This window comes from Papaver somniferum, chromosome 11 (assembly GCF_003573695.1).
Source record: "Papaver somniferum cultivar HN1 chromosome 11, ASM357369v1, whole genome shotgun sequence".
NCBI lineage: Eukaryota > Viridiplantae > Streptophyta > Magnoliopsida > Ranunculales > Papaveraceae > Papaver > Papaver somniferum.
Window position 1 is genome coordinate 78973888 of NC_039368.1, and position 60948 is coordinate 79034835.

At 36.7% G+C, this 60948-nt stretch overlaps 4 protein-coding genes across 4 annotated transcripts; all 4 read right to left on the minus strand.

Moving 5' to 3' along the window:
* Window positions 1–18844: 18844 nt before the first annotated feature.
* On the minus strand, window positions 18845–20213 carry LOC113320283. The gene has a single exon (XM_026568211.1). It carries the CDS (start codon window positions 20071–20073, stop codon window positions 19174–19176), a length of 900 nt encoding a protein of 299 aa, XP_026423996.1. The 5' UTR covers window positions 20074–20213; the 3' UTR covers window positions 18845–19173.
* A 6525-nt stretch (window positions 20214–26738) lies between these two features.
* LOC113324626 lies at window positions 26739–27653 on the minus strand. Its single transcript, XM_026572925.1, has one exon. It carries the CDS (start codon window positions 27651–27653, stop codon window positions 26739–26741), a length of 915 nt encoding a protein of 304 aa, XP_026428710.1.
* A 10447-nt stretch (window positions 27654–38100) lies between these two features.
* Window positions 38101–39235, minus strand: LOC113324627. The gene is made up of 2 exons (XM_026572926.1): window positions 38873–39235; window positions 38101–38763 (listed from the first exon to the last, which is right to left on the minus strand). Exons 1-2 carry the CDS (start codon window positions 39233–39235, stop codon window positions 38101–38103), a joined length of 1026 nt encoding a protein of 341 aa, XP_026428711.1.
* Window positions 39236–40137: 902 nt separating this feature from the next.
* Window positions 40138–48959, minus strand: LOC113320217 (E3 SUMO-protein ligase SIZ1-like). The gene is made up of 16 exons (XM_026568154.1): window positions 48430–48959; window positions 48021–48101; window positions 47874–47916; window positions 47245–47323; window positions 46706–46868; window positions 46304–46434; window positions 45609–45677; window positions 45155–45242; window positions 44992–45067; window positions 44530–44603; window positions 44254–44361; window positions 43962–44123; window positions 43057–43161; window positions 42847–42927; window positions 41580–42765; window positions 40138–41291 (listed from the first exon to the last, which is right to left on the minus strand). Exons 1-16 carry the CDS (start codon window positions 48451–48453, stop codon window positions 41149–41151), a joined length of 2613 nt encoding a protein of 870 aa, XP_026423939.1. The 5' UTR covers window positions 48454–48959; the 3' UTR covers window positions 40138–41148.
* Window positions 48960–60948: the final 11989 nt, after the last annotated feature.

The window sequence follows — 60948 nt, forward strand, 5'->3', positions numbered from 1 at the left end:
TTCAACTCAGGAAACCATCATGAACTTTGAAGCATGCTTAAAAGAGTAACCAATATTTTTCAAATGACTTTCCTATTAAGCTCGTTACCCTATAGGTCTCGTTCTAGTCAAATTTTAGGCTTAGGTTCGCGTTTGGTTTCGTTTTCCTAAGGAGGGAAAGAAGGGAACGGTGATGAAATCTGAACCCTTATCTTGTATGGCCAGTCCTTGCCCTTTACTAGGAAATTAAATCAGCCGTTTTCAAATTCTCAGCATATATGCAAACGAAGGAATACAGTAACTCGCTAACAGGGGATTCGCGAGTGTTTCGATAAACTTACCTCCTGTATTTGTACTATTTTTATAATGAAACAGAACAAAAGAAATCAATTCTCAGTTTTCTTATTTCTCCTTCGGCTTTTCAGAGCTAGAGCTTCGTGATTTAGTTATGTTTTTTTTCTCCACATTCTATCGAATGAATCTGTTTGATTCATTTTTATTTTTCATTCAATCCATGTCATATTGTGAAGAAGAAGATTTAGTGATTTACAGAGTCAATTTTGTTTTGACAAGAAGATTTACAGATCTGAGAAGAATGTTTACAGCATTGTTTGAGAAGATGAAGACAATAATCTATGTATGTTTTTTATTCTGTTTTTTTGCTGTTTTTGTTGTTTTTCTTTTTGATTTTGGTTTTGATTTCAATTTTTTTTAGTTTCGATCTTACTGATTTTTGTTTTGATTTTCGAATTTGCTGATACTGAGAATAGGAAGAAGAAACCATATTGTTTCAGAAGAATCACAACCAAACTAGGTATTCAATTTTGTTTTTTTCGAACTTTTTATTTTTGTTTTGGATTATTTTACATGTCCGATCTGAGAAGAGATTTAATACTATCTTAATACCGTTTATTACTGTTGTTAATATTTGTTGATACAAAAAGAAACAACATTGTTTCTAAAGAAGAAAAACAAATCTGTGTAGACATGTGATGAGTGCTAAAAAGTGCATATTTCTATATCTTTTTGTTGGCAATTAACTCATATTTTGTGCTCTAATTCTCCATTTTATCCCATATTCTGTATTTTCATTGTTTTCAAGAATAAATACTTTTCTTAATTAATTTTGTATTTTTAGGTTGTAAATAAAGTTTGGATGAATTACGGAGCAAAAAGAGCAGAAAAGTGGTGGAAGCCAAGAGGAATCACACAAGGAAGCCGCGAAGAATGTTGTGCGCAATACCAAAAGGCTAGAACTGGGCTTGAAGAGGAAGAATTGTTCTTAAAGAAGATATGGGCTTGGCATACCCAAGGCCCAAACCCCTCACCCAAACCCATTTCCAATATCCATACCCGCCTTCATCTTCAGCCTTCAGATTGGATCCATCACATCATCCAACGTTCGCCTCATCATCGTGCATCAAACTTTGAAGCTCCTGTCAAACATCATAGTACCTAACTCCAATCTAAGCCGTCAGTTTTGATGTATCACACATCCAACGGTCGCTCCACGCCTGCTTCCATCTTGCCGTTAGATTCATTTCAGAAGTGACAATCCAACGCTCATCCTCGTTGTTCATCAAACCCTGCTGCTCCGCCCAACACTATAGTACCTAACCCTATACCCAAAACAGAACCAAACAGCCCCTACCCCAAATTCCATCGATCCCATCTTCTCCCTCACCGTCTGCAGAGAAAACTCTGCCATCGCCACCATCCCTAGCCGCCTTCTCCTCTTCCATACCCACTCTACTTCACCAACTATAAAAACCCATCATCACCACCAACCTTCCCTACTAACTATCAATCGATTTCATCGATTTCACACCCCTCTTCTCACTGTTGGCATGTGAAAATGGTGAAATAGGATGATGGCTATGAAGCTAGAGCATGGAGAGGAAGAGGAGAAGCAACAGCAGTATGGGTAAGCAATTGTCCCATCAATTTCTCGAATTTTGTTGTAACCCTAACTGTTGATTTGGGAATTTGGGGGAAAATTGTAAACCCTAATTTTGGGTATAAATAGAAGGTTGTGTGTTGTTTTGAAGATATTCCTGGGCTAGCCAGTGCTTCACCCAAGAGGACTGGAATAGCCAGTGCCTCAAGGGTTAGTTCTTAGTTTAAATTATTTTGTAAATTTCAATTGTATTTGTCCCATCCATGCTCTGATATTGTTGTGCTTGAACTGTCTAGGATTGAATATCCTTTTAGGTTGTTAAAACACTAAGCAAGCTTCTCTGCGGGTAGTTGCAGTGTGAGAGCACCAACTACTACTAGGATTAGATTCATCTTAGTGTTCTTAGTAATCTTTCTAGACCAACCCTTAGATGAACAGCCGGCTTTGAACCGCAACTGTCATCTAGTTAATCAGTGAGCCTAGAAGCTCACTGATAACTAACAAGGGATAAGAACATAGTTGGAGGACTTAGCTTAGGTGAAGAGGGGAATTCAAGCCCTAGTTTCCAAAACTCACTTTCATCCAAAAATCCATCACTGTTTAGTTTGTTCAATATTTGCTGTTTCATTTCCTGTTAGTGTCTTGTTTAATTCTGTTAGTTTTCATATCCTTGTTTAGTTAGTTCACTGCTTAGAGAATTAGCTTAGGAAACTTCAACTCACACCCTAGTCCCTGTGGATTCGACCCGTATTTGCACAAGCTACAATCGACACCGTGCACTTGCGGTTAACAAGTAGGCTTCCTCTTTGCTCTTATTTTCTTACATCCTTTAAAGCCTACCAACATGTTTTTTTATAAAATGTGTAACTTGAAGTTACATATATTTTCCTGTAGCATGTGTAATTATAGTATATGTATCTTTAAGACACATTTTGTATCCTGTTACCTTTGTTGAATATAAGAAACAAAACTGTTTCTGAAGAAGAACAAGAAATCTAGGTAGACATGTTGTTTTATAAAATGTGCAACTTGAAGTTACACATATTGTTGATGATATTTTTCAATGATGTTGTAGTAATAAGTTCATTGAGACTTGTGAAAGCAAAAGATTTTAGACTTATAAAACTTAATAATAGAAAACTTATTGTAAAATTGATCTCAAGATATTAAAAGTAACCAAGACACTAGATTCCACTATTACACATGAATGAACGATACCAAATATGTTTCAAAACTCTAACTATTCTTTAAGTCCTTTATTTCTTAATTCACACATAATCAACATATTCCCAAATATTAATTGTATTCCCTAAGAATAGACTATCAATCAATTAAATAAATAAAGTATAATCTATCAAATTGAATCACAAGTAATTAAGAAAATTATGTGAACATTTAGAACTCCGCAAAAGCGGTGATTGAATGAATTATAAATTTTAAATTAGAGAAAATAAAATTGTTACCAATCATTCATGCATAGATAGCTTCATCCATTGCCTTGGTTGCGCGAGAATTATCTCATCATCATGGAAACACGCTCAAAATTCATTTTTATTAAAGGGTGTTATAAAGATGGAAAGGGAGAAATAATGATAAAACAGTGATTTTCTTTTCTCTCCCAAAAACTCTCTCCAAATATGCTCTCTAGCTCTCTTTTTATACACACAAATACACATCACTCAAATATATTCTTCCATAACTCCAAAATCTTCTTCTTTTTAATTAAAAATATCTTCAGAATTTTTCCTTCTCTTTATTTTATATATTTCTTTACTAAACCCATATCTTCTTTAATTCGCAGAATAAAATCCAAGATAAAATCTTCTAAGGATATCTTTCTTGTTTAATACAAGATAACTTCTTTTTTCTTTAAAGCTTCATGTTTGTAAGGCAAGAAGATATTCTTATCTTAAAGATAATAAATCCTTTACAGTTGAAACCAAATTTCCCGTCAATTTTTTCTTTTCAAATCAAGGAAGAAGATGGAGCCCCCTTAATCAGTAATGGAGTGAGATTAGCAGTTGGTTCCCTGGAGTGCCTCTTATCAGTTAGGTGCCCCTTATCCAAAACTGAGAGTCCGAATAACATGTGTCCTCCGGGTGCTTATACCAACTTTTCGAGCCGAATTTTCCAAAAATACCTACAAACACATAAAACACCATAATAAGTAGAAAATCGAGTACCAACAATACTAAAAATTGAGGACAATTTGGTCACAAAAATGTGTCTATCAATTGTCTTGTAGCATGTGTCACTATAGCATGTCTATCTTTAAGATACATTTTTTATTTTGTTTCTTTTGTGGAGTATGTTGATTGCTCATTTTATATTTAACTTGCCGCATATGATATATTTCTCACGAGGGGGCAACGTCCCCGAGTGAATTGTATTAGTGTGTTCTCGATATATATATTGTATGTTTGCAGTTTTTCAGGTTGTCATGGTTGTTATGAGTTGCATTATTGTTGTTTGTTACTTTGCAGATTTCATTACCGCTCATGTCGATGTTGAAACTACATTTGATGAGTTTAAGGACCAAGTTTGCAAGCAATGAAAGAAATTTAATCCACTTGGTATTTGTTTCTTCTTCCGAGAAGGCGGGAAAGATATTCCTGTTGATTGTAGTTATTCGCTTAAAGCTCCTACATCTCTCACACATAGTAAAAAGAAGACTAGTTTTGATGTTTTCTTGCAAAATGTTACTCGTCTCAGAATCTTATGATTCCGCAATAAACTTTTCCTGCTAATCAGTTGGGTTATTGTGAGGTGATTACTATTTCCAGGCTGCTCTTTTGGAGTATAAGACCGGATTATTAGTTGGTTCCTGTTCACCTTGATTTATCAAAAGACGCAATAAAAATCGAGTAAAGAATAGACATATCCGTGGAAGACAGATTTATTTATAAGTCTTCGACTTTGGGTCGTAGCAACTTTTAGTTGTGGGTGAGATCAGCTAAGGGAATCAAGTGCCCACAATCCGACGTGGTTCTAGAGGCGTAAAGAACGCAACTGTACCTTAATCGGTATGAGACTTGGTTAGGTCTCAACTACATTCAAGTCCGAAGTTAACTTATAGTAGGCTAGAGTCTGTAGCGGATTAATACAGTATGGTTTTCAAATATGGACTAGGTTCCGGGGTTTTTCTGCATTTGCGGTTTCCTCGTTAACAAAATTTCTGGTGCCTGTGTTATTTCTTTTCCGTAGTATATTTTATTATATAATTGAAATATCACAGGTTGTGCGTAGTTCAATCAGTTGATAAATCCGACTTTGTTTGTTGGATAGAACTTGATTGACACTTGGTCATTGATCTTTGGTACCGTCCAAGTTATTTCTCATATCAATTAGGCTCGTAGATTTCTATCTGTTTGATTTGCTGATTGTATTGAGAAAGAGATAAAAACTCTTTGATATAATTCTTGATTGAGTCTCACTTTTAAATTAGTGCTCTCGGAATCACATTGGAGTTTAGTCCATACAGATTGCCGAACGAATTATTGGGTGTGGTTCTTATACCCCCGCTTTTTCAAAAAATCTATAAATTCCATTTCTAACAAATATGGTATCCTCATCGTAAAAATCACAACAACAGACACAACAATCACAACGAAGAAACACTAGAATTCGTGGTGCCAAGTATACGATGGATGAAGATGAATCAATTTGCAGGAATTATGTATTATTTATATTAGATCAAATCCATGGTTGTTATCAAGAAAAAAATACTTTTTACGAAAATATTCAAAAAGAAAATATGAAGAAACCGGCAACATCCATGGTCGTGATGCAAACAAGTTATCTCATCGTTTTCACGCAATTTCAGCAGCCGTTAGTGAATACGTATCTATGATCTGCAAATGTGGCATGACAAAAAAAAATGGTGAAGGTGAACCGGATATGGAACGAAGATGTCGAGAAGAGTGGGAAAGATCCCACAAAACCAGTTTCCAACATGAAACTTGTTTCACCATTCTGAGGGTGCTTAACAAGTTTAATCCATATTTTTTGGAAGGTAATCAAGTGCCTGCAAGATCACCACATGGTCCAATCTCGCAGGATTTTCAGAATGGTGGGCTGCTTCCGCACCTGAAGGAACTAGATCTCCATATACCGGGTCTTCAAGTAATCAGGAACAACACTACTCTAATCTAGATGTTAACACCAACATCAAGAGAAGAAGAGGAGCGGTTCAGATATCTAGAAAAGAAGCGAGAGACGCATCTCAACAAGCATTATTAGAAGGAGGTTACAACGAGTTCAATTATGTTGAGCAAAAGGAATTCGAGATTAAGATAGAAGCAGATAAAAACAAGGGACTGTGGCATTTCTATAAAGCAACTTCAAAAAAATCGTCTTTCGCAAGAACAACACTACAGGGATTTTAAGATAAACAAGCTACTCTCCTTGGACACTTCAACAATGAATGCACGACAACTTGCTGTATGGACTAAGAAAATGGATATGGCAGAAAAACAAGTCCCTCAACAAACTGGCCAGTATGAGAATGTAAAAGAAGACGAAGATGATGCCTCATAAGAAGACGAAGATAAATACCGTCTTGATAACTGATTTTAATTCTCTTTTAGTAGTTAAGTTTAATTTAAATGTAGTCGTCTAGTTAAAATTACTTTTAATGTCATTGTATTAATTTTAAGTTTAAGTTTAATCTTACTTCATGAAAATAAAAATCATTAAATTTAAAAACAAACAACTTTATTAATTAAAATAAACAACACTAAATTGAAAAATAACATCTATCTGCCTTTGCCATGCGTCGCCCCCGCGCATCGTCTGTTGCTCCATTTAAAGCCCAAAGGTGCTTAGTTAGATCTTCTCTTGGTTGTCCATAGAGTCCCGGTTTTGGATTATGTCAGTGGCAAGTTTATATTCTCTTGTCGGACGCCCATGTTGCACCACAAGCCTCGGCCTCAAATCTTCATCTGGAAAACTAGTCCAGGTTGGGGCATGTCAGGTTTCTTCATAGACCATGTTATGCAGAATGATGCAAGTCAGCATAATTTTGTTCATTTCTTGAAGATCAAAAAAGCGTGTCGGCCCAGTTATGATGGAGAACTTTCTTTTCAGTATGCCAAAGCGCGTTCAACATCCTTTCTGCATTTCATTTTTTGGGTGTTTAAGTACTTCTTATACTTCGAAGTCGTCGGTCCAAAACCTATACGATTATAAGCTTGAACCATAGTTGACCATTCTGGATAGATTTTGTTTGCTAGATATTAACCCTGAGTGTATTCATGACCGCTGATGGTGAAATTATAGCGCGGCGTGATCCCATGCTTAATATCTTCAAAGAAAGGTGACTTATACAAAACGTTGAGATCGTTATTTGAACCCGGGATTCCAAGAAAAGCATGCTAAAACCAACAATTGTAAGTAGCTAAATCTTCCAAAATTACAGTTGGTTTTGGATAATGACCCTTATATTGGCCTTCCCATTCAACCGGACACGCATGCTACGTCCAGTGCATACAGTCAAAACTACCTAGCGTTCCTGGAAAACCCCTCACGGTGTTTTCGGCAGTAACTCTTTGAACATCTTCCTAAGTAGGCTTTCTTAAAAAGGTTGGACTAAAATGCTCGACTATTGATTCGCAAAACAATTTGAGATACCTAAAGGCGGTTGTTTTCCGAATACAAATGTAATCATCTGTGGAGTCTGCTGGTACCCCGTAATATAGTATACAGAGGGACGCAATGACCTTTTGTTTGGTACTAAAGCCTCGTACATGTCGTGCATCATACTGATAATTAAATAAAGGTTGTATCTGATAAAGCTCGACAATAGTCATTTGCGTCAAGTTGCGGCGCATGCGAAATCGTCGTTGATCATCGGAATAGACATAATCATAATTAAAATAATCATGCATCATATTGTCGTGGTAAAAATGTCGATGTCGCCACGTCCATCTTCTAGTCATAACTTTTTATGCCTTTAAAGGCTTTGGTATGATCCTTGTTTGTAATTGTAACATAAAATTTCGCCTCCTTCTATATTGAATTGCATCTTCATCCATTTGACGCAAAATCTCCATATACATTTCTTCCTCTTCTTCATACAAGATTTCATCCGTCTCCATATCTTCCTCAGAAGAACCAAAATCAAGATGCATGGTTGAAAATCGAAAACGATTGAAATTATGAAAAGATTGATCCGATGAAAGATTGTTGTGAATTTGTGAGATTGAACTTGAGAAATACTTATAGGGGTAAAAACTAGTCGTTCCGGTGACCGTTTAAAAATATATGTTCGCGGTTTTAATTGACCCGCGAGCGGTTTCTACACATTCGTCAGTGTTTCTTCTAAGCCCGCTGGCGGTTTTCTTTCGTCCGCGCATTTATTTCGTCCGCCGGTTGATTTCACATAGTGCAAAAATGTGATTATTCATCCAAGTGGCTCAACAAAAAAAAGAAATCTTTGATTTCCACAAGAATTGCCCCAAGGTCCTACTAATAGCAATGGGTCGCCAACTCTAAGATTAGCGTATAAGAGAAGAGAGACCTGGGGGACGAAAGGATCCAGCGTATGTTTACATCGACCATGGGAGTAGATGGAAAAAGTTTCGGATTTCACGAAGATAACTAGGTAACAATTTTAATTCTCAAAAAACAAATACATGAGTATCACAATCTTTAATCCCAAACCTCACATTACAAAACACAGATAATAGTAGTCCATTTTACACACCGTTCTTATTTCTTTCCCATTAACAGTATCAACAACTTTTAGAATGTGACCTTCAAGTTGTAGCTTTCTGACGTTTCAAGTAAGTATCAACACCGTTCTTGGTTCGTCTATTTGCATGTCCAAATGACAGCTTCAAGTAAGTTTTTAGCTTCCGCTTGTTCCTCATTATCGTTGTGGTAGAGATACTCTCGCTCCATTAAAATGACTCGTAGAGTTACACATACTTAATTTTAGTTCCACATTAAAAGTATTTTAGCATCGAAACACAAGGACGAATAGGAGCTGAGCATCACAAGTTGGGCACTATTTGTCACTTAAAAGAAGAATTAGTTTTCAGAAGTCACAAGCATTATGTAAAAAATAATATTTTTCTGATTCTAGAAGTCACTTCGATCTGGCTCCCAACTTATCTTACAACTTAATTAAGTCCAAAATGGCTTCTTAAGGTGCTCTCAAATACCCTATTAAGTACTTGATAATCACTGTAGTAATAGAATATCGTACATGTGTTATATGCGAGCAAAGGACAATCAGGTAAATGCGAAGGTCGTCGCTCAGCTGAGATGTGGTGACGTATTGAATGATGTCAGCCTAGTCACAAGTAAAGTGTGAAGATCTGTGCGAAGCTTGTAAAGTCTGCGAATATAACTAATGTACGTATGCGATAATAACGCACAGGGATTCCGAAAATAAAGGATCTCTTAGTTGTCATCCACCATGTAATACCTTATATAAAGAGTAGATGGTTCATGTAAAGAGAGAGTTCTCTTTAGAATCCTTGATCAAGAAATCAGGAGAGAGAAAGATTGTAGAGAGAGAGTAAACTTAGAGTTTCCATTATCTTGTAATTGTTCTTGTGATTTTGATTAATAAAGAGATGATTTACATTGAGATCGGTTAATCACTGTTAGATTCTCATACGTGTGTGGTTGTAGGATTTCCCGCAACTACATCTGGCGCTAGAAACAGCTCGGAGTGATAAATCATGTTGGTGAATTTGTTTAGAAATTGAAATCCAAACTATTAGAATTACAAAGGAAGAAAAATAATAGAATTTATGGGGAATTTACGAATTATGAAGATACAAGGAAGAGGAAGATATATACAATGTAATTCCATAACTAAAGAATTAATCTCTGAGGCGGATTTTCAAAAGAGAATAACGGGAAGAATCCACAAACGAGATCACGAAGGAAAGAAAGTGGAGACGGTGTAAAAAGAATCTCTGTTACGAGAATGGGAAAAAACAGAGATAACGTTTGCAGCAGACAAAATTTCAGAAGAAAATTTACAACGTATAGATCCATTGATGATTACATTAACGGATGAACGGAAAGAACATGGCAGGGTAAATAAGAAATCTAAGGAATGGGCGATTAATAGAACATTGGTGGATACAGGTAGTGCAGTTGATATTTTATTTTATCGCACATTCAAAGCAATGGTATACAAAGATGAAGAAATGACGAATTCAACTTACAATATACATGAGAATATTACTGGGAGAAATAGACACAGAGGTGACACTCTGTGTAGTTGACATAGATTCACCATATAATATGTTGCTGAGAAGACCGTGGGTGCATGCGATAAAAGTTGTAGCGTCGACATTACATCAATGCATAAGGTTTCCAATTCCAAGTGGAATAAGAGAGATTAAAGGAGACGTTGCAGATGCGAAGCTCTATAATTAAGTGGATATAAGGAGTTATGAAAGGCGTGCGAAGAAACGAAAAGATCGTTGGAGAAGGGAAAAAGAATTAAAGAAGGAAGAAGAATTTCGCATATACATGATTAGAGCGAAAGAGGGAAAAGGAATCCCGAGCGAAATACCAGAAGAAGAAGGTGAACCAATTCAAGAGATAAAAGAGCCAACACCAATGGGAGATCCAAAACCAAATTTCACTGCAGTAGAAACAACAAAAGAAATAAATGTTGGTACAAAAGAAGAACCAAAAATATTGAAAATCGGAACTAGGATGGGAAAAGAAGAAGAAGAAGAAAGAACAATAAACATTTTAAGAGAATATAATGATGTCTACGCGTGGAGAATGAAAGAAATGCCAGGAATAGATCCGTTTGTCGCATGCCATAGATTGGATATTAAGAAGAACGCAAAACCATTCAAACAAAGAATAAGAAAAATAACAATAACATATCATCCACAAATAGGAATGGAATTACAAAAGATGTTACAAGCAGGGATCATAAGGCCAGCAAAATACCCGGAATGGATAGCAAACATGGTGGTAGTGCCAAAAAAGAACAAAGGGATACAGATCTGTATAGATTTCACTGATCTAAATAAATCATGCCCGAAAGACAATTTCCCATTACCGGATATCCCACAAATGGTAGAATAGGCATCAGGAAATGATAGAGTTTCATTATTGGATGGATATAAAGGTTACAATCAGATTCCTTTAGCAGAAGAAGATCAGGAACATACAGCTTTCTTCACACCCAGAGGCTTATATTGTTACACGAAAATGCCGTTTTGATTAAAAAATGTTGGTGCGACGTATCAGAGAATGGTTGAAAAGGTGTTTGCGAAGTGGATACATAGAACGTTGGAAGTCTATGTCGATGACAGGCTGGTAAAAAGTAAAGAACCAGGAGATCATGTGGATAATTTGAAAAAAATCTTTGAACAAATGCGAAAATTTAATGTTAAGGTAAATCCAAAAAAAATATATCTTTGGAGTATCTTCAGGAAAAAATTTGGGTTACATAATATCAAAAGAAGGAATCGAAGTTGATCCAGAAAAAGTACAAGCAGTCCGAGACACGCCACCACTTGCCACGGTAAAAGATGTTCAGAAGTTAAATGGCTTGATAGCTTCGCTGGGGAGATTTATTTCACGCTCTTCGGATAAGTGTAAATACTTTTTTAATCTACTAAAGAAGGGAACAAAATTTGAATGGACAGAAGAGTGCGATAAAGCATTACAGAACATGAAACATTACTTAATGAATTTATCAACCATGCAGAAGGCAATGCCAGGAGAAGAATTAATCTTCTATTTGGCATCAACACCGTGTACTTTAAGTGTTATTTTGATACGTGTGGATCAAGGAGTTGAGAAACCAATATATTACATAAGCAAGACATACAATTCAGCAGAGAGAAATTACTCAAAAATAGAAAAATTAATTCTCGCATTGGTCTATGCATCATTCAAACTTCGCATTTATTTCCAGGCTCATAAGATTAAAGTAATAACAAGAGTACCAATAGATCCTACAATGAAGAATTCGAAAAAATCATGAAGGACCGAAAGATGGAATACACAGTTGGGAAACTACGATATTAGTTGTGAAGTATTGTCATCATCTAAATCACAAGTTATCGCAGAGTTCCTTGCAGAGTTTCCGTTAGAAGAAGATGAATATGTTGAGGATATGATGGATGTTTATGAAGAATATGGAAATCCAAAGGATCTACTGACAGATCATAATCCAAATAGGTGGGAAATATTAGTCGACAGATCGTCTAATGGAGAAGGAAATGGAATCGGAATTGTATTCATTTCACCAAAGGGGGTGCGAATGGCTTACTCTTTCAGGTTGGAATTCACATCCACAAATAATGAAACTGAATATGAAGCAGTAGTCCATGCGATAAGAATAACAATTGAAATGCAGATAAAAGAAGCCAGAATAACTAGTGATTCACAATTAGTAATTCGACAAATTGAAGGTTCGTAAAGTACCAATGAGCCATCTTTACAAAAATATAAGAAGTTAGTATTAGAATTGGCAGCACAAATCAAAAGAGTAAGTTGGAGACACATTGGTAGAAAAGATAATAGATTCGCAGACGCATTGGCCTTTATTCCTTCCATGTTAGTAGATCCAGTGGCGCGAGAATTGAAAATCCAAACACTCTTCTGGCCTTCCGTAAAGAAAGAAGAAGAACAAAATGTGGATGCGATGATAGTAGAAAACAATCCATATGAACAAATTTAAGAAGAAGATTGGATAACTGAGCTTCATTTATACTTGGAAAAGGGAGGCATACCGAGAAACATATTAGAGGTTCATAAATTAAAAAGTCGTGCAACAAACTATGAGTTAAGAGATGGTATCTTATATAGAAGATCATTTCTTGGACCTTCACTTAGATGTTTGACGCGAAAAGAAGGTATAGAAATTCTACAGGTGTTACACTATGGAGATGCTGGAAATCATAGCGGAGGAAGATTGCTAGCATACAAAGCGAGAATACAAGGGTATTATTGGAAATATATGCACGAAGATGCAAAGCAAGTGTCAAGGAGATGTGAATAATGCCAGCATCATGGGAAAAGAATACACGCACCAGGATCCATTTTAAATAACTCCGTAAATGCATGGCCATTCGGAAGGTGGGGTATTGATATAGTTGGTCCATTTATACCAGGTACCGGACAAAGAAGGTATCTTATTGTCGCAACGGATTATTTCACAAAATGGGCGGAAGTAAAAGCAGTACAACATATTCGTGATAAAGATATCTTCACGTTCAAATTTGAGAACGTAATCTGCAGATTTGGCATCCCATCTCAGTTAGTGTCTGACAATGGGAAACATTTTGAAGGAGAAAACATAGAAATGTTACTTAATGCATTTAAAATCCAATGTAGAAAGTCTACCCCTTTATACCCGCAGAGTAATGGACAAGTAGAGGCAACAAACAAGATGATCGCATACAATTTGAAAAAGAAGCTAGAAGGCAATAATAAAGGATGGTGCGAACAAGTACATAATGTAGTATGGGCATACAGAACAACAAGGAGAGAAGCCACAAGAGTATCACCTTTCTGTTTAACATATGGAGTAGAAGCGGTGTTACCAATGGAAATAATTATCCCTACAACAAAAAAAGAAGCATGGGAGAATAATTTAAGCGCAGATTTAATTCTCACAAAACTTGATAATCTAGAAGAAACGAGAGAACTTTCTCTACAACATATGGAAAATTACCAAAAAAGATTAGCCAGAGAATACAACAAACGTGTTAAAGTTAGGGAATTTCAGCCAGGAGAATTAGTGTTGCGAGAGATACCAGTCTATCAAATAGGACCAGATGGGAAGTTAGAAAAGAAATGGGATGGATCATATATCATTAAAAGGATATTTGGAAATGGAGTTTATAAATTGGTTGATCCAAAAGGGAAAGATATAGGTCACAAGCTAGATCGTTCGTGGAATAGGTTGTACTTAAAAAAGTATTACCCATAAAAGCTTGCGATATTGTTCGCAGAAAGACAGATATATGAAAGATACAAGCGTGAAATATTATTCCCTTGAATCTGTATGTACCGCTTGGTGGAACGAACAAGATTAAAGATTTCCTTTTTTCTTCAGAGATTCTCTTATAACTAAGAGACAGAAATAAGACCTTAATAGAAGGAATCAGAGATAAAAATTCTGATTAGGGAGACTAGGAATCCGAATATGGCGTACAACCTAGTTCTCATACATGCAAGAGGAAAGAATAAGACTTAAAGCACGTCATTTTCGGGTAAACTAGTATACATGACTCAAGGGAAATCCATACCAACCCTGGAACTTGAGTCATGGAGATTTGGGGTGAGAAAAACGAAAAAGCCCATCCGGGAAGATGCCTAAATCGAAATATTAAGGTAATAAGATCTTCCCAAAAGTGCAGAAACTCGATCAAGGCGTCGAGGTACACGGTTGAGTCAAGAGTGCGAGGGGCATTGAAGCCCACACTTTTGACAAGTCCTAACTATGATGCACTAGGTCCGAAGATACCCCACTTAGGGTGCAGTCTCGTAACCATAAACCTTATCGGCAGAGAGAAAAGAGCCTGCGAAATCAACTGGTTTTTGTATTACCGGATGGAAGGAGCCAACCTTAACCCGGTAGAGGTAAGCCTCCTTGAAGGGGCAACCAGGGGGAAGATAAGGACGGCACCCTCCATTAGGGAGATGAATTGTGTCAAAGATGTAAATGTCATGAGGCTTTTTACTCACGAGAGTATTAAGGATTATCGCATTTACGCACAAGAGAAAACCTGAAGAGGTAATAATACAAGAACAAGTTAAGACGAGATCAATGGTAAAATGTAAATACGTCCTGCGATCTCGTCGCACAGAAAAATGAAGACAAGGCAAAATAAGACCTTTACTAGGAAGGCACAATAAGACCTCAAGAGAAAAAGAAAATATACTTATCTAATTATATGTTTGTTTTGCAGGATAATTAAAATAAAGTAAGAAAAGTAATTTCCCACACTTGTTTCTTACAATACATATAATAAGAGGCAAGTATGGGAATTCAAGTGAACAAATATTGTCTCTCTTGTTAAGAAACAAGTTAAAGCAAATTCAAAGTGTATCAATTTAAGAATCATTAGAAGAAGCTCCTTAATTAACTGTGAGAACTTCAGCATCAATCCTCCGACTCGAATCTGGATTAGTGGCTTCAGCATTGTCTTTATCATTAAAATTCGCTTGGTCAGATTTATCCTTCTCGGATAGACCTCTTGGGAGAGAAGCTTCATTATCTCCTTCAGGATCTTTTTCATTCTCGCTCATGAATTCGTAGTCGCTATCTGGTTCAGGAAATTCTTCATCTTCGCCTACATCAAGAGGAGGGATAGTTACTGGGAGAATAGAGTTGTCCGAAAGAATCCCATTAACCAGAGTTTGGGAAACAATATGAGCTTTGCGATAAGCTTCTTTCTCAAGGTTTCTAGCATTAATCTCCAAGAAATTTTGAAGATACGAAAATCGTCTACGCGCACGATATCGAGAAGAAGAAAGTGAAACTTCAAGGCTTGTGCGATCATTCTGAGTTTTAGCTAAGTCAGATCTCAACTGGGAAATGGTGGATAGATGCGACTTTTCAGACTCTACAAAAATAACATAGAGTTAAAACTTATACAATTAACGTTTGAAAGAACAAAGAATTAAGTAGCATAACATTAAAAAAAATGAATAAGGCAGTCAACTTTAAGTGACTACCTTCCTTCTGCAAGAGGAGGGATTGAGAAAAGGCGAGGATGCTTTTCTTAATATTATCCATAGTTATATCAAAGTCATCTCTAACAGAACTATTGAAGTGGGACCGAATCTTATTTTCATCAACAGAAAGTAAATGGTACTTTTTCTTAAGGAGATCATGAGATTCTTTTAACTGGTTATATTATTCTCGAAGTTGATTCATCTCTATAGTTTGATTTATCTTGCTTTGAATAATCTTTTGGTTTTGTGTGCTTAATTCCTTAAAAGATGTTTCGTATTGGGCTTTCAGTGAGCGAAAGGCTTGTTCTCGGTCATTACAAGTTTTATAAAGAATCGGATACTGATGCGAAAACATCGCTTCCTTCGTCAAAAAAGAACGTTTCTCCTTAGAAAGTTGGAGATTTTCCTCTGATAAAGTTTGATGTATTAAATTAGCACTATACAGCGAATTAGATAATTGGGAGATATACGAATTTAGTGCTTCATTCTCTTGATTTGCATGAGTATTTTCATGAGGTAAATTATCAATATGATCAAGAGAATATGAATAGTTGTTCTCTAATTGACTTATTTGAGTCTGCAACTCTTCGTTATTCTCACAGGTATCTTCAGCAAGAAACTCAAAATGATACCTCTCCGAAGTTCGCTTCCGGTTTAAATATTAATAAATACATGAAGAAATTTAAAAGATGAAGACAAGGGAAGAAGAGCATTAATAAGATAGATTAAGAAAGAGAAAAACTACTTCTAAGTTTCTTGATTTGGTTATGAAGCGCCTCCGAATCAAAAGCTGCAACCTAAAGTTCTCCCTTTAGTCTACCAATTTCCTTCTCTAAAGAAGTATTTTGACGCGAAAGTTCCAGGTTAGAGCAGCTAGATTCAGAACGCCATTCGGCCAAAATCAGTCGACGATGAGATTCCTAAGAAGAAATTCTTGTTAGTAACAAGTATGCGAGAAATTCTTGTTAATAATACGAGGAGTACTTACCAAGACATCTAGAGCAATGTGAACATTTGGATCTATCTGGGAATAGATCTCTTCTCTTGAAGCTTTGTCAGAAGGAAACTCGCACAATAATTTTCTCAATGCAGAACAAATTTGAAGTTTAAAAGGATCATTGGTAGATGAGTGAGCAATGTTAAGAATCTCGGACAGAGCCTGGGAAGCCAATTTTATATTCTACAAAACTTTCTCAACAAGAGAAAAAGGTTTTAATAAGAAAGAGGGATGTGGGGAAGAAGAAGAGGCAGAAATGGAAGGAGAAGGAACAGTGAAGTTCGCAGTATCCATATTATCCTTAGTATTGTTCACATTTTCAAGCGATGAAGTATTTACTAAGGTTGAAACAGTCAGTTCAGTATACGAAAATGTCGCAGAGGTAGGAAGAGGAAAATCATTTACTCCCATATCACTAGCAACATTGTCTTTAGGAAGAGAAGATTCTCTGAGAGGAGAATGAATGTTCGCAGGAGTAGAAACAAATGAAGAGGAAACAGGAAGACTTGTAATAATTTGAGTTGGAGGAGTGGTTTTTAAACCAAATTGGGGGATAGAAAGATTGGAAATAAGTGTTGTAGGCTTACGAAGTTTCTTCAATTTAGGTTCTCTTTCATTCTCTATCTCACGGTCGGAACCCTGCGAATAACAGCACAGATAAGAAATAGAGGCAACAATATTGTTTAATAAAAACAAAATATTTCATACTCCTTTGTTCCGCGAAGGTTTCCTTTTGTGAGATTCCTAATTTTTTGGACTAAAGAAGATCTAGGATTATTGACAGTTATCTTCATGCCACCAGCAGGAGAATTTGTTCTACAAGCAGTATGGGAATTAGATTAATGATGAGATGAAGGATAATCAAAAGAAAAGAAGATAGTTTCGAGAAATTATACTCACTTTGGATCGGGATTCATGAAGGAAGATGATGATTAAGTAAACAACAACAGCAATACCAAATGATGATGATCAATTGAACAAGTAACAAAGGCAGCAGCAGAAAAGAAAATCGAAAAGAAAATTGTCTCAGAGAAGAAGAGAGGAGTGATAAAGAAAAAGAAACTAACTTTTCTTAAAAATTGATCAATAAATAGGTTGAAGAAGGTGACCAGTTGAAAACAGGACGTGACGGTAACAATGAAGATGACACGTGTAGAAAATAAACTGAAATTGCAGAAGAATGTCGGCAGGATGAAATTTGAAAAGATAAGCATGTGCGATGAGGCAAGTTGAAGATTCTCATTTCGCTCATTCTGCGAAGGGAACGAAATGAGAAGAGGCAAAATGTAGGAATAGAATATCGCACATGTGTTATATGCGGGCAATGGACAATCAGGTGTGTGCGAAGATCGTCGCTCATCTGAGATGTGGTGACGTATTGAATGATGTCAGCCTAGTCACAAGTAAAGTGTGAAGATATGTGCGAAGCTTGTAGAGTCTGCGAATATAACTAATGTACATGTGCGATAATAACGCACAGGGATTCCGAAAATAAAGGATCTCTTAGCTGTCATCCACTATGTAATACCCTATATAAAAAGTAGATGGTTCATGTAAAGAGAGAGTTCTCTTTAGAATCCTTGGTCAAGAAATCAGGAGAGAGAAAGATTGTAAAGAGAGTAAACTTAGAATTTCCATTATCTTGTAATTGTTCTTGTGATTTTGATTAATAAAGAAATAATTTACCTTGAGATCGGTTAATTATTATTAGATTCTCATACTTGTGTGGTTGTAGAATTTCCGGCGACTACAATCACTCTGGACATTACCACGGACAAGGGCTTATGAATATGATAAATGCAACAAGTGATCATCTTCTCTTCCCACTCATTTTTTCTATCTTCCCGGTGAGCTCTTAAAAAGAAAATGTCACAAGTATTTCCAGTGACACCTACCAGGCTACCACAACCTCAAAACCATGATACTTATTTATGAGCCCTCACTAAAATAAAGGCAACTTGGTTCAATATCTCTATTGGCCTCCTGCAAGGTCCACAAGTGGGGAACATATTCAATATCAATACAACCATGTTATGAAAATACTTCTTTATACTCAGTTATTACTCACTAGTCACTAGACTCACTAGTATTGATTCCAAATTCAAATTTCCAATAATGAATAGTAGAGATCTTCACCAAACAATTTGGAGATTCAATACTGCCTGCACAGCCTCCCTCGATATCAAAAAAAAAAAAGAGCAATAATATAGTCCTGACTGATCTGACATTACTCTTAATAGTGAAAAACAAGAAAAAAAACCAAACTTGATGCATGGAATCCAATAAACCGGGTATCTGATTCTACATATCATTCATCACCAAAGAAACGATTATACAGTTTCAACAAGTCTGCTAATGGGGGCACCAAATTTTCAAGTCAGAGTTTTTTGTTTGGTAGAGACACCAGTGTAATAGTATCATTGCACATTTAATACTCTCCCTCTCTCTTTCCTCCATTGTTGAGAGATTCTTCTGTCACTGTACATCCATCCCCGTATCTCCATTAAAAAAGAAACTAAAGATCGTGTAAAAGAGAAAACAGGACTTTGGAAAGTGAAACCAAAAAGATTATATCACAAAATGTGTAGGTTAATAATAAAAGTATGAGATGGACATTTTTTTTTCATTTAGATTCTGAATTTCTCTTCTTCTGATTCTCAGTTTCATCATCAACTTTCATTAATCTTGTAAATGTTGGGTCAGATTTACATCTTGTTAATGTCAGTGGTACTCCTCCTTCCTTTTCTACTACTGATACTACTTCTTTAATCACTGTACTACTACTTCCATTACTACTTGATGAAGTTTCACATGACTCAATCTTTTCCTCATTATCAGTTACTAGATTTTCCAGTGTGGGTTTCTCAATTTCTTTACTACTTTCAGTATTGGTAATATAATTTTGATCTGTACTACTGTCACTAAATCTACTGAACATTGACGTTGAGGAATTTTTACATGGATCTGACCTGCATCTCATTAGAAACAATGCATTCTTTGGTGGTGAATGTGATCCTGCTGCTGTTGTACTCACAAAACCCTTGCTTTCTTCTACTTCATCTTCATCCTCAACCTCTTCCTGTTTATCTATTGGTTCTTCATTTCTCCTAACTTCAAGTACAGTTTCATCAACTTTATCTTGTGATGAACAACACAAGAACCAACTTCTAAAAACAGATTTAGAAGGAGAAGAACAAGAAGAATTACAGAAAAACAGAGATTTTTTCTTACTCTTCCAATTCCAACTCCAACAAAACCACTTGTTTGGTGATGAATCTTTGCTTCTTGATCTTTTTTTAGCTCTAACTTGACCCATACAAGTAACTTTTGGAGAAGTAGGTTCTTGAGTAGTAGTTTCAACAGTAGCACTATTCTTTTTTCTGATAAACAGTGGACTTGAACGAGTAGAAGATGAAGATGTTCTTCTAGTACTTTTACTTCCTCCATTACTTCTTAAAAATCTCATTAATGGTGGTGGGAATTTCTCTGTTCTACCTGGACTTGTAATGGGTTTTGTTCTCATTTTGGATTATCAAGAATCAGAAAATGGAGAATGAAAATTTGTGATTCTGAGATGGCATTTATCAACACACTATCTATTAGACTATTACACAAGGGGCTGGCTGTAAAAGAATCAAAATTTTATCTATTAAAAAAAATGAGGGTGTGAAATGTTCAAGTTTTTTTCAAGTTTGTCTGTTGTTACTACTAGTATTTTGTAGAGATCTTAATTGTAATTTGGTAATTAATGTTGTTAATTAAGATGAAAGTGGTCCCGCCAGACTCTGTGGAACTTGCATTTAGTTTGGCAACTTTGACTAGATTTAGGTCAACTTCTTTGGTTGACTTCAATGTGAAACGGAAAAATGGACTGTAAACTGAAGGTTAGAAAGCTTGGCCCTTGGGCATTTGGTGGCGCAAGGTTCCTATTTGCTCCAGATGCTTATGTGGCACATGTTCAATTAAATGCAGTCTAGGTGAAAACCACACTCCAAACTGAACTCTACGGATTACACTTCACATCACGTCTTACTCTTTAATTCTACCCACTGTTATTGCTATTTGTGAGTCTGTACCCAAGTTAGTAAGTTCGCGAATGATTCGCGAATTATTCGTGAATTTTTCCGTATCACGAATTTTACCGTCTTATTCGCGTACGTTTGCAACTCCGAACCCAAGTCGCGTATTATGTGGCATTCCAGAATTATTCGCGAACCGTTCACGAATTTTACGTATCCCGAATGATACGTCCGCTTAAACGACTGAAGAGATTTGAAGGTGAAGGTGAGAGAGATCTCAAACTCACTAACCAAGCATCTAAACCACCATACGACGTCCTCTTGGATAACTAATGTTGTATATATTATTAATATCATCATATTAAGTTTAGTTTTTCTTTAAATAACTCACACATATACATAAAAATTGGTCTATGACCTTATAAATACAAATTATTTGTTATATATAGATACCGAATTTTCAGAGCCGAACTCACATTTATAAATCGAATTATACACGTACGTATGCCGTTCCGAATTACTGACGAATCACGTCCCGTTGACCGAATTTTGGACCGAATCTGGATTTTACAAAACCGTATAATACTCGTACGTTTGCCGTTCCGTACGTTTGCCGAATCCCGAATTGCTAACTAGGGTCTGTACTGCTACTGCATAGTCCACGCTCCTTTAAACCTAACAACACCGACTCAAATCCATTACGAAGAAAAACGATTACAACGTCGTGTGAATCCCAAAAAATTCTTGGTTACACCGTAACAATTACCCAAGACAATAACCTTGTCTCTTGTTCCTCACAAATATACTATCACAACGAAACCCTAGCTTTAGCCCTAAAAGCTATCCAAGAAATCTTTCACCGATCTCTTAATCGTTTTCTACACAATACAATTCTACAAGGCTTAATTACCTATTTATATAGGTTACAAACTTGGCCACCAAGAATTCTAGCCGTTTTAGGAAACCCCTTCCCTAAATAATCAAGTCTAACTTTAAGAAATAATAATTAGTCTTCAATAACTAAAAATCTCCCACTTTGAAGACTCAGTTATTGTCTTCAATTCTCCTTTTCTTCAACTTTAAATTTGACGGTGCTAAAACATCTTCATGTCAGTGCGGCTCCCCTCCCAGATCCTCATTCTAAGAGACCAACTAAAGCCTTGCAGAGCTTTAGCTTGTATGATGTAACTCCCTTGGTAAACATATCCGCCGGATTCTTCGAACCAAGAATCTTCTCGAGCTTCAACTCTCCTTCTTCTAAGAGATCCCGAATGAAATGGTAACGGATATATATGCTTCGTCCTAGCATGATAGGCTGAGTTCTTGGCTAAATGTATAGCGCTTTGACTGTCGCTAAACAGAACACTATCTCGTTGTTCCTTTCCCAATTCATCTAACAAACCTCGTAACCAAATCATCTCCTTGCTCGCTTCTTACTGCTACATACTCCACTTCCGTAGTAGATAATGTCACCAACTTCTGTAAACGTGAGTTCCGACTCACTGAAGTTGACCCCATAGTATAAACATAATCGGTCGTACTTCGCCTTTTATCTACATCACTTGCGAAGTCTGCATCCACATAACACCTCAAGATAGAACCACCTTTTCCATAACACAATGGTACGTTTGTGTTACCTCTCAAATACCTGAGAATCCACTTCACGGCTTCCCAATGTTGTTTTCCTGGGTTTCTTGCATATCTACTCACTACTCCCACTACATGTGCAATATCCGGTCTCATGCACACCATAGCATACATTAGACTCCCAATCGCCGAAGAATATGGTACGTCAGCCATGTACTCCTTTTCTTCATTTGTCTTCGCACACTGCATACTTGAAAGACGAATTTGACTTCCAACTGGAGAACTAACTGTTTTAGCATTCTCCATGTTGAACCTTTTCAACACTCGTTCAATATATTCATCCTGACTAAGCATAAGTACACCCTTAGCTCTGTCTCTTATGATCCTCATACCAAGAATCTGCTTTGCTTCACCAAGATCTTTCATAGAAAGCTCACTTGCTAATTGTTTCTTCAAATTCTCAACTTCTTTTAGAGATGTTCCGGCAACCAACATATCATCCACATACAGTAATAATATGATGTAGTCAGAACTGCACCTTTTGAAGTAACAATAATGATCTGCATTACTCCGTGAGTAACCACCTTTATGCATGAAGTTATCAAACTTCTTGTACCACTGTCTCGGGGCTTGTTTTAAACCATACAAACTCTTCTTTAGCTTGCACACCATCTCTTCCTTTCCTTTTACTATGAATCCTCTGGCTGCTTCATGTAAATTTCTTCATCTAGGTCACCATGAAGAAAAGATGTCTTTACATCCAACTGTTCAAGGTAGAGATCTTCAGAATCCACTAGACTTAACACTACTCGAATAGTAGTCATCTTCACAACTGGAGAAAATATCTCGTTGTAACCAACACTAGGTTTTTGCTGGAAACCTTTGACAACCAACCTCGCCTTATAGCGAATATATCCATTTGCTTCAGACTTCATCCGATAAACCCACTTGTTATGCAACGCCTTCTTACCTCTTGGTAATTTTACTAACACCCAAGTGTCATTCTCCTCAAGTGAATTCATCTCATCTTCCGTAGCAAGTTGCCACTTGCCTGAATCATCAGCCGCTAGTGCTTCTTTAATATCTTCAGGTTCACCTCCATCCGTAAGTAATAGATAATTCAGAGCATACCTTGGGTTTGGTTTTGGAGTTCTTGATGATCTTCGTACTTCTTGTGGAACTATAGGAGTAACTCCCACTGCAGGAGAAGTCTCTTCACCTTGTACTTCTCTGTCGTTAGCAACACCGTGCCTTTCTTGTACCACATTTTTTCCAGAAACATCATCAATATCGATATACAACTCCTTATCGACGTTGCTTGATCCTGACATCTTCAACTTGTGTTTTATTCATGTCCTTGTACAGATCATTCTCATTAAAAGTGACGTCTCTACTTCTGATAACTTTGTGACCCTCGTAGTCCCAAAGTTTATACCTAAAAGTGTCATTTCCGTAACCAATAAATATACACTTCTTTGCTTGAGCACCTATCTTATACCTCTCACTGGGACTAAGATGAACGTAACCAACACAACCAAAAACTTTCAAATATGAAAGATTTACCTTTTTGCCGGTCCAAACCTCCTCTGGTATCTTTCATATCTAATGGACTACTAGGTGTCCTATTGATTAGATAAGCAGTCGTCTTTGTTGCATGTGCCCAGAAGGTCTCGGGAAAACCAGAATGCAACCTCATGCACCTAGAACGTGCATTCAACGTCCAATTCGTACGTTCTGCTACTCCATTCTTCTGTGGCTTCCTTGGAACTGTCCTCTCCAAACGAATTCCATTTGTAGCAAATAACTATAAGAATTCTGTTTTCTCATACTCACCACCGTTGTCTGACCTTAGACACTTCAACTTCAGACCAGTTTCTGTTTCAACCAAAGATTTTCACTTCTTAAATACTTCATACACCTCGAATTTATTCTTCATGAAGTAAAGCCACACCTTCCTTGAGTGATCATCAATAAAGGTGACATAATATTGGAACCCGCTGTGAGATGCAACATTAATTGGTCCCCATACATCCGTGTAAACCAAATCAAGTTTCGCACTTCTCAAGGCTCTGCCGCCTCTGCTGAAACTATCCCGTTTTCGCTTTCCAATAACACAGTCTTCACAAAAACTCATATCAACAGACTTCACCTTAGGTAGATATCCTCCCGAACATAGAATCTTCATGTTCTTCTCACTCATGTTCCCTAATCTTCTATGCCATAAGTTAGTGTCTTCACCACTACTAGACACTGCTAAAGTAGTTCCATCTGAAGTCCGGTAGAGAGTACCGACTCTAACTCTACGAGCTAATACCATAGCTCCTTTCTTCACTTTCCAATTGTGTTTCGTAAGCACAACTTCACAGTCATCATCACAAACTTGGCCCACAGACACCAAGTTCTTCTTCAAATTTGGAACGTGTCTTACATCCTTCAATTTCCATGTCGAACCGTTGACTTTCAAGATCACATCACCCAAACCAATGCTGTCGCATGCTTCACCATCACCTAAGAATACTTGGATATAGTACCCTTCTTTATAAGAGATCATAATACTCTTATCACCCGTTTCATGGAAAGAAGCTCCCGAGTCTATAATCCAAGACTCATCTTGCTTGTCCTCAGAGAGTAGTAGAAAACCTTCCGTAATCACCTTCTTAATTATCAACAAGGACCTTCACCGGTTCCGCAGCTGCAACTACGTTGACCTCTTCTTGATTACCTTTGTTTCCACCATTATTAGTACCTTTGTTTTCCGGACAATCGCGTTTGAAGTGTCCTACTTTCTTACACGCCCAACACTCAACAACACCTCTAGTCCGGGATTGAGATCTCCCTCTAGACTTTCCTCTAGACTTCCATCTGGATTTGTTGTTCTTGTTCCTATTTGAACTCCTACCTTTATCTTCTTCTTGCATACTTAAGGCCGAGATTGAGGTACTAGAACCGTAACTTTGTTCTATTCTTCTCTCCTCTTCAGCAAGTAACCTTTGTTGCACATCATCAAGCTTCAACATCTCTCTCCCTGCGGAATTGCTAACGGTTGTCCTTGCAGTCTCCCAACTCTTTGTTAATGACGACAACAACCTTAAACCTTGAACTTCATCATCAAAAGTAATACTAACTTTTGAAAACTGAGAAATAATTGATTTAAACTTCCCAAAATGTGCTGAAATTGCTTCGCCTTCTTGCATCTTCATATTAAATAATTGTTCACACAACATAATCTTCCCCGAGGCTGATGACTTTTGATACAACTTTTCAAGTTTATCCATAAGATCCTTAGTACTAGTTTCCTCTTGTACGTTATTGTATACTTCCTCTGTTAGACATCTACGGATCACGGCTACACACTTGCGATCAAGAGTTGTCCATTCATCGTCTTTGCGTGCTCCCTTTTTCGCAACTCCACCCAATGGATCAGCAAGGTCTTTCTCATATAGGTAGTCTTCCATCTGAGACTTCCAAAACCCAAAGTTCTTCCCATTAAAAACTTTAACTCTAGCTACCGTAATTTCGTTATTATCACCATAACTCCCACTCTAATCGTACTACGATAAACCCTAAAGCTCTAACCCGAGCTCTGATACCAGTTTTCAGGATTTTCTTAGGGAATCACTAACAACCGCGGAATAACGGATCTTGAGATATTATAATGAATAATAAGTAAAACAAGCACAAGCAACTATGAAAATACGAGAAAGATAAATCAACTCACAAGACACAAGATTTATAGTGGTTCGACCAATAAATACAACATGTATATATTGTCTACGTCCACTTTGATCCACACCAACTCAAATCCATTATGAAGAAAAACGACTACAACGTCGTGTGAATCCCAGCAAACCCTTGGTTACACCGCAACAATTACCCGAGACGATAACCTTGTCTCTTGTTCCTCACCAATATGCTATCACAACGAAACCCTAGCTTTAGCCCTAAAATCTATGCTAGAAATCTCTCACCGATCTCTTAATCTTTTTCTACACAATACAATTCTACAAGGCCTAATTACCTATTTATATAGGTTACAAACTTGGCCACCAAGAATTCTAGCCGTTTTAGGAAACCCCTGCCCTAAATAACCACGACTAACTTTAGGAAATAATAATTAGTCTTCAATAACTAACACGGTGGTGGCATCATTGGATGACAATTCCCTAGTAGGGTCTTTCGAGATCTTTTTTATTATGTATAAGTCCCTTTTTAACAAATAAGAGTGAGCAAAGCATCCAAAGATAGAAACGATTTCATTTCGCATTGCATGCTCCAACTGCATTTAGATCGAGCGGGCAACAAATTACAAATCGAACGTATAGCTTAACCAAAATAAGAAAAGGAGACGTCAAGTTGAGACTGATGACATAGAAATACTGTAAGCTTTATATAATACTAATATAATGGCAAAAGGTATATACAATCTCAAGTTGAAACCCGTAAAAATATCTATAGTATTACTTCAGAGGTGCATCGAAGATTACCAGTTAACAAATGCTTGCTCCTTTGTCGGGAAAAACGGCTTTACATCTTCTTCAATTAATTTGCATGAACCCATTATTTTTTCATCTTCTTTTCCTAATTATTTCAACGAAACTAAGGTGTTTTTATGAGGAAATATTTGACTAACTGCACTAAACCGTACAAGCTCTTTCGAGGTTGAAGCACTTGCATCGTAAATGCCGAGATCCCTAGAATTGAAATATAAAACACCGCTACTCTTGGTAAAGGATAATGGTTTTCCAACGTAAAAAGTGAACTTTTCTCTCCAACCTAATGGCTCTTGCACCACCTGCTCTTTCATGTCACCAGTATCGTTCTTCCCTTTCAGTGGCCATATGTCATAACTATGCATTCTGGTAATTTGGCTGAAATATTTGACAAAATAATATAAAACCCCACCCACAACCCCTATAGAACCATATTCAGGCCACAAAGAATCTGGTGGCCGAGGAGGTCGTGAAACATGTTCACGAAACTTTTCCTCAGTCAAATCAAAAACAAAAACCCTTCCGCATGTCGATTCCACCCAATGCAGTGCTCCATTCACAAAGACACCATGTTTTTCAACATGTGCTTTGCCATCCTGAATATCAAACCTTCCAACAATTTTCCATCCACTGCCACCGCCAACAGTATACACCAAAACTTCAACAATATTGAGGTCTGCACTTAACCTATGAATTTCAACAACTTGATACTCATTAGTCAATGGAAGGTAACCAAACCCTCTCGTCCAAGGAATAGAGTGATCGGAGTCTCTGTTAAATTTTGGTAGCTTAACATATTCTCTCGTCACAGGGTTACAAATATAAACAGAATCATATCGGAATCCAGTTCTAAAACAGACCAAGCCATTAAAAGAACCAAAAACTCTATAACCAAATAGAGGGGTGAAATTGATCCTTTTAATACTATCAATAGGTGTATCATCATTATTATCCTTATACTCAAAGTAATAAAAATGCTTACTCTCAGATAAGACACGAAACGCCATCTTACCAGAATCAGTGGAGTGATTAAGATGAGATAAATACACTTGATAGAATGGTGGATGATAAGAAACGAGGTTTCTTCATGGTTTGCAAACCAATTTGCAGTCCAGAATGAATTCAGTTGGTAAACGAGTTATAATGTCGAGTGCAATGTCTATTGGGAGATGATTGAAATTCCCCATTTAATTTTCGTAGGGGGTAATTTACATAGGGAAGAAATTTTAAAGTTTGGAAGAAGATTTGAGAATTTTGGATGTGGTTGAGAGATAGTAAAGTTAATGTCGGGGTTTATTGAGAAGGAAACCGGTGTGTTTATTTATAGGGAATACAGAAATCCGCAGAGGTCAGTCGGTCACAAGAACCGAATAGTAGGAAACAAAAGTAGCATACACTCCACCGACTGAACTTTAACGTATTACACTTCTCTTACCCGCATGTAGCAGCTTCGTTAAACATGTTGGAAAAATTGACACTAAAACAGGGTGAAGAAAAGAATGTTGTATTAGGGTTCAAGGCTCTAATTAAAGATTCTTTTCGACAATAATTTGACCCTTTCCAAATTGAATTGAATAGTACAAACAAGTCAATGAATATCGACGTCAGGATACTTGAAGCCCCACAACAGTGTTGGATTCAAAGTTTGTACGAACTTGATCCAACCAAGAACACACTGGTTTTGTTTCTGATGATGCTTGAAAGAAAGAAAACAGAAAGAGTTGAGATGTGTTTTGAATGAAAAACAAGTCTCCTATTTAAAGAGGAAATCACACCCTTTGGAGATGACTCTTCATCTCTACAGGCATCTTTTCAGAGTGAACAGGCGCGTCTCTTCCTTCAATGCGTCCATTGGTGAAATGAGGTCGAACCCCGGGAACAGCCTAAATGCCTATTAATCAAAGGGTTTGTTGAAAATATCCAACATTCTCCCCTTATTTTCAAAAAACCAAAAATAAGGAATAAAAGTTTTAAAACTGGGGTGGTTGCATCACCTAAGTGACTGCCTACGTACCCGAGTGGGATCAAGCCAACGTAGTTCAAGCTAAGTTGAGACAAAGCATCATCGTGGAGACCAATACATAAATGATAGGTACCTGATGGTATTTTTGATAGTGGTAAATAAGGTTGTCGTTCACTCGGACTTTGTTGAATTGATTCTAGGCTTAAATATAAAAATACTAAAAATAAGAAATTATATACAAAATATGTAACGGGATGAAGAATTTACTGTGACTCGGGATTCCACTTCTTTTCATGTTCATGGGGTTCATAAATTAACCCTAGACATTTATAGATCAAAACAAAAGAAACAATAACTATATTCTTTGCTAAAGTAGATTTCATAAAACATTAGTTGTAAGTTGTGAGCATGACGCATCAAAAGTAATTAAAACCAAGCATGCGACATCAAACAAAATAACAAATATTTAATAGAAATCATAAAACAATTAAATTATATGAAAATAGTTATAAAAGAATTATGTTAGTTACCACATGAACGAAACACAGCCTCCTCCGTCGTCCCAGTGATGGGGTCTATCTCATCATGATGGAAACATGCTCAAAAGTTGATTTCATTTATGTTCAAATATGGTTTACAAATGACGAAAATGTGAGAAAATTATTAAAGCAATGATTTTCTTTTCTCTCCCAAAAACTCTACCCAAATGTGCTCTCTAGCTCTCTATTTATACACACAAATACACATCACTTAAATATATTCTTCCATAACTCCAAAATCTTCTTCTTTTTAATTAAAAATATCTTCAGGAATTTTTCCTTCTCTTTATTCTATATATGTCTTTACTAAACCCATATCTTCTTTAATTCGCAGAATAAAATCCAAGATAAAATCTTCTAAGGATATCTTTCTTGTTTAATACAAGATAACTTCCTTTTTCTTCAAAACATCATGTTTGTAAGGCAAGAAGATATTCTTATCTTAAAGATAATAAATCCTTTACCGTTGAAACCAAATTTCCCGCCAAATTTTCTTTTCAAATCAAGGAAGAAGATGGAGCCGCCTTAACCGTGCGATTAGCAGTTGGCTCCCTAGGGTGCCCCTTATCCAAAACTGAGAGTCCGAATAACATGTGTCCTCTGGGTGCCTATACCAACTTTTCGAGACGAATTTTCCAAAAATGTTTATTTTCCAAAAATACCTATAAACAAATAAAACACCATAATAAGTAGAAAATCGAGTACCAACAATACTGAAAAATTGAGGACAATTCGGTTACAAAAATGTGTCTGTCAAATACCCCCGAACTTATTATTTGCTAGTCCTCGAGAAAATCTAATCTAGAAAAATAAAAATGACTACACTTAGCACGTGCAGCAAGCCGTTAAACCGCTAGGTAGCCCTAGCGGCGGAGTGTTGTCTCCGGAGGGTTTACCAGAGGTGTACCCACAAAAACTTTACTCCGGACCCTAGCTATCTACGCAAAACCTTGGAAGGCACTAAAGAATCTCCTTGGTTGGCATACTCTCATTGACTACAGGAGGAAGTACCCTGATGCGAAATTCCAATTGTTGTACACGAGTTTGCACTCAGCATACTAAATTTCATATATAAGTGACAGAGCTCTACTCAGATAGTTTATGGACATCATAACCGGAGTCAACCAATCACATGGAAAGATTAAGAAGATGGATAAAGAGAAAAGTAGATGGTTTAAAGTGAACGGTGTTTCCCATATCTGTTTGAAGGCCTCTGCCAAGATGAACCTATCTTAATGGACTGAGATACCGATCTGACTAATATCAACACAACTGGCATATACAAGGGGACCAGTGGTCGATAAACCTAACTCTAGATCAACACAACTAGCATATACAAGGGCACCAGTGGTCGACTTTATTGAATTTATTCCGATTGGTCTGATGGTCTGGTCTCAATTTTTTATTTTTTATTGGTATCTCAATCACTCTATTTCACCCTAGCAATGGTAACAACTTGAATCGTGTGCCCCACCAAATCACTTAAAAACAAACATAAGGGATTAGGATTCAACAAGATATGGCGAAACTACCATTTTTTTTTTAATTCTAATACCTGAGCTCTGTGCTTTTATGAATAGACTCTTTAGATGTTTCCATCTAATCAGATTGGTTCCTCAACTCCTACACCCAAGATGTTCCCATCCACTTAGATTGGTTAGTGCCAACCTTAATAAGCATAAATTTCTAGGCTTTGGAGTTTATTTATTGCAACTAAAAAGTTTCTCCATACCCCCAAACTTAAATCTAACATTGTCCTCAATGTTCTAAAGATAAAATTAAAAGCATGAACAAGGAGAAACTGTTACCACTCGAAGAAAAAGAGTTAAGGAAAGATATTACCGTGTTGCATGAGATTGGGTTACCTCCCAAGAAGTGCTAAGTTTAAAGTCTTCAGCCAGACATCGGAAGGAATTAATCACCTCATAGAATCATAAAGTAATAGCCGGAATAACTGCGGATCACCAAAACCAAATAGAGCTATCACAAGTAAAAGGAATCTGCAACATGCCAAGAAAATTAACAAATAAAGCACAACCTTGTCTAGTTTCCTGTTTAAGACAACTACATCTAGCTGTGGTACAGGTTCAGGTTCTATAACAGGTTCTAGATAAAATATTTCCATGGGTTACATTTTCTCATAAGTTAGATCCGAATGTTCAGGTTCTAGAGTCTGGAAAAACTCAAAGAAAAACTTAGAAGCACATAATAATTACCTGAATAACTGGGGATCCTCTAAGTCAATCAGATTTGATTCACACATATGACCACAATGAGAGTGGTGGTGTTCCTTAAACAAATGTGTCGACCGTAATCTCCTAAAGTAATTAGGTTTAGTCTTAAAACTCAATAACTGACACATTTCAAATTCAAACGTTCCCACAATAAGAATAAAAGTTTTTGGTGGGAAAACAAAATCAATGTGGGTATCATAGCCTGGGTAAACCACATCAACCAGAGGATGGGTTTCTAACAACTGAATTTCTTCCTGGACATTATTAGGTTCGGGAAAACGCATATGAAGATAATCTTGTAAAATGGTTGAGGCACATATGTCAAGTCCCAAGTGAGGGACCTTTCTAAGAGTTAAAGCACATGGAGAATGATGATCACTCCCAAACTTAGAGTTTTCAGTGTCTCTATAAAGACTAGTCACAACTTCCCTAATTTCTAGGTCATCAGATTCCTGGAAATAGTCGATTGATTCTTCTAAGTCAGGTACATCCTCACTCATCTCTACGATTTCATTTTGTTTTTCTAAGACTAATGTTTCTAAATCGCTAGACTCGAAAACAATATTCTCAAGATAAACCCGCTCCTCTAAACTATCATCGGCTTCGTAATCAAAAGGAAATATTACATCATCTAAGGAAGTCTTATCTTTAGTCAAATCCTCGTCCTTTTTAATGGGTGAATAATTATTAAAATAATTTGTATTTGAACTAGAAATAATATTATCATTATTAAGCTCAGTCGGAATAACATATTCCTGATCACTATGCCTAAATATTTCAGATTCTTCATCAGCACTATCCTCATCATAATCATAATAACATGAAAATTGTTGAACCTCATCTAAAGTATTGCTTCCAATTCTATCCTTGTCATCTTGATTATGTAAATAAAAAATTTCCTCACTTTCAAGGTTGATTTCTGAAGCAATGTATTGGCAATTCAGTGCAATTCGAGTAATTATTTCTTCCATCTCTAACTCAAGCCTACGTGTTGACTCAGTTAACTTACATGTTGACTCAGCTAACTTTCTGAGGTTATCTTCTAAAGAAGGTTCACTCATTGTTACAGTTCTTTCGTCCATAACTAAGTCATATGTGTCCGCTGACTTATGTGTCGACTCATGTAACTTACGCGTTGACTCAAGTATCTTACGTGCCTCATCTAGAGAAGAGGAATTATAGGAATTTTTCTCGTATGACCAGTATTCATGTGAATAGTAATTGGGCTCACCATGGTATGAGCCATAACCTTCAAAAGTTTGGTGTTCCCAACCACTATTCACACTATGGTCATTAAAAGAATAATGTTCATGTTGCTCAGTCGAATAATCATTGTATTGGCTATACCAGTTCGGCATCCTAACTGCAAGAGAATTTTAAACAAACACAAAGAAGGCTGACTCGACCACAACAAGCCTATTTTATCTAGCAAAAAAAAAGCATGATGGCTCCCTTAGATTGTTTCTAGACCAGCTTTTATTCTTTCGAAAAGGAATTCGTTGCAATCTGAGCAAACCTCTCTGGAATCAATCCGAGTTAAAGTAAGTTGAATAGAGACGATGGAATCTCAGTGGATATTTGATACCCAAGGCCTCACCGGCATTACAAGGCGGCGTATTCAACTCACAGAAACCATCATGAACTTCAAAGTATGCTCAAAAGAGTAACCAATATTTTCCGAACGACTTTCCTAATAAGCTTGTTACCCTATCGGTCTCGTTCTAGTCCAAATTTTAAGGCTTAGGTTCGCGTAGGTTACGTGTTCCTAAGGCAGGCAAGAAGGAAACGGTGATGAAATTCGAGTCCTTATCTTGATTTGGCCAGGCCTTGCCCTTTACTAGAAAATTAAATCCGATTTCAGGTACTCAACATATATGCATACGAAATCATCCAGTAAACCCGCTGACAGGGGATTCGCGGGTGTGTAGAATTCTTACCTCCCGTTCCAGACGGGGGATGAACCGTTGAAGTCGACTCGGGCCACAACTCCTATGTCATGTACGAACCCGAGGGGCCGAGGCGATATCGTAATCGTCGTCCTTCTCTGCAAACAGTTTATTTAAAACTACCCTTCCGTAGGGTTTTAAAGATAAAGTCCAATGTTCAATGTCCAAAAGAAAAGAAGAAAAAAAATGTCGAAAAATAAAAACCTTAATTACAGTTTCTAAAAAAAAATATTTACAAAATCTTCTTCTTCACTCCTTTTGGATTTCTCTTTTCTTTCCTTTTTGGGATTTTCCTTTCTTTTCAGCACTTTCTCTTTTCCTTTAGCTTAGCTCCAAATCTGAAAGCAAACAAAAATACCAAAACGCGTAAAAAAGAACAAATAAAATAAAACTTAAAAACAAATCCGCGTCGGCGGCGCCAAAATGATGGTATTTTTGATAGTGGTAAATAAGGTTGTCGTTCACTCGGAATTTGTTGAATTGATTCTAGGCTTAAATATAAAAATACTAAAAATAAGAAATTATATACAAAATATGTCACGGGATGAAGAATTTACTGAGACTCGGGATTCCACTGCTTTTCATGTTTATGAGGTTCATAAATTAATCCTAGACATTTATAGCTCAAAACAAAAGAAACAATAACTCTATTCTTTGTCAAAGTAGATTTCATAAAACATTAGTTGTAAGTTGTGAGCATGACGCATCAAAAGTAATTAAAACCAAGCATGCGACATCAAACAAAATAATAAATAATTAATAGAAATCATAAAACAATTAAATTCTATGCAAATAGTTATAAAAGAATTATTTTAATTACCACATGAACGAAACACAACCTCCTCCGTCGTCCCAGTGATGGGATCTAGCTCATCATGATGGAAACACGCTCAAAAGTTGATTTCATTTATGGTCAAAGATGGTTTACAAATGATGAAAATGTGAGAAAATTATTAAAGCAATGATTTTCTTTTCTCTCCCAAAAACTCTACCCAAATGTGCTCTCTAGCTCTCTATTTATACACACAAATACACATCACTCAAATATATTCTTCCATAACTCCAAAATCTTCTTCTTTTTAATTAAAAATATCTTCAGGAATTTTTCCTTCTCTTTATTCTATATATGTCTTTACTAAACCCATATCTTCTTTAATTCGCAGAATAAAATCCAAGATAAAATCTTCTAACGATATCTTTCTTGTTTAATACAAGACAACTTCTTTTTTCTTCAAAACTTCATGTTTGTAAGGCAAGAAGATATTCTTATCTTAAAGATAATAAATCCTTTACCGTTGAAACCAAATTTCCCGCGCCAATTTTTCTTTTCAAATCAAGGAAGAAGATGGAGCCCCCTTAACCAGTAATGGGTGCGATTAGCAGATGTCCCCTTATCAGTTAGGTGCCCCTTATCCAATACTGAGAGCCCGAATAACATGTATCCTCTAGGTGCCTATACCAAATTTTTGAGCCGAATTTTCCAAAAATGTTTATTTTCCAAAAATACCTACAAACACATAAAACACCATAATAAGTAGAAAATCGAGTACCAAAAATACTGAAAAATTGAGGACAATTCGGTCACAAAAATGTGTCTATCAGTACCTTTTGGGTTTGAACCTTCACTTAGTGTAAGATATTCAAAGCTTTATCGAGGTCCTATGGTGAAGTTAATCTTGAACCAAGTACCCCTTGTGATAAAGCCGGAACCTCCACACATATTGATTTCAGGAGGTAGTGTGTTCCGTAGCTCGCACATTAATGGCCATGTGCTTTCTCCTGGATTCATGAGTCCTTTTCTGAGAACGTTCTTATTCTCATAGGAAACAGCCTGATTTCCAAATACTCATATAGGTAAGTCTCGAAGGTGTTTCTGCGAGACACCTTGTGATAAAAGTTAGACTTATTAAGGATTTTCATCCATCCCTAAGATCATGCAGAATCACTACACTAGAAGGACAATGGAAAATTTTAGTTTAATGTACCATAACCACTGCAATAACTGGTTAGTACCACATTGAACTTAGTTTATCTTTATCAAAATATAACATAAGTTGGTTTTCCGTTATTGGTGATCAAACTTCTTTCAAAGACCTGAGTCCCATCTCCTTACACTTTATTGAATGCACATCCTTTGGTAGACACTTTGTGAAAAGGTCTGCCAAGTTCTTTTTCGATTCAATATAGTTTACTGCAACTACCCCCCCTTTTGAGTAATTGTCTGACAATCTGATGTCTAAGACTAGCATGTCTTGAATTTCCATTATAAGTCTTGTTTGAAACTTTATAGATCGTTGCTTGATTGTCACAGTTAATCATAACAGAAGGAGTTGGCTTCATCCATAATGGGATTTCTACTAGTAAATTTCTAAGCCATTCTGCCTCCTTACATGCATCTGTAAGTGCAATAAATTCTAACAACATTGTTGAATCGGAAATGCAGGTATGCTTCTTGAAAGTCCAAGACACAGCAACACCTCCCAATGTAAATATCCATCCACTGGTAGATTTGGATTTGGATTCTACATTGTTCCAGTTCGCTTCACTGATCCTTCTAATACAGCGGGATATCTCTGGAAGTGTAAACCATAATTTATGGTTCCCTTCAAGTAAGCCAACACTCTTGAAATTTCTTTCCAATGTTCAATTCCAGGGTTACTTGAGAAACGACATAGCACTCCCACTTCTTGGGCTATGTCCGGTCTTGTGCAATGTTTAGCATACATAAGACTGCCAACAACACTGGAATACTCAAGTTGTTTCTGAGCTCTATCAATGTTCTCCATTAACTTCACACTAGAATCTAGAGGGCTAAGTGTTGGTTTGTCATCAAAATAACCATATTTCTTGAGAAATTTCTCAATGTAATGAGATTCGGTTAAGACCAACTCATCTCCCTTTTTTAGGATTTTAATTCTTAATATCACATCAGCCTCCCCTAGATCTTTCATGTCAAAGTTTGAACTAAGGAATTTCTTAGTTTGTTCCACAATAGACAAGTCAGACCCAAAAATAAGCATGTAATCAATATACAAACAGAGAATCACGCACTCATATTTATCTTGTTTACTATAGATACATTTATCATCATCATTCACAACAAAACCATATGACAAAGCTACTTTGTCGAACTTCTCATGCCATTGCATGGGAGCTTGCTTCAAGCCATAAAGAGATTTCACTAGTTTACACACTTTCTTCTCTTGGCCTGGTAATATGAAACCTTCAGGTTGTTCCATATATATCTCTTCTTCTAAATCACCATTTGGAAAAGTGGTTTTGACATCCATTTGATGTACAACTAGATTATGAATAGAAGCTAGTGCAATCAAGCAACAAATAGATGTGATTCGTGCAACAGGTGCATATGTATCAAAGTAATCAATACCATGTTGTTGTTTGTAACTCTTAGCAACCAATCTGGCCTTAAATTTATCAGTGGTACCATCAACATTCAACTTTCTCTTGAATATCGATTTACATCCTATTTCCTTAGCACCAGGAGATAAATCACAGTATATCCAAGTTCCATTTGTCAAATGGGAATGCTTTTCATCATTGATAGCTTCTTTACAGAAATTAGCATTTCTGGAGCTTATTGCCTCAGCATAGGTTTTAGGATCATCTTCATCATGCATATTATACATGGTAGTGCTAAGAATTTCATTCTTATCACTCTCTACAAGATAATATTTGAATTCTGGGTCAGGCTTTTTCTCTATTCTTCCTCTCTTACTTTTTCTAGGTTCAATATCTTCAGTAGGAACTGAAATATCATTGTTTTGTGCAGAGCAGGAAGGTTCATCATTGTTATCAGTCTCCATTGGTTCTAGACTTAGTAACAATGGGTTTTCAGTGGGTAGTGTCTGAGAACTTGTCCTTGTCATGCTTTCAAAAAAATCTACATTTATATATTCTATAATCTCAAAAGTGTTAAGGATTAAACATCTGTAGGTAATACTATTAAGAGAGTACCCAACAAAAGCACATTTATAGGCCCTATTTCCTAGCTTTGGTCTTTTAGGATCAGGATTTCTAACATACGCTAGGCAACCCCATGCTTTAAGTCTTTTCAAATTAGGTTTTCTCTTAAACCATAGTTCATAAGGGAAAACATTCTTCCTTTTTAAAGATACTTTATTCAAAATATAGCATGCAGACAACATGGCTTCACTCCACAAAGAATTATGCAAACCAGAACTAATAAGCATAGCATTAACCATGTCAATCAAAGTCCTATTCTTTCTGTCAGCAATACCATTTTGTTGAGGTGTATATGGTGCAGTAAATTCATGTATTAAACCATGCTCTTGACAAAATACAGTAAATTCAGTAGGATAATATTCACCACCACGATCAGAACGTAACACTTTAATTTTTTTGTTCTAATTGTGTTTCTACTTCGGATTTGTAAATTCTAAATTTATCAAAGACTTCATCCTTAGATTTCATCAAGTAAGTATAGGCATATATAGTACTATCTTCAATAAAAGTAACATAATATTTGTGTCCACCACGAGTAACATGACTTTTCAAATCACCAACATCACTATGCACTAATTCAAGTAAGGAAGAATTTCTTACAACAGACTTAAAGGATATCCTAGTTATCTTTTCTTGCACACATATTTCACACTTAGAAATATTATCAAAATTGCAATTGGAAATTAATCCTAATTTGTTCATGTTTCTAAGAGAACCATAATTCACATGTCCTAATCTAGCATGCCATAAATCAATAGAGCCAACAATATAAGCAGAACCATTATTCATTAAATTAAGTTTATCCATTCCGTTACAAGGGTATCCTTGTCCAACAAACTTTCCGTTTTTGGACAGTACAAACTTATCATATCCAAACTTAACCTCGAAACCTGCCTTGTTAACAAGGACTCCAGAAACAAGGTTTTTACATATGTTTGGGACATGTAATACATTGGTAAGGGTAACAATCTTTCCAGAAGTAAACTTGAGTTCAACAGTGCCTTTGCCATGTACCTAGGAAGAAGATTTTCAGAAATCACATCTTCTCCGAAAACAGGCTCATATGTCTTGTAAAGATTTCGGTCTTTACATATATGAATGGTTGCACCAGTATCGTACCACCATCCACTTCCATGATCTGCAACAGTATTGGCCTCTTGCACAACAATGACAAGTTTAGAATCATCGACCATATTTGTTTCCTTATTCATTTGTTTCTTCTTTTGACGATAGTCACGAGCAATATGGTCGGGTTTCGTACAGAAGTAGCAAAGGCCCTTCTTCTTACCATTCTTGTTTGGATCTTGCTTCTTAAACTGAGAATTATTTTGAACTTTCAAAGAATTCGAAGTTTTCGATTCTTGCACATTATTAATCTTAGAATGATTTTCAGTTTGCTGACTATCCTTAATCTCACGCTTACGAGCATCTTCTTCAATGCGAAGATGACGCTGCAAGCCTTCTAAGTCACAGTCAGTTTCAGCATGCTTCAGTTCTTCTTATAACTATTCCATGAAGGGGGAGACGAGAAATAATAACCCCAACAATGAATGAATTTACAAGATCAATACCAGCATCTTTAAGATGATTAACAATAAGCAAAAGATCACTGAACTGGGCAATGATAGACTTACTGTCAACCATTTTCCAATCCATAAAGTTGCAAATCAGGAACTTCTTGTTACTGGCCTCAGAAATCTTGTATTTGTTCTCCAGTGCAGTCCATAGTTCCTTCGGAGTTCCATAAATACGATGAGCATTGTAAACGTTCAACCCCAAAACATTCAGAATATGACCTCGGCACATGAAATCATCTTCTTCACGCTTCTTTCGCCTTCTCTTCAATTCGTCATCGTCCTTGTCAGTAGCAGCAAGAATGGCCTCTAACCCATCTTCCAGAATGTACCAAAGTTTCAGAAACATAAGATTGAATTTGAGAGTTTCCTGCCAGCGAGTAAAACCCTCTCCTTCAAATCGTTCTAACTATTAAAAGTTTGATTCATGACTTGCAGTGATTGCGCAGCAGCCATTGAAGATTCACCCTTCATGTCGATAGTAATTGTCGAAAACTGTTGGAAAAATTGACACTAAAACAGGGTGAAGAAAAGAATGTTGTATTAGGGTTCAAGGCTCTAATGAAAGATTCTTTTCGACAATTATTCGACCCTTTCCCAATTGAATTGGCGAGTACAAACAGGTCAATGAATATGGACGTCAGGAAACTTGAAGCCCCACAACAGTGTTGGATTCAAAGCTTGTACGACCTTGATCCAACCAAGAACACACTGGTTTTGTTTCTGATGATGTTTGTAAGAAAGAAAACAGAGAGAGTTGAGATGTGTTTTGAATGAAAAACAAATCTCCTATTTAAAGAGGAAATCACACCCTTTGGAGATGACTCTTCATCTCTACAGGCATCTTTTCAGAGTGAACAGGCGCGTCTCTTCCTTCAATGCGTCCATTGGTGAAACGAGATCGAATCCCGGAAACCGCCTAAATGCCTACAAATCATAGGGTTTGTTGAAAATATCCAACAAAACATGCCACCATGGAGAGCCGCGGGAACAGCCTAAATGCCTACATATCATAGGGTTTGTTGAAAATATCCCTACACATCATAGGGTTTGTTGAAAATATCCAACAAAACATGCCACCAGTATCTCTCCATGGGAGAAGGAGACGACAACGACAATCCTTCGTCTATGGCAGATCTAGATCTTTCGGGATTTTCCTTTGTTTTATCTGTCAGAAATGTATACAGAATGCACTTGCTCCCTAGAAGACTTCCAAGGGAATGCAGTGCTTGTTAAAATGGAGACGAATAATCATAAGAATTTAGTTTTATTAACAATATCCGACTCTTAGAGTCACTCAAGAATGTCAGATTTCCATGTGAACTTTTTTTACCTTCGCTGTTGGCTGTTGTTAGTATATTTAGCACTCGGTTGTAAGGAGAAAAATGGGGTGACGAAAAGAAGAAAAAAGAATTTACAAACTATTCCTATGGTTGTCAGGACGAGACATGAAAACCCATAATGTTACACAAAAAAAAAATCAATGACTTTACTGAAGACCCTCCTCTAGAATCTCCTCTTGCAGACAACCTAAAGCGCACCCACTCTCCCAAACAAAAATAATTTGCTTCCTCCCCCTTTTTCCTGCCATTGCTTCTTCCACCTCGCACCAAATCTGCTAAAATCAACAGTTTGATACAGTCTCAGTCCATTTTATTCAGAACTCTTCAAATTCCTCATAAAAATACCACCACCCAGGCCCAAAGTGTGTCATCCGCACTTACTACCAATTCATCACCCTGATCTACTAACCACAACAATGTGCTTCACAACAATTTAGAATAAGAAGCTGCATTGACGAAATTTTGAAATTGATGAAGGCATCATCAGCTAGAATAGTCGGCCCCTCAGCTTCCTTACATGCCAATCTTATAAACCTTGCTCTCAGCAAGTTTGCAGGAGATTTGATTAACAGCGAAGGACGGCAGCGCCAGGAATGGCAGATGATTCTTAACCCTTGCACCGTGACCAAGCATAGCTCCCTGAACTTCCACTTCCAATTTCCTTTGTCCCCCATCTCAAGTCTCAACTTACAAAGTGTATCGCCGAACTCTGTTTTACGATGAGATCATCCGAAACTCTCACTTTGTCCTTAATAAATCCAACACTGTGGAATATGATACCAAGGATTGAACTTGTTTATCACAAGAAATCATTAAATCCATATGATGCGGCAATACACTTATAGCTTATTATAGCCTGTAATGGAGCCCAACTCATATTGGATCACTGGTTTTCACCTACTTGCAGACAATTATTTCTCTATTCAGAAGGGGAATCCATGGAAAGAATCCGTGGCCTAGCAGACCTTGGTTGGCGAGGATGTGAAAACAGACTATCAGATAATTGTCTCTTTGTACCAGTCTTGTCAGTTCTGTCGTTGTTCATGCTTAGTTTCAAAGATGCTGCAGGAAAGAAAGAAAGAAGATTGTAAAACGAAGCAATGAGTTAAATTGTCCAGATAATCAAAAAGCATAAACAGACCAGTTAACACTCGTAAACAAACCAGTTTTGTATCACATAATGCAGCAGGTGACAATGTCAGATGCAACAGTCAATCAATCTATCCACAAGCTACAACATCACATGGTGGTAGGTAAACATGGTCAAATAAAGTGGTAAGTCTAGCATTACTCGTCGGATGAAGGTGGTATGTCTAGCAAATCATACAGCTCGAAAGATAAGGGACAAACCTGTACTGGCTAAATTTTCAATTCCACCCTCCTTGGATGCAACCTGATGTCTTGAACTCAAACCATTTGTAGTTCTTGATTCATTACGACCAATGCTGCCGGCGCTCCCACTGCCACCGCCTCCACCCCCAAGCCGAAGAGAAATCCAGTCATCATTAAGTGTGCCATTCGGTGTTTCAGGTTGGTCTCTATAATCTGTCCGTACAGACGTGTCTGCTGGATGGGAGGGAAGGAATATTTGCAATGACGGGTCATCCCTACCAAATGCCAAGGGGTTGTCGACCAGCCCACCATTTAACTCATAATTCGAATCTAGGGCTTGTGTTTCAGATCCCATGGCCATGTCAGAACCCAGAGCAAATCCATTCATATTGGGAACTGAGGTCTGCTGCACATCGACAAAAGAATCTGAAACATTTGTTTCTGTTCCAAAAAGTTGGAATCCAGGACCTGCTTGAGTACCAGACGGCAACTGCCAGAGGGGAATCTCAAAATCATCACAATTACTGTTGAAAAGACCTAGACAACCGCCACTTGTACCTAGTTCAGCATCATTTGGATATGAATCGGGCATTGCAAGAGGTGGGGCAGAATAAGGTATCCCAGTGGTGTTTGCCGAATGAGATTCATACGCAGTTCCAGTCACATTCTCATTTTCATCCTCTGAATCACTGAGAACAATGACACCACCTAATGGTTCAAATGGCATTCTGTTCCCAACTGTACAAGTCGGGTCGAAATTGAGAGAAATAGCATCGAGGTCGTTGCCATTGTTAGTAGAGAAATCAAATTGCCCCCCTCCATCCTGATTAACACTTGGATCTTCACCATCCCTACAACTTCCAGTAGCACTGTTAGTCCCAGGTATTACCTTTGGGTTTTCCAGTTTCACTAGTAACCGGTTTTCGGAAGATACAGTCTGCCCTTCTGGTCTATTGAGTTCCCATTTCCCAGTCGGGTTCTTCTTGATTCCAATTCTCAACCCATTATGTCCTTCAGAATGTACTTCTTGCTTGATCTTTGAGTTTTCCAGCTCAGATTTTCCTGCTTCATCTACAGGACCACGGAGAGAACCACTAGGAGAGTGCCATTGAGCAAGATCCTTCCGTTCATGTTCGTTCTTTGCACGCCACGAACCATCAGGATTTACATCAATCTCAGTAACATCTTCTCCACAATCGCGCATCTAATTATAATAGAAGAATCAGTAAGAGATGAAAAAAAGATTATTAAGGCCAAGGACAGACCTGAAGTGCAGTGGCAATACCAGAGTAGCGATACGGTTGAAATACGGGTCAATGATGACATGCTCCAAGGAGTAGTTTTTAAGGCAAATGGGGCACTGCCACTGAAGACAACACAAAACAGTTGTTCTTATCCATTTTCTTGGAAAGGGAAACCACAAATAAAATAAACTTATGCAACAATGTTCATTTGAATGCAAAAAGTTACTTCAGCAATAAATCAAATTGGTTACCTTCCTAGACCGCTGGTTAAGTTCAACAAAAACATGAAGATCAAAACAACCCATGTGAGCACAAGGTTTAAACCTTCCAGCAACCTTCATTCTAGAACCACTCATCTGCAATTCAAGACATGCATCAGCATAAAGTCAAGAGGAAGTACATAATACTCTGTTGGTTAACTTGTACCAGAAGTTGAAACTAAGGCACATTTAACGTATACAAATTATAGTACTGTTATTATGGGACTTCGATTAGATACTTGGTATGCTAGGTTGTGACGACTAAACAGCAAATCAATAGCCAACTAAACCTGTTGGTTAAAAATTGTCGCAGTGGCATCAGAAACCAAACAGATATGTTTTTATTAAAGCAAGAACCAAGAGATTCACACTAAAAAGCTGCAGATATCTCTCTTATGTAAACTTTATGTTGATCATCAACCAAACTACTGCCTAGTCTGTCAAAACTTGGCAACATAATCGATGTCTTTTATCCTACTACCACGAATATTTTATACAGCACAAAAACTGTGAACTTAATCACTTTCAAGGTAAGAGGGCCATACAAAATCTCAATTTCCACTACAACTATGTTTAGAACCCTTGTTATGCCAAGGTTTCCATTCTTTATATGTCCCACTTGTACAATCTTGTGGTATCAAACAGGGGCTAATCGTGAATGAATTAAAATCCCACACCAGCACATGCAAATTGAAAACAATACAAGCATATTTGTACTTTTAACATGTGCAAGGCAGGTTATCAGGGGAAAGTTCTGAATAATACTAATGAGCAATTAACTATCAACTAAACTGGCTTGTAAGATGATCCGAAACAACTTCTGATCCAAATGAGATGCAACAGCTTAATTCTTCCAAAACTAACTGTTATTTTAATAACATATATGCTTCACTTACGGGACAACGAAGATTGACGGTAACTGAATCCGCAACAACTTCCAAATCACTATCACTATCAGCATTTTCTGCAGCATTTCCACCCCCAATGCAACGGCAAACACGAGCAAGTGCATCATCAAAAGGCTCGCCTTCTGATTCCTTAGGAATCATTCTTAGAACCTAAAGGACAAATCAAAAAGATAGATAAACAGTAAGGGCAACAAGTTTCAAGAGAAATAGCACGGTGTTCGACCCAAAAGAATCTTCCATTAGATTAATGACATTTATAATAAAGAAACAAGACACCTACTTGTTGAACTGTACGCCTCCTTGCAATTCTAACACCCAAACAGAAAACACGGGCATCACAGCCTGAAAGAAATATCTTATTCATCCCCTCCCTGGTGCAAGTTGTTATCTGATAAGAAAATAAGCTATGTCAAAAGCGACTACTGATAAAAATACATGGGCAGGTCGTAAATGCAGTAGTTCAATGAGGCGTCACATGTTTTGGAATGTACTGATAATTATAGTGCTAAATGTACTGATATGAAGGATGAAAGAATAGAAAGAGATGGAAACTCACAGCTGGGCCATCATCACGACCATTGGCTCCTAACAGCTGAGGACCAGGCCTATTAATAGTCCTAACTGCCATACCTGCAGCCATGTGAATGGGGAAACTTGTTACATAAATATAACATGACTCTTCAATAGATAAAGTAGAAGCAACTTTCAAGGCAAATATTCTGATTTTGACTGCCATATAGGAGTCTAAGCAAAATAGGGGTCTTCTTGAAACCACTCTATGCAGATTGTTCTAAGTCCAACAATAGTTTAAGTGAACTACAGACATATTATTAAGAAATTCATTAGTCAAGAAAAAATGTTTTCTTTGTTTTACTTCTACTAACAACAATCAACTACGTTGAGGCTTCTAGACCATGAAAACACACTTAAAACCTGTGGAGTTATTTTCCAGATGTGCCACAGCTGAATTATAGATATCCAAATTCACAGGAAATTTGTAATTAACGAGACTGCATACCATTAACCTGGAGATCTGAATATTGTGGCCATTGCATCCTAAATGTAACCTTGTCATTGAGAAGCATACACCAAGCCTGAGAAAAGTGTCACCAAAACCGGATGATTAAAATCCAGTCGAACTCCTCAATATACAAACATAAATTATGCAATCAGGAACCAACCTGTACATCATATTCTCCTTTCTGTACTAACTCTCTATCTACCCTTGTTAGCTGAAATGTTTTCTCCACAGTCTGCACTGGATTTGTTCTACAAAACAATAGCTAAAGTTATTACGTAATAGGACCAAAGACACGTAAATTACAGCATCAATAAATGATATGAATAGCATTAATCTTCCCGATAAGGTCAATCAGTATATGATACAACAAAAAAACCAACCAGATGAAATGTGCTACATTATGAAAGAAAGATACTAAATTATTAGAAAACTGCAGTCTGTTAAGAGTGTGAAACATGTTTCGGACACGTCAACAATCTACAAGAATTAGCTATGCAAATAAGCTACTCCAAATGAATCTGTACCTTACTCTGAGCACGTATAAAAAATTTGCAAATATTCAGACTTTTTGCTTTCAATTAACCAAATAAATAAAGATAAAGGTACACACTTACCCATCTGCTGGAAGATTAGTGACAGTCAATTTCACAGGAAGTAATGGCTGTGCCACAGTCACCCAAAAGCTGTATTGACACACACAGATGAAGAAGAAAAATGTATAAGAGTTGAGTTCAAGAATTGAGGGGGTGCCACAAACAATATTACTGAGAATTAAAACTGCAGAAGATACTATTGAACACTAAAAATGCACAAGTGAAAGTAATGGTTAGTTGTCCGAACACAGAAAACCATTTTAATTCTAGCAAGGTGACCTGAACTTTATAAGGAAAATAATCCATTGCTTGAAAAGGCATAACATCCTCACTGATCCTAAGACATGTTTTAAGCTCAGGTAGGTTTTATATTCTCTGCAAATAAGCTTCCGAATTTGTATATGATAAAACACCTCTAGTACAAAATATGCGTAGCCCTAGTACAAAATTAGAAACTTCTACTTCCTGACTTTTGCCAAAGGTTTAGTTTAAATTCAACAAAAGCACACAAAATATAAATTCTAAGAGATCCAACCACGGGAAAGGGGCTGAGAACAAATAAAATTAGACTCAATAGACTGGGTCATGTGTGTGATAGTTATTGGCAGGCAATTCGCATAAATAGTATGATATATTAGAGTTGCACAATGAAATGAAAGTTTCACACTTTGTCTTCATAGTAAACTCGAAATATAGCAATAAATGGATGAACATACGGATCAGCACGATTGATTCGGCAAATTTGACAATAGAACTGAGGTGGAGTTGGTGGAACACCCTCTGTTGGTTTCTCCGGGATGATGACACAACCAATGTGTTGCCACACACGACATCCTGGATGCTCACACTGCATATAAAAGTAAAAGATAACTAAAAACCCTTCCAAAAAGAAAATAATAACATGAACATCATTCGGTGAGGGCAATCCAAAGGGTAACAATCAAACAATATCCCAATGTACTACTACATAAACCCACAGGCTGCCTTCAAAATTTTGAAAAACTGAACACGAAGTCAACAACTTGTCAACAATATGAAACTCCCTAAAAATGAAATACATGGGAACACCAGGAAAACAAACAGCTGGTGAGGAAGTAGAATGTAGGAAAACTCCGTACCTGGATCATTGACTCATTGGGCAAGGAACTTCCACACACGCACTGAACCTTCATGTTCAATTGAAATGAATCCTCACCTTCCTCCTTTAGTTTTGTATTGTTGATATCCACATCGCTATGTCCCTTTGAAGCTAAATCAGTGGCCCCAGGAATCTGCATTTTTCTGCTAGGACAAAAACAGTATATACAATGAGTATTAAGAGAAAAGAAGGGTAAATTTCCAGCAAGGAGGAGTCAAGGAAAAATAAATTTTCAGCCGGAAAGGAAATTAAAGTGGGATGGAGAATAAATATTCGACATACTAGATCTATCCATTTCCAGCTTGGACATCAAGATTACAAGTCATACAAGGAAATAAAAATCAAGTAAGAAACGACATACTATGTTCTCCTAAATCCTCACACATTAATATCCGACAATTGTGGGGAATATCAAGTAGGAATCAACAAACTTAACCTCCTCGATCCTCACTCAACAATACCAGACGTGTAAGAAAGAAAAGAAAAGAAAAGAAAAGAAAAAATAAAAAAGAGAGAAACCTGTAAGTATCATCAATAATTTTTATAATCCCTTCTTTCCCGATAGAATGTTTCTTTGGCCAACCATGCGTCTTTGATACTGCAGAAAAAAATTCAATATGGTCACAATCAGTATGGTCCACCTAATTTTCCACAGATAAAATCAAGATTAATCCTGCATAGAAAATCAATCTGCCAATCTCTTCTAGCTAGTAGAACCCCAACGTAACATATTCATGCCCAAATTACAGAACTACTGAACTAGCAAAATACTAACTAGGTGCACCAAGTATCGTGAAATGCTGTACACATTCAACGAAAGACCTGTTAGCAAATAAAACCTCTGGACTTGATGAATCCTTCCACTACCTAACCTAAGGCTAAGGCTAAGTCTGAGATATACTGTAATTTGATAAGCTCCACCTATGGTATCATACATCAGCTAAGGTTGTCAAACTTATAATCAATCACTCCGACACTCTAACACACTAACTTTCAACTTTTTAATAAATACCACCAAAAAAAAAAAAAGATTATTAGACTGATGCATTACAACTCTAATTCAATAATCTAAAACATAACTAACACTGACATAACCCAGTAAATTTTCAACCATCCAAGATGAAAGAACAATAGTCAGGCAAGGTTACCTTGTTCATCGGCAATCAAACCTAAAATTCTGTCAATAAGGTCCTGCACCGCATGCATATAAAGATTTATTTCAGAATCAATCTTGCAAAAAACTATGACAAGCTAAATCAAAAGACAACAAGGTGAGCAATTCTCCAAAATCGTACCTGTTTTTTCCCTTGCTTTGCAACACCTAACTTAGTCAGCACATCTTTAAGCTCTTTAATCCTAAAATATGTTAACTTGTCCTGCCAAGTAATAAGAACAACAAGCCTCAGCAAAAACACTAATCCATACTGAATTACAACTAAAGCAGCAACACTCATTGAAAATTCTATTACTGAAATGAACTAACCAAATAGGTCACTGGATTCAACTAATAACAAACAAACAAAAACAATACCAACTTCAAAATTTCTTAATCATAACTTTGAATTTCGGTGATAATTTCAGCTTACTTCCAAACAACTGAGTACTAATTTCATAATTATCCATAGGAACAACCAGAACAACTAAACAATTCACCTCAAAATGAATGATTAGGAAGCAAAAAACATAAAGAGTAAGTATCTTTACCTTGCAAGTGGATGCTAAATCCATCTTCAAAGAACCAAAAATTCCTCCTCTTCTTTACATACAATCACCACCACCACCACCACCACAGCAGTGAAGTTCCAATAACACACAGAATTGGGACACCAAGAACAAGAAGAAACAAACACACCAAATCCTACTGATCTAATCAGGATAGGATCAGATCAAGGAAAAGAAGAAGAAGAAGAAGAAGAAGAAGAAGAAGAAGCAAAATCAAACACGTAACTGAATTACAAAACTGTAATTACAAACCCTAGAAACTTAAATTAATTTCTCTTTAATTATCATCATCATCATCCCAATAAATAAATACAGTAATATCAGTACGTAAATTTCGTACCAAAAAAAAGAATCAAAATAAAGAGATTTTGTTGATGGGGAAGAAATTTCGAGGAGGAGAGATTATTTTAGACTGGATTACCCCTCACTCACGCCCCCAAATTCTTCTTTCTCTCATCTCTTTTTTCTTTTCTTTTTTTCTTTTCTTATAAATTCTTTGACTTTTTTGACTGCGCCGTAGTGGGGGCCTAGCCCAACACCGCCACCACCAATAAAGACCGGATGTATTATGAGGAATTGATTTTGGTTAAATAAACACACATGCGTCCGGGTATTGATTCTATGCTTCTCTCTAAAATATTAGAGACGATTATATTGACCGTTTATTTTACGGTTGTGTTTATCTTAAGTTCCTCCTCGATAAAGGGAGGATTATTGATTTTATGGGCTGTAAAGATTATGACGTATTTGGTGCTTGCTTATGACGTGGACCTACTACTGATTATAACCGACAAAAGCATGATATTGACTTTTGCTGACGGGCCTACGTACGTATTCCATTCCATGCGGTGAAAACTAAAGGGAGACTCATTTTTAGGATTTTTTCCATTATAAAACTCACGCTCAAAAAATGTCAGGCGCGCATCCATTTTTTCAGACAAAATTATCAGCAGACCCATATTTCTTAAAATTAAGTTTATCGTGAGATTTGTTTCCTTCGTAGAGAGAGATGAGATATTTAGAGAACCAGACAGAGAGGCGAGAGGAGAAGAAGAACAAGCGTCGAGATGGATGGGATATTCATAAGGGTGCACACGGTACGGTTCGGCTCGGTTCTTGCCGAGGCCGAGTACCTGTACCCCCAGAGGTCGATACTGAACTTTTGGACCGGTACCGTGTACCTCGATTCTGGTACCATTCGGTTCCGGTCCGGGACTGGTAGGTACCTTTTCAGCGAAAAAACTGACTGTCTTTTCTTTTACCTGTTTTTTCTATATAACAAATTCTCATTCAAAGCAGCAACTAATAAGTAGCAATATTACTAACAAACCAAACAAACAATGTCTTGAAAATATGGAAAAAAAAAAGTAGCAGTAGCCACAGACACACACACTAAGTCTTGAAAATGAGAAAATCTGAAAAAAGAACAACTAGCAGTGCAGCTAGTGCTGCAGTAGTCTTGAATCTTGATCTTCTAATCCATGTCAGCAGCACTTGTGGTGTCATCAGTGTTGATAGGACCAAGTAACGCTGCAAAAACAAATAATAGCAGTTAGTAACTATCAGACTATATCTATTACTGCCAAACACAAGTAATAATGTAATATGTTACCTTCTTCAACTTCAACATCATCATCTGGTATGTAATCAGATAGAAGATCAAGTTGTATTGGCTTCCTTAGCCAGCTTTGTGTGCAAAGCAATGCCTCAACTGTCCTTGTAGATAAAGAGCTTCTACAAGGACTTAAGACTCGCTTTCCTGTGCTAAAAGCAGACTCAGAGGCAACAAAAGACACATGAATGGCTAATATGTCCTTAGTCATATGTCCAAGTATCTTATACTTTGTACTGTTGGTCTTCCACCAACCAATAAGTCAAACTCCTCATCATCATCTTCTCCTTCACCTTCTTCATACTCGTCAATGAAATATTTATCCAACTCTGTTTTTCCCTCATCATCATTTGGGCTTTTCTTGAACCTTTTACTCCTTGACATCAACTCTTCCATACGACTTGGCCCTGCCACTGGTTTACTTACCACTGCTTTGGCTTGTCCCTGGATAGAACTACTTGACTCCTCCTCATGAACTGAATAGGCATCCTTATATTCTTCAAATAGAATATTAAAATCCAACTTAACAAGCTTCATAACAGATTAGGATTGCTGGGGCATCTTTTAAAGTGCTTCCACAAGCCAGAAGTTCCATTTCTGAACATGTTATCCCTATAAGTCCTTCCACAATAATTGCAAGTGGCTTCTTCAACATTTCTCCGAGTGAAATGGCGCCATATTTCCATCACTGACAAGAGAAAAGACTTTTAATGATAACAAAAAGATACATCAAAAATTACTCAAAACTGAGTATGCAGCATAGCAATTCAAGGAGCATTGAGATAAAATTTAGACACATTTGGTTCATCGAACAACTTATGAAGTAAATGGCATAGCCCATAATTACTATCACACACACATTACACAAGCAAGCTGCTAGATTAAGTAGGAAGCACTATATATGCATGTTAATGTGAAAGAATGAAAGTTGTGTAACTTTTTACACAGACAAATATGAGAAACATTTCAACCATCATAAAATTAAAAACTCAAAACATCATAAAATTAAAAACTGAAAACAACAAAATTTGTTAGCTCCAAAGATCTAAAAGAAGTTAAAAGAACACTCAAACAGTATTAATTAAAAAAAATTATAAAAAGCCTAAAGAAATACAAAGTACCTTAATGGGTTTCCTTCAGCTTCTTCCTTGAATCCTTTCCCTTCGTCTTCTCCCTGACGTGATTGATAACTTACCCTGTGAAACTGAAACCCTAAATTAAATTAATCAAAAGTCTTAGGATCATCCAGAACTCGACTTCATATAGAAATCCATAGTCCTAGAATTAAAATTGGAGAAGAAAAAAAAGCAAAAAAATTAAAAAAACTTACACAAATCAAATCATTGAAATCACTGAATTTTTCTCCTTCTTCTTCTGGATCGAGAGGTGTTGTTCGGTGTTCCGTGTTCACTGATTAATGGAGTTCACTTTCATACTTCAGAGAATCAGAGACTCAAGAACTCAGTTCTCTCTTTATATCAATCTCTCAGAGGGAAGAGTCGAACTCGAATACGGAAAAGAAAAACGAAAATGAGAAAGAGAGAAACCCTATCGTTAAGGTACTATATATACCCCCCCCCCCCTTTATCTAACGGCTATATTTGTTCAGTACCCCTAAATCTAATGGCTACGAATGGTCGGTTCTTTCGGTCCGGACGGTACGGGACTTATACAGGACCGTGTACCTCATCAGCCTCGGTTCCTATTTTCTGGACCGGTACCTGTACCCCGTTCCTCGGTTCGGGACAAATATCGGCTCGGTTCCGCCGGTTCCGGGACGGTTCCTCGGTCCAACTCGGTTCCTGTGCACCCTTAGATATTCAGATACCTTTCAAGTTCTATCGATTTCAGCTCTTTAATCTTATCAAATTTTCTCTTTTTCGTTCAGTTTAGATGGATTTGGATTTTCTTTTTAGGTTTTAACTTGAATTGGTTTGAGTTAGTTTTTAACTTGAATTGATTGAAAGCGTCGAGATGGATCATATCTGTGTTGGGTTGATGTTATCAAGTAATTTGAGTGAAGAAATTGGTTTGAGTCGATGGCAAGGATTAGGGTTTGACATATAAGAAATCAGGGGATGAAGATTTGATCAGATCTATGATGAAATTGATTCAGAAACAAGAAACTACTCCAGCAATTGAACATTATGTTCTTAGTAAACAGTTATCAGAAAGCCAATCTTTAGCTTCTCTGACTTCTCACAGAATTGACCCACGTTTATGTAGCGACTAAACCAGAGATGTGCTGAAGAGTTGATGTTATTCTCTGTTTGGCGTCCATTCTCATCTGAGAAAAGAGTTTGAGCGAATTTTCAATAGAGTGTCTTATATTTCTCCAACCAGTTGCAGTTCTTCATGGTGTTCATTTCCTTCAAGATGTAGATATAGTTTACAATATCTTCAAGACTTGAAGAATGCAAACAGTTGTTGGTGGACATGGCGATTACTGCAACAACAGTGAGAAGTTGATGTTATGAACTTTGGAGTCTGGCGGCTTTGGTTTGCTTTGCAGTCAGGGGATAAACAGTAATGTTGGTGGATTCATGCTATATTATTATGTCCGGATCTGAGAGGGGATTTGAAGCTGGTTTTTTATGTGAACGGAACAAGGCTGAACGGGTTCATGTTGGCTGAAGTAGTTCAAGGCAGAGGTGATCATTTTAGGGCCCTAAAACGGTAGCAATACTCTGAATTTTTGGGGTTTGATGATTACATACCACCATGAATCTTAGATTTCATAAATGGGTGTTAATTTTCTTGTGAAAAATAAAGTAAATTTTTACTTAGTGCCTAATTTTTGCATACAACATGTGATATCGGGTAATTAGACTCTATTGCTTCTGACTTTGGTTTTGATTTGCGTCAATTGTACGTAAGAAATTCAAACATGTGTGCATTTCTTTTTGTAGTAAAAAATCCAAGCTGCATTTTCAAAATTATAAAAATTCAACCACGTCAAAGTGAAAATACGAGGAGATTGCAGTTGACACGTTCTCCTGCTTGTGCTAGCTGGTAATTTACGGGGATATGGCATGTTCCCTGCAAAGTGCCTCATGAATCCGGAAGTAAAACCTCCCACTGCTCTGCAAAAACAAGATGATGACCCAGCTCGTGAACCAAGTTTGACGATAAATTGTTTGTTAGACCATGGTTTTTGACATAGGGACAACCACCCAATATGTGTCATGCTCCTCAATAATATCTGTATAACCTGTCATGCAGTCGAGAAAATGTACATTACCTGTTATGCAGTCGTGCAAATGGATGCATGATCTATTATGCATCTACAAAATTTGTTGCATAACTTGTTATGAAGTCCAGAAAACAATTGCATAGCGTGTTATGCAACAACTTTTTTGTCACTATTGAAACTAACAAAAACAAAGACTACAACTTGTCATGCACCAATAATAATATCTGCATAACATGTTATGCAGTCGTGAAAATTAATGTGTAACCTGTTATGCATCCAAAAATATGGTCGCATAATGCATTATGCATTGAGAAAATTGTTGCATAATCTATTATGCATCGAGAAAATTAATGCATAACCTGTTATGCATCCGAGAATATGGCTGCATAATGCATTATGCATCAATTTTTTATGCATGCACTAAAATCAACCAAAACAATGGATACATAACTTGTTATAGATGCATAACTTTGTTATGCAAAGGCATAATTTGTTATCAAGTGGAGAAAATGGTTGCATAATTCGTTATGCGTCTGCAGAATGTGTTATGCATCTTTTTTGGTGGCCGCATAACGGTTATGTATCAAGTTTTCGAAAATTTTGCCTAAAATGATGATCACCTCCGATTTTTTCATGAAAAACAAAAATTTGATATTCTTGTTTGTACTCGTTGCGTAGCTCTTAAAAAGATTTCTAACGATATAAAATTTGTAAAATTCCAAGGCGCGGAATTTTAGATATGTTATATCCAAGTTGCTTTGCCAATTATACCCCTGATGCATAACCTGTCATGCGGATGCATAATCCATCATGCAGACATTTTTAATAATTTCATATAATTATGGGTGTTACGGAACTAAAAATTAATTGTGGATCTGACAATAAAAATATTATTTTTTTGAGGCCTGCGCCTAATTTTCGTTCCATGTAACACTGGGGAAGGCACCAACCAACCTGTACTATGAATTACACAAACAGCTGCCCGGTCAGCCGGAAGATTCTAGACTTAATGCCGGCTGAAATCCATATTGCTCTTTATGCATAAATTTATACGAATCTATACTTTTTGTTTAGATGGAAATAGAATCAATGCTAACCTTACAAGTCTTCTTGCTCTTCAAACGCCCACTTGATACGGAAGGACTTTTATGATTCGATAATCACCGTTGGAAAGGCTGAATTCAAAATAATAATAGACAGAAGAATAAGAATTAGTGTCGCGCGAGTGAACAATCTTTTTTGAATTGTGAACATAAAAAACAACTGTAGTTTTTTTTTTCTTTGTCATCTTTATAAGTTGATCTAGTAGCCGAGTCCGCCAAGAAATCTTAGCTCGATTGGTACTCAAAGTCTGGTTTAACCCAAAAGATCTTGGGTTCGATCCCCAGGAGCTGTCTGAGGAGATCATCAATATCTCGTACGGTATGGACCTGCCTACGCGCCTTCAACGTGGGTTCTAATGTACACTGGTGTTTTACTTAAAGACAATCCTCGAGCTAAGCTCTTAGGGAGAATACACCTGTATCCACCCGCCAACGTTCACATGATAATGCACATGGAACCAAACCCCACAATATTGATCATCCCATTTCACCCAATTTTTGCAAGTGTTGGTCGATGAACTAACACAAGTTACACAAACCAACGGTCCCAACACCAGGACAAGTAGCCAAAAAAAACTTCCTCCATGCAAAGATTAAAACTCTTGTGGGTACTCCTGACTTGTGGCTCTGTGAGGGACAATATCATCTTTTCTCCACTTCCAGTATTGATTTTTGATCGAAATGCATCATGACAACTATAAAAATGTTGATACAGTATCTTTTGGTCATACCCTTTCACGAATCATGCTTGCCATAGGGTTGTTTGCAAACCATATGGAGCTTCTGCCATAGTATTTAAGTATTATTCATGGCAGTTGTCCTATTTACACCTAAGCCACCTCTTAAAAATTGCAAGTGTGTTGTGGCAATACGATGTTTATGAGATAAAAAAGTGCATACGTCATCTAAAGGAATCACTTTGTTGGAGATTGGATCTAAAATAGGAGATGAAAATAAACACAAGAAGAATGGTGTACCCTGATTCGAAGGCTCGTTCGAATTTTTTAGATAATAATTCGATATTTTCCAATTAATAGGTCTCGAATTATGTTTACAGGATTCAATCAAGTCCTAACACCATAGGAGTGTATTTTCCTGACCCGACTAAGAAACACACTGTTTAAGGTTCTGTTGATGCTATTAGAGAAGAAGAAAACAATGATTTTTTGATGTGTTTTCAAGAGAAACAAACACCGCTATTTATATGGATTTCATGTCACTTGGAGGTGTTTGTTCATCACCGAACGACACCTTCAAAAGTCATCAATCGTGACTTTTGGCAGAGACGCGTCTGTTCAAAATTCTCAATGAAATTTGAATTAGGTTTTCAACCTAAAACCGAAAATTTAAGCGATATGTTGTCACGCACTCTGCTAAGCGGCGTTTCCCCCTAGACTCCCCGGACCCCCGCGGATAACGGCAAACAAAAATGCATCCTTTTAAAAATATCCAACACATTCTTCAGTTCAGTACGGTGATTACGGTACCATCTTCCTCCCATTGGGGAAAGATGAGGGTTCAAAGTCTCGTAATGTGGTCTCAGCAAAACATTATTACATAATCAATACTCGAAGTATTATCTATTTTGGTAGACCAAAATCACATTAGCATCAAATTACACTTAACAATAAATATTGCTTTGGAAAAAAAGGTAACAATAGATACCAAATAAGGTGCATTGCATGAGGATGATGTAAAGTACTTGTTGACAAACAAGGTGCATTGCATGAGGATGATGTAAAGTACTTGTTGACAGACTGGAGAATATAATGCGTGCTCTCATTTCAGACTTCTAAGGTGCTTTTATTCACGAGAAACAAATTGTGGATGGGTATAATAGCTAATGAATTTTTAGATAGCAGATTCAAGTCTAAAAATATGGAATTTTATGCAAATAGGCATAGAGAAAGCTTTTGAAACGTCAACTTGCAATCTCTATTTTGTATATTGTGAAATCGCAAGTTTGGAGCTAAATGGATCAAGTGGATACAAAGGTGTGTATCTTCGCCTCATCTTTCTGTTTTAGTCATTGGAGATTCTACTGAAAAGTTTAAACCCCTTAATTAAAAAATTGTTACGATGACTAATACTAAGATAATTGTCAACAAAATTACCTCTTTGGCGAGATAATGAAACCTTATTCTCAGAATCTTCAAGGACATCGCCAACATCACTTATGACTCTGAACTCCGAGAGGAGTGGAGTTGAATTATAGTTTCCAATTCCTGCAGAAGACTCACCAGGCTCAGCTCCAAACCCGAGTTGAACATCAAGAGAGAAAACTCCCACCCCAGATGATATTTGATCAGGAGCAATACTATATCCTCGATGAACTGGAAAAGGGATTAATACATTATGATGCCAAAACCGAATTAGCGCTGGTTGGAAGTGCAGGCAGAGAACTAAGAGGTACTGCAAAATAAGACAAAACATCGCCAACCAAGTCAGAATTGTCGTAACTGCGACCTGTGACAACAGATTTCTGAATCATATTCTTTAGAATGATCTCGTTCTCTGGACCGATATGGTTAAGAGATAAATAAAAATTGCGACGCAGCAACGGTCATTACTAGAGACATGGACGTAGCAAAGTTTTTAGGGGCACTAGGAAAGTTTACTGAAACAGGGGCCTATATATGCAAGATAAAAAAAAATCTTGCAATTTGAAATAAAAAATATCATAGATTGTCAAACCAAAGGAAAAAAAGGCTAAAAACACAAAGAAAACAACTTATCACATGATAAAATCGATATCCCTACCCCTGCACGAAATCATGAATTATATTATCAAAATCAATATTATCTAACATCTCAATCTCAATAGATAACATTGATAACTCGTTCAATCTTTCTTGTGACATCGTTGATCGAAGGTAACTCTTAATGAGCTAGCTTCAACGTAGAAAACTTATATCGGTAGAGACAACTGTGACGTGAATTCTCAATAAAATTTTATACGTATGTCTTTGTTATAAGGATTTTGTTATTTTGTGCATAAGAGTCAATCATTGGCATTGAAAATGATAAATAACAGTTAAAAAATATGAGAGATAGTGTGTTTTGCATTGGAAAAGGCAAATACTCATGGATTTTTTTTTAATTTTTCTTTATGCAAGTGCAAACTTGCAGATTAGAATTGATATTCAATAACTTCTAGATTCAAAAGATACAAAAACATACTTAAATACCAAATTTGTATGTCCATGTCGGTAAACAATAATTAATTAAAGTTAACAATCACCATTTGACAACAATAACAACACAACAGAAACTTAAAAAATCTTAATCAGTTAGTGAACCGTAAATGCTAAAAGAAAAAAAAATTGAACTAAAGCGACATTCGGCCAAAACATAAAATCAGATGTTCCCACAACTGCAATGTATGTAATCCACAATTGTTAAATCACGATTTTAAAAGTACAAACAAGATAAAAAAGAATTAGACTATCAAACGATGAGACTCAATTGACTTCAGTAGTTTAGTCTTCTTCTTATTTTTTAATTAGAGATCGTAGAAAACCCTATAACTTATAACACAGATGGAGCACGTTAAACCGATGACCCACAGCTTGTAGTCACCGATTCACATAACAAAAACATTTTCTTTCTCAAACATACATACAGCAACAAGATATACAATTTTGGGTCCCCTAAAATTTGGGGTCCTTAGGCCTTCGCCTAGCTGGCTTATATCCAGTGACGCCCCTGCCTAGAGATCGAAAAGTGATCTAGAATTATCCATATTTTAACTATAATGAGATAAACAAAAATCTTGACTCTAAAAGAAGGAGAAAAGAATATTTTTAATTACAAGAGCGGGGAGACACGTCAAAAGATGTCCTCAATCTTGGCTCATGAGCAGCTGGTGTAAATTCCCAATCGCCAGAGACAATAAACGGAAATAGTTCATTACCACTATTAAAATTAGGAGCAGATCCTGGTTCATCAATGCTGAAAATCTCAATCCCAAGAGAGATGTCAGGAGGCTTACTTGGAGAGCTTCATGAGAGACGAATCACTGGATATGGGAGCAGGGACGACGTCGTAGCTATGGAATAGCCTCGAAGATGTGATATTATCATACTCATTCTTTACGGATCTGTTGTGTTTTATAGATTTGTACATGGCAGCATAAAATTAACCGCATATTTGCCCAGTAAAGTAATCTATCATCAGGAGATAGTCACGAATCAATAGATAAAGGAGATGGGCATCTCAGATCAATAGCCCGCCGAGAATATGACTGGACACATCATCCACTCTCTCAACAAGAGGATTCAGGCGATCAATTCGTATGACACCATATTGAAGGAATAAATAATTATAATATAGGATATGAATTGGCCGAGCTAAGCATGATTGATAAAACCCACAAAGATGGATTCTAAGTTTAAAGATGCGAGGGAAATTTTAAAAACTTCGAGATCTCTGAAAAATAAAGAAAAAGATTGTAGAAGAAATTTACAGATCTAAAGTCAAGGTTTTAAAGGGAAAGTGGAAAGACATGACCGCCTTATCTCGTACACCATCTTCACTACCTAACTCTCAAAATTTAAAGACAAATGTAATAACGACGGCAAACACGGGGCATGCAAAAATATCTCATTAAAATAAGAGGAAACTCCTAGAGTTCCTAAAAGAGGTGTATAACACCCACTTAAAAAGACTCTTTGATCTCCGATAGAGGTGAAAATTATACCCATGTGAAAAAACGTGTACATGATAAGCAGCAGTAACTTTATCATCTCTCTAAAAATTAGCGGCTAATATTCCTTCAGAGAAAATTATTAAAAGCCAAAACTCGACATGTGTTGCATGATCAGAAAAGGTGGAGGTTGTGGATAGGATATCACCTAGATCACTCGCTGACAATCCAATATAATCATTAAAAGATATTTTTCTTTTGGGGGAAGAAAGAGGAATACTCGATCTTAACAGAGATATCCTCGATCTGAGCAAAGACCTAATACCTAGGTCATATCGCTTATTTATTTAAAAAATAATAAGATACCATCTTGATGAGTTGTTTAACATATCATACACATGAGCCGTTAAAAGCTTTTCGAAAGCCAAGTTGGCAAAAAAAGTACATATTTTAGACGAGCTGGAAAAAAAGAAGAGGATAAAACGAACCAAAGTTTAAATAAAATACAGTTCAAGGACTACATTTTAAATAAACTGGGCAAATATGTAAATGAAAAAATATAACATCAACTAACAACTGACAGCTGGAGCTTCATGGACCTCAGATCTTAGGATCTCACATTGAAATTGAGTAGTAAGTCCTCACATCGAGCATGATCTGAGATAAAGACTTAACAGGGGACGAGACACGACACACAATATGATGACGCGAGTTCTATAGCAATAAGTGGAGACAAGATCAAGGTTGTCATGATAACTACTTGGAGATCAAGATACTTTGAAGATCACAGGTTGAGAGATTAACCTACTACGAAGTAAAGTCTGAGTGGATCATGACATCATCTCCAGCTAGGTATAAGTGATCCCTTTGTATTAACGTGTTTGGCGCGCTAAACCAACTGTATTTAATCCCTCGAAGCATCACTTTTTAAACTAAGATGTATGATTAAGTCTAATTAAATAAATAAGAGTTAACTTTCTCTGATTCTCTCTCCGAATAAGTTGTGATCACCAACCTAAACATGAATTGGTAATCACCGATTGAACTAAAGATCAAATCATCTACAGACGAAGATCATAAACGGATCGAATCTGGAGATGGAACTAAACCAGTAATCAAATCATAAAATTGTGTAGGTACGTATTTCGTAATCTCGATAATCAGATAAAAATATGCATCTTCACAAATGAAACTGATATGAGTTCCATCTAAAGAAGAATTGAATGTTACAAAATTGTTGGTGGAATCAAAGGAATGTGTATATAAGAATGAAGGAGATGCAGGCGATGAAATTATAGATTGTTGAGTTAAAGTGGAACTACAAGATCTTGGTAAGGTTTCTGCTAGATTGGGCATGCTGTGTTGCATTATTTTTGTGAAACATTTTTTGTGATACACCGTCATAGCGCATTAGAGCATATGGATTGTGTAAATGGCTCATACCATGTACCTTTCAGATAAGTCAGAAGATTGACTAATCTGACTCGCTTGAGTTAGCTTACCTAATTGAGTTAACTCATCAGTTAGACCTGACTTGACTTAATGATACAAAGGATTTGGCAGTTAACCTGACTTTGACGGGACCTTGACTTGACTTTGGACGTTGACCGTTAGTTGACCGACTATTGACCAATGACTTTCCCGACGACCATTCCGGCCGTTTTTCCTACTCCTTTGATGATCAATGGAAATTTAGTCGAAGATATAGTGGAATGCGAGAAGGAGTATTGAGATAAAGAAAAAGATATAGACTGAGATTTTGAACAACCATTTATGTATCATTGTTATGTTAATTTAGATGGTAGTTGCACGTTCAAGATGATGATGAGGATGATTAACGACGCTATAAACTTGTAGACAGGAATTTTTGAAGTAGGTATGGTTTTCCTTCGAAATATGTGGGAACTTTTGTAATTTTCTTGTAATCATTAAGTTTATTTAAAATTTA

Bases quoted from the DNA above. Each gene is read 5' to 3' on its own strand.
- LOC113320283 (XM_026568211.1), bottom strand. From the start codon at position 20,073: ATGAGAACAAAACCCATTACAAGTCCAGGTAGAACAGAGAAATTCCCA.
- LOC113324626 (XM_026572925.1), bottom strand. From the start codon at position 27,653: ATGGCGTTTCGTGTCTTATCTGAGAGTAAGCATTTTTATTACTTTGAG.
- LOC113324627 (XM_026572926.1), bottom strand. From the start codon at position 39,235: ATGTTTCTGAAACTTTGGTACATTCTGGAAGATGGGTTAGAGGCCATT. The intron at 38,764-38,872 runs GTAAATTCATTC...GAAGGCTTGCAG, and splicing joins AAGATGCTGGTATTGATCTT to CGTCATCTTCGCATTGAAGA.
- LOC113320217 (XM_026568154.1), bottom strand. From the start codon at position 48,453: ATGGATTTAGCATCCACTTGCAAG. The intron at 47,917-48,020 runs GTACGATTTTGG...CATGCGGTGCAG, and splicing joins CAAAGCAAGGGAAAAAACAG to GACCTTATTGACAGAATTTT. The intron at 44,124-44,253 runs GTAGGTGTCTTG...TTTGTCCTTTAG, and splicing joins GGAGGCGTACAGTTCAACAA to GTTCTAAGAATGATTCCTAA.